Here is a 72089-nt window from a genome sequence, read left to right as displayed (position 1 = left end):
AGAGAGCAGAGGGAACAGTTGGACCCAGCAGGGCCATCTTACAGAACATTTGCCTTACAAAACATTTGTTTTCCGTCAGAAGCAGATAGAATAAGGAAACCAATTAAATGACATGAACCTGTGAAACAAATATCTTTGAAAAAAGTTGCAAGCCCTACATTACAACACTTATTATGGTTTCTTGATAAATTCTTTAATCTTTCCTTCAGATAACACAGTATGATACACTATGATATGATAAGATGAAATATGATTAAGTGGGGTCCAGATACAACAGCATTCTGGTCAGTTCCGAGACGTACAATTCCAGCCTTTCAGGACCATTTTGTGACCTTCTTGCTGCCTTTTCCTTTGAATGTTTTCTACTTCATACAATCCCACAACACTCTCTCGTGACTGTCTAAATTTCTAACTTTATATCTATGGTAGCAGAATGGTGCATTGATGCCCTTTACTCTTCCAGTGTTGTCCTTTGGCAGAGGTGTGCCTGCCTTCATCAGTATGTTTTCTTAATAGCCCAAACAACTGTGACATTTCAGCAGAAAAGACAAGTTCCCATTTCCTTCTTTCTAGATTTTGCTTTACTGCTTGAATACTGAATAGCCCAGGCATATTTTGTTCAGTTTCAACCCCAAATAACAAGATATTTTTTCATAAATTAAGTGTTTTCAGATCAGCTATAAAGCAGAAGCAGATCACAGTGAACAGGCCTTCTCTAATTTGATGCAGCTCTGTTGTCCAGTTTGTTAAATATCACAGTTAAAGAAAAACAATTGCTTTTACTATACCTCCCTCCCAGCCAGGACAGAACTGTTTTAAAACATCTTCACATCTTTTACAGCTTTACACATCAAGCTCAGCATAGAACCTCTACTACAAAATAGTGTTTTATTGTATTTTGTTTGTCCAAACAAGCTTGGTTGTGTCTCACATGGAGATTAAGTCAATGAGAATAATGTCAGCAAATACATTTTGCCATGTCATTTTCAAAATTTATATGGGAAATCTGAAACATGGAAGCTGTTTCATTATGAATTCTTCTATGGGTAGTATGTAATATTATGGGGTAGAAATACTACCTCTTATAATAAAAGAAATACTACCTCTTATAATAAAAGAAAGAGAATGGTCTAATATTTTAGATTGGGGGGGGGGGGGGGGGGCACAAAAAACAAACAACAAAAAAAAAAATCAATTCCATTGGTAATTTCTAGAGTTTTCGTAATTTCCATGGCCAATATATAGAAATATTGAAGATACTTGCTTTATGTGAAAATTTTCCAGAATAAATTCACTAAAAAATCTAAGACTTTCCTTCCACTCCCATCATTTCTGTCATTATGTGCATCAACTGATTTGAGGCAGTAAAAGATTTCATTTTCATTCATCTTAAACTTATTTGTACACTTGTTGCCAATAAATAACAAAAGATGAATGTAAAGAAAAAAACTGTTACACATTGAGTGCATTTATGTGCAGTGTGCATATCCCAAAGAGTTATTATAGATGCTGTGCAATCCCAATATGCAACAAACCCAGCATTACACGAATTATGGAGATGACATGTAATCACTACCCTTGTCCTCATGCTATCCCCAAGCATGCTGTGAAGGACAGAAATAGACTAGAACAGACCAGGTTTTACACAACTTTTCCTCCTTTCTCAAGTGGATTAAGAAGAATGGATTTCTATTCCAACAAGATAAAATACTTTTGAGTATTGATTCCTTCATTTTTCAACTGAAAGGAACTTTAATTTTGGTGCTTTCTTTCATGACAATTTAAGTAGTATCAGACAAAAAGTTCAGGCAGTGACATCATATATGCAAAACCAGTTCAGGGAAAAAAACCACAAGCATTTTGGAAGACATTAAAATACATTTAACTTGTAATAGTGAAATGCTTAACAGTAGGCACTTCCTAAGAAATAATCTTCTAAGTGGTTAATGGTCCAAGATGCAGCTGAGGACCATTAACTCCTCCCAACTGGTCATTAAGTGGCAAAAGAAAAAGAATCCAACTGTGATTAAGATTAATTAATTTAGCTCTTTGGATACTAAGTCACCTTCTCCACATTAAAACACTAAGTCACCCCAAACATTAAACCACAGGAACTTAGCTTTTCTGTTTCTTCAGTTAAAGTTTAAAGAAAAGAGAATCACCATCCACAGAGTCTTCATCATTAAGCTGTCAACATTTGCAGCTCACCAAAATAAACTTCCTGCCTGATATATTCGGGGAATATATGCCTGCTCCAAAATATCCAACCAGCAGCTATCAAAGAGGATTAAAGGAGAGAAAAAAAATATTTCTAATGGTTAGTTTCAGATCATTTAGTGAAGAAAAATGGATAGTCCATATGCAGACTACCTCCCGCTGAATTGTAAGACCTGTGTTCTCTAGGCCATTAGGAAAAAAACTACCAAATTTTACCACAGCCTTAATATATAATCTTGTACAAGTCACCTATGATATTATCATAGGAACATAGGTTTGAAAGAAGTTCTGGAGGTCATCTAGTTTAAATTCCTATTCCAAACCCTAGTTCAAATCTGGAGCAAACCAATTTTCTCAGGGCTTTGTCCAGTCAAGTTTCTAAAACTTCCACAGATCCACAGCCTCTCCCAACTACCTGTTCAGAGTCATTGCCTCCTCTCATTATAAAGATTTTTTGTTGCTTAGAAGGTGCAGTTCAGTTGCCCCTTATAGAACAACAGAAAAACCCCTTTCATCCATCTTTAATCCTGTTTCAATAGAAGTTTTTTTAAACATAAATGAACAGTCACAGGTTAAATGAGATTAAGCCATGTCAAATGACAGATGAACAGGTTTACACCTTGCCTCACTCAGACCCTGCACTAATGCTCCCCAGACTTCCCAGCCTCTATGGCAGGGTGGGTATTGTTCCACTGATGTGTAATGAGCTCACATTAACTCCATCAAATACAATCAGAAGGTCATCCCTTCATCCCCATTCCACCCCCTCACCCCTTTTCTTTTTGGCTTTGCAACAACCACTTCTTTTTGCCAGCATAATGTTTTGGTCAGGAAAGCAAGTCACAGGAGTGACCAGGTTAAAACTATCCATCTGAGAGACAGGTAAACTTCTGGGGAATGTGGCAATTGCAGCTTGTAACTGCAAAACTGCGGCCCTGCCCTATATGTCCTTCAATACTGGACTGAACCTCTGCACACAAAAGGTCCTCTATCCTGATTCACAGTCTCTCAATACTATTGCAGTATAATAAACATTGTGTCACGTTTTAAAAGTAACATGTAGATTTACTTTACATATAACAATGACCACCATCCTTCTAAAGATTTTCATTACTTCCAAGTACTGATTGGAAGGAGGTACTAGGATAAATTTCTGAGATTTTGGTCATTCTCTGTACCATAAAGCAAAAGTTTCAGTTTGATTTTGAACAGGGACAGACCAAAAGTTAGGATAAGCACTGAAGTTTTAGGGGTCTATGACATGAGATTCATACATTCTGTCTCCAAACCAATTTTTGTTTACATTTCTGATTTTGAATGATTTTGGAAAAAAAATGTCATTTGCACGGAGATTGTAATTTTCTGTCTTCTGAGATACAACTGTTTACTTCTGTGTCCAAATCAAGTTTATGGTAATGAACACCACCAATGTCTTAGAGCCAAAATAACTGAGTAAAATAACAATGTTTCATTTGCAAATGCATCAACAGGATTGCCAATGCAATTCTGACTTCAGGCTGTTTAAATTAGTGATTAGTAGGAAGTGGAATAAACACAGCTTGAGTTTCAGATAAATCACTGGGCTTGCTGTGTGGCCTGTTAGAAAAATCTTGCTTTGACTTATTAACTAAGCACATCTGATATGGCAGCTTGAACAGAATACAAATATGGAGTGCAAAGACATCATTTTCACAAACACTTTTACAACCATGCTTTATATGGTTGTTTAACAGACATGTTGGTTTTTCTTCTTATTGTCTGTTTTATTGCATGTTACTTTATGAATTATATTTTGTCCTAAAAGTAAAGTTGTTCCCCATTTATGGAATATGAAGGGAAAAATGAAAGAAAGAAAGTTTGCAGCAGATAGAGCATATTCAGCCTTTCTCTGTTCAGCAGCGTCCCTTATGTATGGAACCATTCAGTATCTGCTGCTCAGAGACTGGAGGTACCAGGACTGGAGACACATAAGACGCTTCATGTGTGCTGAGCCACGCAATCACATTAGCATGGTGCTAAGCTTGAGTTAAAATATCTTTTCTTTCAGTAGAGCTTATTAACTCGAGTTTGACATCACATTAACTAAAGTCTTCTGGTCAAATCAGAACAGAAGCAGAACTAGTTTCCAGCTGCTTTGCAACACACCATAACAATGTGTTATTAAAGCCTTTGTTAGGACAATTAGCTGGAAATTAGGAGATGCATATTCCAGCTCCAATTAGCACAGAAATGTAATTAGTTCAAATAAAATTAATGAGACTTACCCAAAAGCACATCTTTACGCACCTGGAGAAACTTGCAAACAGAATCCAATGCACCTCTAGACTTTGCACACTTCTTGAGATAAACAGCAACCACTCAGGGATTTCAATGATATAAAATTTGGACTTCTGTCCCAAACATAACTTTATTCCTGCAGGTCCTGCCTCTGGCTCAGTGTTACCAGCCTTGCACAGACATTGCACTCCTCACAGACTGAATGAGTGTGGCTGCCTCCCTGTGCTGAATGGCTTTATGAAATGGGCAAAGGTTTTTCTGAATTACACCAACAATTAAAACCATTATGGCAATACAAAAACTCCTCTTGTGGTTTTATTGTTTTTCCTAAACTAAAGAGGAAGTAAATACTTCCATCAACAAGCCTTGTTGTGGATGTGCTGTGCACGACTGTTGTGAAAGCATGAAAATTAAAACATCCATCACTATGATCCAAAACAAAGACAGACACATGTGTGAAAGCCCAGACAACATTTCCACAAATGGAACATGAGATGACTGGGTGAGTTGCACCAAAAAATGAAGGAAAGAACCCCCAGTCAAAACCCAACCATCTCTAACTTTGTCTTGTGACATGGAAGCACCGTGCTATCTACTGTAAAATGCAGATACTATGAATTGGTCTGCATTCAAAGGTATAAAGTTATCCCTCATAGGATGGCTTAAATCACCCATGAATGAAAATATCAATTAATGAACTTGGTTAGACAAAACAAATTACAACCAAGATCATATGCTAGCTCATTTCTCTAACCCAGTTCTGCAACCATGTTTTTTCACAGTAAAGCCCAGCACCAAGCAAAAATACTTCATAGTATTTTTGTACCAGATTTTGTTCTAGCCATTCACTAACTTTAATTACATTTGTAGTATCCTGAAGATAAAATAAGGAGATTATGAAAAATTGAAGTGAGAGGAACTAAGGGGCAAAAAAACCAGTCTCTGTACATAGAGAATGGAGTGGCTCGTGTCACTGTTTTGAGCTACAGATTTGTACCTTCTTGTCACCTTCAGGCCTATTATTGCCACATCAACAATCATTTTAATGGGAAGCAACTCTGAATACAAAACCCTATAATAGCCTGTAAATGATCTTTGTAGCCTGTCACCAGCAGATTTATTTTAACTTCTAGCGTGTTTCCACTGCTCAAAATCACGTTTTTGAAGAGCTACAATTTAAGAAAAGATAAGATTTCTATCTGTTGTTGCAAGACCTGAAATAGGCTAACTAGGTACCTGGCTTTCTGAAAGCTTTACTGTTTTCTTTAAAATTGACTTTAATATTATGTAAAAGAATACAGTATCACATAGGACTTATGCTCATTAAATTTCTATACTGATGGACCCTTGAAAAATTCAACCTCCCAGTTTCCACTGCTAACGTAGAAAACTAAACCTTTTGAATCCCTGCTAAGTATGCAGTATTGGGGTGTGACATCTTGCACAGCTTCTGCAGAGCCATTTGGACCCCCTACGTGCACTGTACCCAACAGAGTCTCAGCTCCGTGCTGGGCATGTGGACACAAGTACTGCAAGATACATCTGTCAAGATTTTTGGCACTGGGTCATTGCTGCACTGTACACCATTAAAACAGCATTTAAATTTGTCAAGGAAGAAAGCGGACAACCTTTCTAACATGCTGCAGCTGACACGGCATGTTTCAGATCTGACTCCTTTTTAGACTGTGAAAAAAATAAACCTAATATTGGAAGAAGCTTTATTGGCCTAGTACACTCCATAAGAACTAGCAGGAAAATTCAAACCTAGGAATCTGAGACTACTACTGTAGAAGAGAAAGGGTGTTTTATACAGGCACGTAATTCTTAGAAAAACAGGCTTTTCAAAAGGGTTGAACTGGAAGAGTTAAAAAAGAAGCTGTTATCATCATCATCATCCCTTTCCCACTGTGAAGAGAACAATAAGGTTTAATGGCTACCAGTGTATTGTTCTGCATCAGATGCTGACAGTTACAATTTTGCTTTCATATTTATTTTCTGATATCAATATGCTGATCTCAGCAAATGAATTTGCTGCTTGAAGAAATAAACTCCCATTAGGATCATAATTTAAGAGAGCAGCAACAGCTTGCACTTCTATTGTTAGATCATGTAGTCACTACAGTGCAGTTAATGCAACAATTTAGCAGCATATGGGGAGGCGGGGAAGAAAGGGACCCTAGTGCCCCATTTTATCTAACTTAATTACTCTTACTCTCCTAATACCATTTTTGAAAAGAAATTACTCGCTCAAGAACAACTAGATGTGGCTCCCTGTGACAACAAATACACACTTAAAATGCCAGATAGAAGAATCACAGAACACTTTGCTTTTTAATGCAAGCTGAAGTTTAGAATCCCCTGAGGATGTCTACATTGAAGACTTCTGTTCATCTAGAGTTGCCTGTACAAGCATAAAAGCTGAAATGTTGGATAAATTATTCTATGAAGGAGCTCCTGTCTTCAGTATTTTAAAATGGAACTCAGTTACCTCTAAATTTTACTGCAGTTGACATATAGATAGTCCCTTCAGCTATCTAATTAAGTGGCCTTATTTTTCAGATTGCTGAGGACACAAAACTTTCAGCAGACTTCCCCGGGACACTCTGAAGAGTCTCCACAATGAAACACATGGCTCCTTCTAGCAATGCTCATGTCAAAATATATAATATGTTAGCCTCCTGATAAAATTCTTTTACCTCCTACAAGTAATGTTATGCAGTATGCTAAAAGTACATTATTGTTTAGGCAAGTACTAATAAATATAAGCAGCACATCTGCCATAAATAATGTGAAAAAGTTACAAGATAAACCTAGCAACCATCACCTTCTGCTTTGTTCATTTCAACGTGAACATGAAATGTATAATGAATGCACCAAGCAATCCATGCAGACTGCTACACAGTTCACAGGCGAATGAAATACCATTCAAAGTAAGTCTGAATCCGTTCAAAGAATACAGTCTTGTAAATAAGACACTATATCCCATCTGTGTATAAAAATCCCATGTGTGTATAAAAAGATTTCATACTTCTTGCACAGAGCACATAATGAGAGCACTGAGCCCTATTGAGCCCTGTTCGGCTGGTTCAGATTTAAAAAGCAGTACTTGCAGACACTGTTTATATATAAACAAAATACACAAGCCAACACATGGAAGAATTAACTAGATCACTGCTGTCAGTCTAGTTTAGTTTGTTAATCCTTCAGAAAGAGGCAAACAATCATTGTGCCCATACCAACTTTAATATTGCCAGTTACATACACAGGGGATATCATCTTGAATTGCACTTATTTCAGTATCAAACGCCATCATAAGACAATGCACAAAGTTCCCCCGAACACTGAAATTGAAAAGTAAATTCCAAAAGGCATATTAATACGCAATTATACATAAATTATATATATACAAGCTATCACATAGAATGTTCGCTCAACCTATCATACTTTTTTTTTTCCAGATTTATCCCTGCAGCAATTCCATCTCTTCTTTCCATGGCTTTTCATGAAATTGACTTCATGGCACAATAATATTCATTAACAACTGGCATATATATACATATATACTACCTGAGTGGGGAACACCACTAGCAAAAAGCTAGTTGAATATAAAAACACCTAACTGAAATCTGTATAGATCTTTTTCCTTGTTAATTCAATTATATTATCCTGGAAATATATCTTTTAATTGGTTCATATTCTATTCTTGAACAACTTTTATGTTCATGGCCACTAAGTACTTTGATTAAGTAATAATGTGCTAAAACTTACCGATGTATTTCCAACTCTCCATTATTTATGTAGCTTTTGTGTGTAGGTAACGCAGCTGTGCCTTAGCTCTGGTGTTCAGGACAGATGTTCTACTGGATCAAATTCTATCCAGTCTGCATTGATTTCCATCATAGTTTATTGTCAACAGTCTTGCTCTGTAGCTTAAGGGCTTCAACATGTATATCAAACCATCCTGTCACATGATACACTTTCTGGCCTAGCAGAGATATCTCCATAAATATTTCATGCAGTTATCATAGCAGCTGCTCATTATGGTTTTTGAGCTTTACAGAAATTTTAGTTAGAAGTCCCCATGCTGTTCCAAGCAGGTTTATGTTTGCTATTTTAATTAAAAGGGGAAGAGAAAAAAATCCAAGTCTTTATCTCAATTAACGCAAACTCCAGCAACAGCCATCTTACCTGCTACAAGTGCTGACCAAACCACCAAACTAAACCAAACCACCGCAATAAAAAAACCAAACCAAAACAAAAAAAACCCACAAACAAACCAGAAAAAAATCACCACACAACTGTACATAGGAAAGAATACAAAGGAATGCAAAGCTCAATCAGATTAGTAAGTGCAATTGTTATTTAACAAAAATGTGCATTCCACACATCCGTATCATCCCAAATGCATCCATTACAGCAATTCCTTTAGAACAGCATGATTCTGAATTGACCAACAAAAGCTTTAACATTTTTTTTAAAAAAATCAAGTACATCTTTACCACAGCATGTACACTGCACAAGCTCAAAAGGAAAAAAAGAAAAACAAAATACTTAGCATCTACTCCTGATTGGCTGCATTCTTGGCCATCTTACTTGCTTAGTTTTCTGGTACTTGACTGGTTTTTTACACTGCTGCAGTTTTTTTACACAGCATGCTTGGATAGCATTTTTTTCTCCAGTAGACCACTTAACACTGAATTGTTTGGGTGTAATACAGGAAACCCCAGAAAACATGTACTGTTTGCTTTTCACACATAATCTCAACTTTTTTTTTCAGTTTGCATGCCTTGAAATGAAAACAAAAACACCTGATACATAACACAGGAAAACTTTCATTGCATTAGTCAATATTCCTCCAGTTAGTTTGAGGACTGCTCACTGGCAACTGTGTAAAGCACTTCAAAGCTTGCATGGGAGAGCAAATAACAAAATACAAAAAATTCTTAAGTAGCTTCTTAGACTGACTAGGCTAAAGCATTTAGTCCTTTTAAATACCTTAATGTCTGACACTCACTATTAAACAGGAGGAAAAATTCATTAAACTTGGATAATTTTTAAACTTGGGAAAGCTGAGGCATTTGTTAGTTCTCCTCACACACATAGCCTCAAATTTTTGAGAAATAAAGAACAAGCTAAAAAAAGTACCTATTTAACTATTCCCTGCACTGTAGCGTCAGTATTTAAAAAATACCCAATATACTTCAGGTTATTAACAAAGGAGGCAAGAAAACAAAGTGCTTTTGGTAATATATATATAAAAAAATTCTCACTCCAAAAGGCTCTGAGATAGACTTTCCATAATAGCTCAAGTATTCAAGAAAAAAATAAATGCCCCAAAAGGTGGTAGTAAGTCCTACTCAAACAGGCAGGAAGACCTATAGTAGGAAAGATTTTATTATTATACAGGAGTTGAATTAATAACATCTTATTGTTTTCCAATTGTTTTTATTAGCTTTGTCTTTTCTATTGGCTTTGTGCTTTAAACGAGAGCCTATGTTTGCCTGAAGGTGTGAACATGATGAGAAAACCGTTTCATGGTAGAAGTCACTGCCTCAGTAGCTCAGAGGTGCTTATAGCCCTTTCCTCACAAACATTTATGCATCTGCTCAGCTTGAAATCTATGGATACTTTGACAGAACAGCCCACATGATTGAAGTTAAATATTTGCACACAGAGTGGTAGGATCAAAACACTAGGCAAGACCTTTTCCGCCTGTTTGAGTTAACAGGGCGTGAGAGACAGTTCTTCAATAGTAAGTGCTAAGTAATGGTAAAAATGGTACCTACATGAAGTCAGAGCCGTGTTTGAATTAAAACTAAGTGAATCTGAAATTTGTGTTACTGTGAAGGTTTTTAAATATAAAAATAATTGCCTGTGTTACTCTTAGTATTGGTTACTGCAGCTTTAAGCCAACAGACTTCATTTTGTTATCCACTTCTTAGGAAACCATTTTGAAAGAATAAAGTTGCTTTTTACAGGGTTCTTAAAATTCTCTTATTCTGGGGAAAGAGTAAAACATGAGCAGAGAGGTATACGGTCACACAAAAAAGTAAAAATAAAAACAACTATAGCTAAGTGAAAGGAAAGCAAAGGGTCTTACAACTAGAAATAAGCTGATCCATGATCCTGGATCAACTAAGCCTGTCTCCAGGTGGACTTGCCCTACAATCTCAGCACAGCCCCCAGCCTTCCCAATGCTGTCTTACAGCCCATCTATGAGCAGCAATTACTGCTCCAGATCTACATGCAATCACCTAGCTGACTTCTAGCTGCAAAAAAAAGAAAAAAAAAATAAAAGGCAGAAGGCCGAGTTACAACTTTCTTTGTGGATGGCACCCAGCTATCTATTCTGATGAAGTCTGATGTACTTTCTGGAAGGTTCACATTTTCGTGTGTCCATCAAATTTGGTACAGATTCACCCACAGCCAAAAAATTCTCAAGGAGGATATGGAGGAAATCTTATGCATGAAGGAAAGTGACAAGAACAGGTCACAATTTGTTTTCTTAGGAGGTGAAGCTTAAGAGATCCCTCATTGCAGTGTTGTTTCAGATGATGGAACATCCAAAGAAAAGCAGAGCCACATTCAAGAGAATGTTGTTAAAAATCAAACCCAGGTAGCTGGAAAGGAAGCATTGACATTTAGCAAGCAAAAATCACAAAAATTAGATTAGCATATGTATTACACAGCCTTACAAAAGAGTAAATCATTTCGACATCAGAAAGTTAAAACAACTTCAGGCTGCATATAATGTATCTTTTTTCTTCTAGCTATCCTTCCACATACTGTAACATGTGCACAGTACCAGTTGTGTTTTCAGGGTTTGTTTCCAGGAGGTAATGCCTTTATGCAATCAACCACTGTATGTCCTTGTGTTCCCATAGCACAAATAATTGATTTATAAAGCATTTCAAATGAAGGTTATTCACTTTGACTAGAATAAAATACAATAGCAATGTAATCTTCTTCCTCTGCTACATGAATTTCCTGCCACGTGTCACATTTTCAGCCCCCATTTCTTTCACCTCATTCCATGTCTCCTGTTGTAGCTGTTTTAGTATGTTTGCCAATATCTTGCTGGAACTGCTCCAGTTCGTTTATTGCAGGTAATTACCTCAGTGTTTTGGACCCTCCATTACCTGTAGCCTGACAGTTTGCCATTCAAAGGAACAGCAACAGATGCCTAAGAAAAGCAAAGCACAAAGGGGGAGATGTGGATTTGCATTAATCAGCAGGCTTTTCCTAATCTATGAAACCAATCTCTACATCTAATAAATTAAAACATGACAAGTGAGACATTTTTAAAAGATGAGTAGGTAGGAAAAAAACCTGAAAAGCACTAATTTTCTCTCTCCAGCTTGCATTTTTATTACAGTTCAGTCATTTCTTATAAGGTTTATAGGTCACCTAATACTTTCAGTTTTTGTGACACAAGCTTCCTCCAGCTGTACATATGGTAAGTGCACCAAATATTAAACACTTTGCCTAAGCAACCTGATTCCCTCTAAATAAATAACAAACCCTTCACTGTCTTCAGACCAGCTAACCTTACCTTATGATTCTGTTTTACTTTCAAACAAATCAAATATTTCCTCACTTTGTTCCTTTAAAGACAATCTCAGAGCAAAATACTGGGGGCAAAACAGATCTCAAGTTAGCCCAGTCATTATTAGAAGTTTCTGTATAATTTGGAGGGAATGACGATCTCCACACTCAATTTGGATTTTATTTTCCTGATTTGTATTTCACCTCTGAGCAAGAGCTCCAATTCAATGCTTAAAGGTTAATCATGATCAGAAAAAAACTTTATATGTGCCCCTGGGACTTCCATTTTGTGCATTTCCTAAGGTATTCTGTAGACTGGAAAGGACTGGCTGTTTTACAACCAGTTACCAGCACACTGATTTTGAAATGCATATACAGAAGTAAGCAGCGCAGATCCATAAAACTCCTCTGTACAGTAGACCCACTTTTCAGATATATTTGTCATGGGAGCAGCACACAAATGTCTCCTAGCTTTTTTCCATCATTTATTATGGAGATACAAGATTAATTGGCTCCCTCTGTATTTCTGTAAAGCTCTTCTAATCCAACACTGAGCTTTGTTGGCCTGGGGATGTCTGTCTTTGGGGAAAAAGAAAGACAAGAACCCATACAAAAACAGAGTTGCATAGAGTGCTGCACAGACATGTCATAAAAAGAAAAGAAATCATACACAGGCATATCCGTGTATCTACCACAAGAAGAAAGTCACTGCCTCTGCAAAATAGAAATCAAGGAGACCAAAAAAACCAGTCACACTTCCATTAACAGAATATTTTTGCCAAAGCTGCATATTTTCTGCTTTGCACTCTAAAGAACTGTAATGTTCCAACAACAATAAAAAAAATATCTGACTTTTGTTAAGAGAAACAGACCCATCTGCTGGCAAAATAACAATAACAATAATAATAATATTTAAAAAAAAAAATCCAAACCAACCAACCAACCGAAACAAAAAACAAAATACCCACCCCAGGCATATATTAAATCACAACTTTATGTTCTGCTACTGTAACAAAATATTATAGACTTATTTCATATTCATTCATTCCCAAACTTAAACACTACTCAACCCAGAACCCTTTTGAAGACTTTCAGACCTGAAAGATGCTTTCTCAGTATTTTTCTTACACTTGTTTTACACTTATTCTACCTTTAACAGGTTTTAGACCAGCAAGCAGTGCAAGGCCTACACTCATCACCTCAGTAATGGTCAGCAACTGAACTTCAAATATGTAAAAACATCTAGCAAGCTGAAGCATTCCTAAGGTTCCCATGTTTCTGTCTATAATATATCAGGAGACATATGTGCATCTACTCTGTTTACTAACAGCCCGGTTCAGGTCATTTTGTTCAGATGCCTCTAATCATGTGCAAAGCAACCATGCAAGCAAGGTATGTATACAAAATACTTTACACTTTTAAATAATTATATGTATGGTAGCCACATGCAAAATAAAATTCAGATGCTCCAGTCCCCTAATGATCTTTGTAGCCCTGCACCACACCTCCTCCAATAAGCCTGTAAACTTTTTCTGGATGGTCCAGAACTGGACCCAGCACTCCAGGTGTGTTCTCAACAGTGCCAAGTAGAAGGGCAGGATCACCCTGCTCAGCCTGCTGGTAGTGCTTTGCCTAATGGAGCCCAGGATTCTTTTGGCCTTTTTTGTGGAAAGGGGGTATTGCTGCCTTGTGGTAACCTTGTCCATCAAAAACCCAAGGGACTTTTCTGAAGAGCTGCTTTCCAGTTGGGTGGCCATCTACATGTTACTAATGAATGGGATTATTTGTCCCTGGGTGTAGGTCTTCACTGTTCTCCATGTTGATCTTCACAAGGCTCCCATTTCCCCCTCCATCTTTTCAAGGTACCTCTGGATGGCAGCAGAACCATCTGGTCTATCAGCCACTTCCCCAGAGCATAATCTATCCCATCCTTCAGGTCTTTAATGAAGAGATTGAACTGAATTGGCCTCAGTATTGATCTGTGGGGCACAGCATTAGCTACTTGACTTAAACTGAACTTTGTGCTTTGATCCTCCGGGCTCAGTCATTTGGGCAGTTTTTAAATTCACCCCTCCTGTCCAAATACCTAGCACACACTTGTTCAGCTTGTCAGTGATGTTTGCCTTTACCTAGTAAAACCTCCGACACAACATCTGCTATCTGTTGCTGTACCTGTTAATTTAATGTTGCTGTGATACAAGGTAAATGGGTAAACTTGGCCAGTTCAAAATATTTGGTCTCTATTCTAACTGCTCCTCCTACACTAGGAAGGGTAATCTAACAAGTCATAGGCTAGATCATGAATTGCAACAGCAGTACTTCCTTCCTTCTCCACCCAAATAACCACTCCAGTGGAACTAAGGCTGATGATGACTTCCAAAGAAAAGGAAGCTCCTGTTGCTCTGCCCCACAAGTTTTGTAACCTGCACAATCACATGAAGCAACAGAAACCATAAACTACGATCTCAGCCCAAGACAGAGCAAGAGAAGAAAGTTTCCCATTTAGCTACCAAGACACTGCATGTCTTCAATACGATTAAGTGATTTTCTATGCCCCACACTAACCATGTTAGAACTGGAAACAGCTCAGAGTTTTAGGCCATATTCCCAAACATCATGGAAGGTCAGTATTTAGCTCTTTCAAGAGAAGTTACCTATCTTGTTGTGAACCCATTTAGCAGGAATGGGTTATCATCAGGAGACATTCAGCTAAACAGAGCAAGCATAAATTCAGTTGTTGCATTCTACCTCTTCCCTCCTCTGCCTCAAAAGCCATGAATTACTTTGTTTTCAGGAGGTGTAGTCTATTTAGCTTTATTTCCTGAACAGTTGTTTCTGAATAGTTAGAGGATCCTCTTCAGCTGTACACTTAACCTTGACCTAGTTTAACAGCTACATTTAAAGAATTAGATGAAACATGACCCATATGCCATAATCCTTTGATTTAGCACTTGTTTAAAGATCTCAGTAGTCAATAAGTACAATCCATGTAACCCAATTAAAAAGGTACACACAGCTACATAAGTGACATGCATAGCCAGTGCAACAGAAAGGAAGTTTACATTAACAAACTAAACAAGTGCAGAGAATACCTTGCTCATTAAAATTGTCCAGTCAATACTGAATATTTCAGTAGCAGGCAATACAGTTTAACATCTGGTAAAAGTGGCCAATTCGTACAGCACATCTATTGTGTTACACAATAAAGTTTTAGTACTATGCAAGGTATACGTCAAGGAATAACTAAAGCTGTATTTTCCTACTTTTCATGCTTGTATATATATTCTTTGCTAGCTTTAGACGCTGTTTCTTAGAGCTGAGACATCTAGAACTCAGTCATTTAGAAATCACACAGCACATAAATAAGCAGTAAGAAAATAGGTTTTATTTTCAGATTTTATAGAAAAGTGTTAACAATGCTTAGAAGAAAACAGTTGGACAGCAACTTTCTATATATATTCCAGACAAACTAAGGCACTTTAATTAACAGATAATTTTGTTGCTACAAACCCAGCTATCCTATAATAACTATTTACATTTTTCTATAACTGCAAAAAAGTAAATTTATGCCATTAGGATAACATGTTAAGATATTTTAAAAACCTAGCTATAAATATTCCCAAATTTATCATCTATAGTTAGTCCCCAACTAAGGCACTAGCCCAGATTATGTGCACACTAAAATAAGTCCATTAATCATCTGCAGTACCCCTTAATATACCAAGTTAATTGTTTTGTCCCACTACGGTCTCACTACATATTACTTTATAAGCAGAGGGAAATGGGGCTCACAGTCAGCCCAGTTTAATCTGATTTAAAAAAAAAAAAAGGAAAAATGAGCTAATTTCCTTTAAATTATAACTGCGATATTTAATATTAGACTTTTAAAATTTAAGCATCCCTTTTTTGAATATACATAATGGAATGCTAAAAAGTGTGTTTAGCAAGTTGGAGAACACTACACATTCACAAATATTTTAAGCTGTTCAAGAACAGAGTATGATCTTTTATGGTTAGGTAATCGTGTAAAAGAACTTTTGTACAAGTGTTGTAATATTTTTTATTCTTACTAGCTTCTTTTGAAAGCCCCCGATTTTCTCATGCTTTATGTGCATATGGAAGATACCATTTCTGAATCCTTTCGTGACAGGGTTGCACTTGCTGGTGGAGGCTTATACAAGCATAGGGCTATGACCACAAAGACAATTGTGATGATTTTGCAAGCAGCACCTGAATGAAGAGAATAGAAGAGTCCTTGTTGCAGTCACCTTCAACAGCAGACAAGAGTATTTTAGTCATTTATAAAGTTTCACATGGTGAGTTACACTGTAAGACTTCTAGATGTATGCTGCATAATTCAATGTCTTTCACATGAACTGCACAGGGCAGGTAAAAGCAGTGTTCCAACTGACTTCAGATCCCTCACCTGCCTGCCAGTTCTTGTTTGCAGCAGCTACTGTCATTACTTCAGTTCTGTATTTCTTCATCCCATTCTAGCCTGAAGTGCAAGTCTTCCTTATTTCTCATTTCAGTACTGATCTTCATTGCATCAAGATCCTCTTTGCCACAAACTAAACTCCCCACATGCAAACCTGTTAAGTATTCTTTTCTCAGCTACCTAGAAAAGTTGTTCCATTTACTCATCGCTGATACATAATTGTGTTTATGCAGCTTGGGGGCAGGGCAAGGAGAGGGGAAAAAAACAGGAGGGATATTTTATCACAAATATGCTTGAGAGACACTGAAACATGAAGCTGTGACTCCTGCTTTTTCAGTTTCAAGATTAGGTGTTAGCAGTTCAGTTTATGCGCTGTAAGCATCACAGTTGCTAGTAGCAAGGACAACAGCAGTTATCATATATACCTCACATGTTTAAAGGGAGCAGACTGTTAAACAAGTTAAGAAAATTGACTAGTGTTCAGAGATATTTTCAAGATCTTGATACTAATTTAGGGAAAAAAAATTGAAATAACAAGAGGAAGAAAGCCCCTCAGACTTTAGATGTCAACAGACCAAGCCAGATAAGACTGCAATATGTGCCAATCCCTTAAAATTCACCAAATAAAGTGTGACAATTAAGAAAGACTGAAGAGCAAAACTATTTCATATTATTGCTATTTAAAGTTTTCTAGGCCAATAAGAGCTACTTAATGTGGTCTTGCTCTTTCATTATTATTCTGCTTTTTATTACTTATGAAAAAAAGTTTTTTTAAAAAAAACACTGCTGCTAAGAAATAAAAGTTTAAGGTTCTGTTTCAATATAATTCCCATCTAGCAGTCAAGGTCCATATATCTATTACCTAGTACATGTACTTAATATGAAGTCGTCACTTACTTATGCCCATCAGCAGATAAGCCATTCTTTCATTGTCATAAACCCAACAGGCTCCTTTAGTTTTACATTCATTAATATCCCACAGAGTACAACTGTTGTCTATAGCAACACCAAACAAAATTGGTCCAGGAATAGTACCTAAAAAGCACAGTAACATGTTAGAATGTTTGACTTACCTGGAATACCCTTATCTAATCTTAATGCATACAATGAAATGCCAAGCTGGTGAGGAAGATAAAATGGGAGAGGTACACACTAAATATAACATTTTAATCAAAGTCATAGGGCTCATATTACATAGCAAATGTGCCTCTTCCACTGCTCTCTTTTAGGATAGATAGAGTACCAGTTAATTCTTCATACAGCTCCCACTTGATTATCAAGCAACAAGTTTGTTCAAAGACTTGACCTTCTTGTAACTTCGTCAGTTTTCACGGGAAAAGAAAAACTGATTAAGTGTTTCCCCCCCTAATTTTAATCAGGAAAGCAGGATTTTAATTGAAGGAAAAGTCCCTTTCCTTCAATCATATATGTTAACCTGTTTCAAATGCAGAGAACTAAAATATTCTCTTAATACGTTCCATTGTCCTTTTTTTCCATCCCTCAGACGTAGCCCAGCTTCCAGGAAAAATTTCACATGAAATGAATAGTGTTTAAAATTATTCCTGCGCAGAATTTATTAATTTGTGTGATTCCTGTTATAACAGTGCTTTATAAAGCACAAGTAGTTTGCATCCAGGTATAGCCAATTTTTTAACAAACACTCCAGGTACATCACTGCATGTCTACCTAACCTGCTCAAGGCCTAAACTGCTCTTGAGCTAGCAAGCAGCTATGTACTCACTACAGCAGCTCTGTCTAGGACCTCTGTGTGATTCCTTAGCATAAAGAACTTGATAGCAATGCTGATAGTTACTGCCTTCTTCAGCCACAATCTGTACAGGCAGTGAAAAGGGTTCTCCTATCCTCTGCTCCACAGTACAGTCAAGAGTTAAGACTCCGCCATTGATAATTTTGAGTAAAATGAAACAGAGAACCCCTCATACAATACTTAACACTATCTCCCAGCTGATTTCTAGCTGTGAGGATGTTTATTCTTGCTATGCTTTATTGGTAAAATTACTTAGATTAATTGGAGTTTCAATAGGTACAGCAAAGCAGACCTAACACTGCTAGGTATTTGATCTCAAATGTCAGGGAATGGCTGCAGTACTGAATATTGACATAAAAGTCTAACCAGTAACTGAGCCTTGACCTGGTCTTGAATTACATATGCCATTCAAAAAGTGTCTAGACTAAACAAAGAGTTTAAAAGATGCCTGAAAAAATTCAAACTAATGGTTCAGAGTATATCTACATTAAGCTTTATGTTTTATTTAGGGTGATTCACCTATCTTACGGAGATCCTGGAGATGCTTAGATTTAGCATTTAAATAGTAGATTTCCCACATAAAAACTCAGTAATTATTCACGTACCAGTGCCTAAAATTTCAGTAAAGGTTAAAATTAGTCAAAGGAATTGAAAGGGAAGGCAGAAGAGGGAAGACTCCACCTATTCACTCTAAAATATACTGGCACGGCCCATAAGGACACAACTGTATGAGACAGTGTCTCTTTCTTTTAACTTCTGGAACTTGAGATGTTAACTACATTAAGCTGTTTTCTAGTACATCATTTTTTCTTATCTCAACTTTCAGAATAGGTCTTCTTTTCAGAATAGGCCTTCTTCTGGGGGAAGTGACAGCAGATGTCTTTTGCTTAAAGAATGACAGTGACCTGTATTTTGTTCATGCCAATAAGAACAAGAAAAGCTAAAATGAACACACACACCTTGAAAAGGAATTTGAATCCAGATGGCATCTGCCTTACAACAAATGTATTCTATAAGATAATGACAGGCTGCTTCAAAGTCCTCTGAAAGGTTCTTAATGCAGTATTTTTTAAGTCTAGAAAAGTGTCAAGTAAATTACTCTGAGGCAAGTGTTTCAATAAGGAAGTCATACCCAGTAGTCGTAGAAACACTGACTGTACTCCAAGAGCAAATGAGCGCTGCTTATCTGGCACACACCTGGAAACAAAATTTGCAGTTTAAGACCTGGTAAACAAGGTAACTCTTCCATGTCTCTGCTTTGTCCCTCAGTGAATACACTTTTTCTTAATACACTCTTTTAACCCATTAATTGCAGAGGGGTTTAGAAATCCTGTGTACAAAACAAGTAACAAAACTTCAAGAGGGGTATTGACAACAAATATAAGCAACGCCAGCAGCTCATCAAGGAATTTTAGATTGACCTAGTTTAACAAAACAGTACAAACAAAAACCTAGCTTACCAGCGGCACCCTGATATATTGTTGAACATTTTTTTTCCACACAAGAACCAAGGAAGTTAAGGACAGTGCTAGGATGCAGTCCTAAGCTACTATTCCTAAACAAACAATATATGAATTGAGACTAGGTTTCAGCACAGCACAGGTACTGTATGTCCCATAGCCTTTACATATGGTCACCTGACCTTACAAGTAATCAGTTCTGGCCTAGCTATACAAATCAACATATTTTGATTTCATAACTAGGAAAATTTACATCCTACCCCTTTCTTTCAGATATTTCTCCAGCAACAAATATTTTCTCCTGACAGTGTCTTAAAGTGATTAAACACAACCTAATTTATACAATTTCATTTCAGCACTGTTTAACAAACCGTATAATTGAAGCACTGTCACTGCTAAAAAAAAAAAAAGGGCAGTATTCAGGAGTTATTCCCTCATTCTGGAGTATGTATGAGGATTAACCATAGAAAAACATCCATGATGAGCACTTACCAGTCACTGTTAGGATCTCCCTACCCATAAAGAAAATTAAAGGAAGAAGAATGAGTTTTGTATAGTGTGGGTGATTATTTCTAGCACTAGAATATTCCCACAAACATGTGGGTTTACACTTTCAGTTGCACAAAATAGGCCTACTGAAAAGACATCAGATTATAATAACTGACATCACATTCAACTATTTGAATTAGATTTTGCAGACTTAAACTGCTCTACAGTCCTCTCCAATAAAACCCATTTCTTCATTCCAGCCGAAGTGCACAAGGACTCAGAATTCCAAATGCTACTGCTTAGAATTACCTAAATAAAACATCAGCTCAGTTTTGAAGATAATGCAACACTTTACATTATTCTGCCCCACGCTGATATGACAAACTGTTCATTCCAGATTTACCGCAACCCTGAACAGGAAGCTACTACAAAGCTCTGTTGCAATGTATCATTTCCCTTCCCAATGCCCTGCCTAGAACATCTGAAAAAAGAGCATCTAACCACACCCTCCCCAAAGCATCAAGTGTATAGCACATGTATACCTATGCATCATGGACGTTTTATCTCCAGAAGTATTAGAGATACAAGTCAGATTTCAACATAAAGTGAAACAGCTCTACTTTCAGAATAATGACCATACATTACAAAAGTTAATGTATCTAGCTTTCATGCATATGAGACTCAGAAATTTGAAAGACAGTCAGAGCACTGGTTAACAGCCACATACATGCTGTCACATTTTATATTAATCACTACCATACATATAACATCAACATTACATGAGACGTAGCCTGCAGTTCTTGACAGACTACAATTTTGCAAGTCAGAACTCTGAACTGAGGCAGGAAGCAAAGCTTAAGAATACAAGACTGATTGTTATTTTATTCTTTTCTTGGTAAAATTTGAAGTCCTGCAACCATTGATACACAGGCTACTTTAATATTTTCTTCATCCAAGCACATGGTGCATTATTATGCTTTGACTACAACAGTCAGGAGTGCTCCTATGAAAGAGGGATTTTGCTACAAGTAGGGAAGATTATTCTTTTTAATATATTCAAACAGTATGTACTAACTAAATGTAATTACAGAGATAATGAACAGTGGTATGACTGTCCTCTACCTCAAGTACTGCCTCCTTACTACACAAAGTACACTAAATCCCTTACACGTTGGTTTAAGTCCACATCCCAAAGCAAAACAAATTATAGAGTATTTCACTGACCTGAGTTTTCACAGGAATGCTACCTATTTTTCAGTTCAAAAAAAAATAAAACATACCTCAGAATGGCCACAGTTGTTGGAGTAACAGCCATAAATGTAAAAACAACAGCGAAAAAGAAGGAGGTCAGGAATAAAGGTAGAAGTCTGCAAAGTGTTGGACATTTCCCAGGGACGGCTTCATAGAGAAAATCTTCTGAACCATTTTCTCCTTTTGGTTTCCCAATACAGGAACAGTTGTGATAAGTCTACAAACAATTTATTAATCAAAATTTAGCTCTAAGAATGACACCAAGTGATACTAATATAGTAGATGTTTATTGGGTCTGCATCACACTGAATACAAGAATAAACCCTGACTTTACTGTATGGGAAATGGTCCATTTCCTGATGATCACATAACATTGTAACCATCATTTTTAAAACTGGTTCAGCAGAACTTGACCAATACATCTCAGCTAAGCAAAAGTTGTTTTTAGTTTTGTGATCTAAAAACACAGTGATAGTCTGCATTTTGTGTGAAGCAAGTTTTTAATTACAAGTACAGAAAACCTGAAAGATTTTCAAGTTAGAGACACAATTATATGCAGTATATAACATAAAAAAACAACAGAGTAATCCTTGAGACACTAAATTTCGCACTGAAATCTTATTACAAATCAGTGATGATAACACCAGTTACTGTGTACAATTAAGACAGGACAAGCTACACTGGCCCGTACAAGATTTTTTTTATATTGAGATATAAATACACACCCAATAATTTTGAAAATATGTAATTTTTAAACAAATCACCTCTTTGAGAACATTGTAAAACTATGGAGGGTGCCAAGGGCTGGAAGAAGGAAGTAAACACCCATTTTCTCTTTCCCCATATGAGACTGGTTTCATTTGCAAAGTGTGATTTCTGAACAAAGGGTAGCCAAAAGCTGCATTTCCCTCACAGCAGAAGGTATCTTGCATTGTTCAAAAGTCATTTTTCCATTATTGAAATAAGCTAATATTAACCATTACCTAAGTTTGTTAACCAGAACTGCTGATTATTTCTGTACAATTCAGAAGTTATACTCCAAAGAATTTCAAGTGTCTTGACTACTAAAAACCATTACTTGAATTGGGTTAATTGTTTAGATTCACACCTATTTGTGCCACTACTTCCTCAAGCCTTGTTCTTCAAGCTTAAATAACAGATATATCCAGTTACAAACAGTAGCTGAACAAACTGGAAACCACAACAGTTCCCATTCTTCAGAAGTGCTGGCAATTCCCAGATCACCTAGCTTGGCAGCCTTGACTATAAACAGGCTGGTCTTTATACTGGCCTGTACTTCACAGGAAGAGATGTGAGCTCTACTCTAAGATTTAAGCAGGAAAGAACAGAAGCAATGTTGGACTGCTTTTGTAAACAGGTGAACAAACGGAATAGTTTTATGCTCTTCATTATAAATCCACTCAAGTTTGTTTTCAAACAAAAAAAATTAATACATATCAGTGAAGAGTGATGTTTTCACAGCAAGAGGCAGTCAGTCTCCTACATAATACCTCTGCTCATTTACCATTATCTTTTTCTGATATAAGAAGTCCCCATAGGCACTCCCTGGTTCAGCTTGCCTACCTGTAAGATCTTCCTGCACTCCTCCCACATCCCTGTTCAAGACTTTGTTGTACCAGTCAAGACAAGCACAAAAAGTCTCTCAGTTCTGGGAAGGCTTGATAATAACCAGCCACTTACATGGCTTACCATTCCTACATCAGAGGCAACTGATATTCAAGGTTTGGAAACTCACAGAAGCAGGTTGCCATGCATACAATAAACACTGCATTATGCTTAAAGATCTAGGTAAGTTTAAATGTCAAGGAAGTTGATAATTTCTAATTTTCTGATTGTTAATTCTATTTAAAGTACACGCAGGTTTAATGTCTTTTCAGCATTATAAATATTACTAGAAGTAACATTTGCAATATGACACTGCATAAGTGATCACATACTGTTATTGACCAATAAACCCCTACAATGAAAAAAAAAAAAAAAGAAGAGATAGGGCAGGATGATTTGCCAATGAAGCTCACAGAACAATGCAGTGTGAATGACCACAGCTGTTGCAAAGAAAGCTATGCAGAAAAGAAACTATGTCTGTTGAGTGGACCAACCAACGGTGTAAGTGTTTCTCCCCGAGTTCATTAAAAGAGTGCAAAAGACTCCTTAAGATAGCCAGATCAGCATGGGGTGGGGAGTATGGCTAAGCCCAACAGAGTATACAAAGGCAGACAACTAGCAGAAGAATTTCAAAGACAGCAATGGCCTTGAGCTGGCTTCAGCCCACACACAACTCCCCATCAACTAGGGTGGCCCAACATCGTGAGGGTTATAGAGACCAGTAATGGGAATCATGCTGATATTGGGACTGAACTGAGTATTGCAATCAATATATTTTGCTAAGTGTAATTTAAATTTTTATTGTTTTCAGTATACTTTGTATCACTGCTAAATTAGAAATCCTGTGTAATATCAACTGTCATCAGGTAAGTAAATTTGGTATTAATCATTACACCCTCCAGAAGTGGAATATCTGAAAGCACTTAGCTCAGAGTATTGACTGGCACATAACAACATCCATCCCACAAGCTGGTGAGGATTGGAAACACACTGCCACTCAATACTCTGATTTCTTGTCATACTAAAGGAAGAATGTTTTGTTTTCTATATAGAAAGCATTTTGCAGGAAACCTGGACAGATCACATCAACTGTTTTGTAGCACAAAGTACCTTTTTCATGTTGTTAAAAAGCTGTGATGCACATCCTGCAAAACAGGGAGAAAAGTACTGGACTTCATCTCTGCCACAAACTGGGTAGTACATGGAGCGCAAACATCCACACTTAGCATTGCATGGTGCTGTGAAGTTATATAGCTTGCCCGTTCTGAAAGGTAAAAGTTAATATGTTTTCAATAAAGTAATTTATATATCTGCTGTTTTTAAATAAGTAATGCAGTCTTTATAGGATAATAAATCTCACGTACAATTCAGGTGATCTATGCACTTAATTCTTTTTAAAAAAGCCATGTTCCTAGCAGTTACAACTCTAAAAATTCCCATTTATCTGTACCTAGCTATATTCCTTCCATAGATTCCTCCAGTTTCCATCACAAAACTGATGACTAAAATTCTGTGTCTTAACCCAATTCTTAACTTTATCATCTCCTTCCCCACACACCCTTATACATTTTAATTCGTTCAATTTACAGTTTTAAGAAAAAAAATGTAAAAAGATTGAAAGCAGCATTTGGTATTGTTTATTCTACTGATCATATTCCAGTGTTTTTCCCCCATTTTGGATTCAAGTCCAGTTGGAAAACCACTGCATTTTTACTATTTTTAACACTGCTATGCAGACATCTAGACTGCACAAGCTAAATGCAGAGTGCCACAACATACAGAGTCTTACCATACCCAAAAGGATCTTAAAGATTTTCTCTGGCTGTTTAGGGAATAACTAATGAAGAACAGTTAAATTAAACACTTGCTTCCTGTAACTACTTCCAATTTAGGCAATTGCTTCCAGTATAGGCCATAGCCTGGTTGTATTTGAAGTAGTCCCAATATATTATTAGTACCAAAAACAAACAAAACAAAAAGTTTTCAATGTGAGAGGACCTTCTTAAGACATAACTGGAGAGAATAAAAACATGCTTTGAATTTCTAATAGTCTTGCCTTAAGAAAAGAAGCTTCCCAGGTTAAAAGTTCAGTCAGCTGAAACCGGGATACTAATACTGCTAGTAGTTCAGATGTTGGACTGTAAACTGAAAGTTCCAGATTCATTACCTAAAAGGCAGATCTTTTTCAAGGGAATTTAAGATGGTCACAAATACTAAGAGGAGAAATAATTTATCTAGGAATTAAGCCAAACGCTTACAAAGAATTCAAACTGCACATGGAATATTAAGGACTTCACAACTACCTATAGACTTAATCTGGTTGTAGTACAGTTGAACCCTACGAAGCTACATTAGTTCATTTTTCATACATATCAGAATTAAAGTTAGTTTGCTCTGGCTTAAAGCACTAAGTACACCATAAGCAAACTCCCTGATCACCGTTTTTTTCATACAGTGCCTTGTTAGCCTGAGGCATGTCAGGCCCAGAAGTATTTAATCAATTCAGTGGCAACATTTGTCCTCTACATAAGCAGACAATGTTGCCTATAGGTCAGGCCTTCCCTGACCTATAAAGGTTCAGTCCCTCTTGGGTTATGCATGGTCAAAAAAAAAATTATCAAAATAGAGAAGAAATACAATGTGGTGTACGTAAGTTTTTATGAATCAGTTTTCTAAAGAAGCCCAGCAGATCAGGCCATTAAATGGTGGTTAAAAGTTCTATAGGTTGGGTATTCTTTCACAGCAAACCAAAATAAGGAGTCCCAGAGACTTGCAGTGACAATTTCTGTAGTTCTGTTTGTTCCTGCATTTCTGTTCCAAGTTTTCAAGGAAAAAAAAAAATGGCCAAAAGAATTTGGCAAAAACAAATCCTTTAAGTGTTTATTAGACAAAGCAAACCACATCAGTTCTGCTTATAGCCTAACTTAGTAATAAACAGTTACTACAGACAATATACTTTGCTCATTAATATATGAGCTCAAAATAGATCCTCTACTCATGTGGTTCTAGTACTGAATTTGCAAAAGCATTCCCCACCCCCTCCACCTCCAGGCTGTTTTTCAACAGCAAATGAATGCTTGCCATGAAGGATTTCTTAAAAATCTCCACAAAAATTACGCTGCAACAATTTTCAAGTCAACTCTCAAAGCGTAGCCATAACTTAGTCTTTCAGAAGCATTTATTCAATAGCATAAACAGAAATCAGACACATAGCTATTCTTCCACAAGTTTATAAATTTGTTAAAGCTACTACAATTATTTCAGTTGCTTACTCCTTCATGGAAAGCAGTTTCAGAACTGGCACTGTATTAGTGCCACTAACTATTCTGATGTAGGTCACATGCCAACAAATTACAGTCCAACATGTAACAGCAAATTAGATAAAAATGAACCCTTTTTGTAGTGGATACTGAGTGGAGAGACTTACTTCAGGACTGGTCAACTCCAAATTGCTGTAGATAAGAGGTTTTCAGCAACAGTTAAACTATATAACTGCTGAAGTTACATGAAACTATTAAATACAAGATAACTGTATTTAACCTAGGGTGAAAACCAATTCAGCTGTACCTTTCATCAGCTGCTTTTGGTCACGGGACCTGGTCTAGACACATGGATAACTTCATATACTATTTTCTATACAACCGCTTCAGTATTCAGTTGCTGAATACCGATTCTTTTCCTCAATATATAACTATAAACTTTCCACAACAAAAGTCTACATCCTACTGTTCACAGTTCTGAAGTGTCCACTGTAATCTTACAGCTAGCTTCTTTTCAGGTACTGAAGCAAAGCCATGTTTTAAGCATCAAATATCAACACTGGCCTTTGAATATACTGCCAACTGATACTTCAAGTTGTAAACTGTTTGTTGTATCTACATTTTAAGTCAGTCAAAAAGCATGGTAAGTATCAAGTGAAGAAACCATAGAAGCCTAATTGTTGATTAGATGTTTATCATTTTTTCCTAGAAGTATCACGAGCTTGCATATGTATTAGAGGCTACAAAACCAATCCTTACCCAACCCATCTTCTGCATTTTCATGCTGCACTTCATGCTATTGTGACAGAAAAGTGCAAAGATCCTCTTCCACATCCTATTTAGGTTTAAATGTCTTCTTATGGATTAGAGCATAACTTACAGATTCTGCTTTTGTACAAGACAGTAGTACCTAACTCTTGTCTAAAATGGGGAATTTGGAGAAAAACAACAAAAAAGTATTGATAAGTTATCCACCCAGTTGTACAGCATGCTGCTCATGCTTTTGATTTTTTTCAAATGGCAGCTAGCAGTCCCTAGCTACCACCCTACTAGAGTTATTTTTTACAGCAGCGTCTGTTTCTTGGCAGACCAAACTGCTGGAGTTGCCTCTGGCTCTGTCAATTCATGACAGAGTAACAGATCCCTTGAATGAGAGCACAGTTTTGGCACAACTAGCTGACCTACTCCTGATTTTAAACACTGCTCATGCTACAGAAATGTGTACTATTTAAAACAGAGAATTTAAACATCACAGTCTTTTAGTTAATTCCTTAATAAGGCATAATTGGGCATTTTATACAACATTGTACCTATGGTGGTGATTTGATCACACACATTCAATGCCGAAATTTTAAAAGTGGACCTAGAAATCCATTCTCTAAGGAATGCTTATACTTGCAGATATTTACTCTTGCTACATTTTTGGTTTCACTTTAATGACATTTTTTCCCCACTGCCACACTGATTTCTAGCGTAAACTTCATTTGCAGAAACAGGAAGAACATTCACCCTAGAATTTTTATTAGAATTACTAAAGAGATTTAAAAATGAGTGATAGACTGCATTCTCAATAGGAATGAGAATTATATTGTTTAAGCAAAAGAAGAGTAAATACTGTTTAGAGAAGTCTCTCCTATACATATTAGCTAAAAATATTTAGAATTATATTCATTAATCATGTTATTCCACCCATTTTATTCTTCAATTTGGGTCACTGAGCTGTGGTCTTTTTGCAGTAAGTTTTTACCTCTCTCAGCCATTTTACCAGGAAAAAAAAAAAGAAAGCTTCCTTTGTAAATGGAGGCTAGAACCTGGTGCTACAATAATGTCTTTATCTTCCTAGGGAAAAATCTGCAATCAGTTTAAGCTGCAGTATACCTCCATGCTCTCAAGAAATTGTTGCACAGTGCAGACTCCTTCCAGGCACAAACTGCCCAGATTGTGAAGAGCTGGTTAACAAAACAAGATACAGAAGGCAAGCTACTTCTACAGAGATCCAAAGTTAGCAGTAGTCAGTAACATGGCTACTACACCTAGAATGGTTACAGAAGCTAGGATACTTTTTTGTTGTTGTTGAGCAGGACCAGCCTGCTCAGAACATTTTTCAGGCAATGTATCATTACATTTCCCTTAATCATCTATTACACAAAAAATTTCAAGAACAAGATTTTAGAGTTCCATAAAGCATTTCAGTTTCATACATCAAGGCAAAACAGTATTTTTAAAAGGTTTTGTATTCTGTGATGTAGCTTATTATTTTGAACATTAACACCAAACCCAAGAGTGCAGTAAAATATATTTACCCATTATATGTTTCAGAGACACCTGCGAAAGGTTGATTCCCACATTTAGCAAATAAAAACACTGTGTTTAAAAGTAGGGCCACTGATGAAGTGCCTATCATGAACTTGATTATGTTTTTGCAATCCATTTTGCACTTGGAAATCAAGATGCCACTTATGATTTGGCCTAGTGCTGCTGCTGGAATTAATACAAGCCCTAGAGGAAAACAAGACACCAGCAATTACACAAAAATGCAAGATATAATTAGTGAAGCAATTTAGAGTGCAATTTTATGTTAGAAAAAAGTCATAACTGTTACCTGTATCTTAAGATGCAGTCCATGTGATGTCATTTTGAAACCATCCTACCAGAATCTGTTTGAGTGAGTGACTTATTCTACCCTTACATTATCTTCAGCCTTCCCAGAAGTTCAACTTGACAGCGTAACTTATAGCTGTCCAAAACCCAAGTTGAACACAGCAAAACTAGATTACTGAGTAGTACTACATACTGGGCAGGAATCTCTGAGCACCAGTAGGCCACTTCACAAAAATAGAAAATGTTCTTTCATTGCTTCAGGTTTGTTGGGTTTGTTTTAACCACATGTCCATGTTCTTTGTTATACTTCTGTCTTATGTTTGACTAAGAGTATAATCACTATTTTACATGAGACAGCACAAGATACAATAAGGCATCAACAGAAAGATTAAAAAAAGTTTCGATTAGTGGGTTAGTTTTGCTAGTTCACATAGTCCATAATCTTCTTGGCACTATTTGGACTCCAGATATAAAAATGCTCAGTTATGTATGGCTAATCTACAATACAATACAGAACACATTGTAACTTGCACTGACTTGAGACAACTAATTTGAAAGGCAGCTCAAGTACAGTGGTAGAACTGCACAGGCTGCAGACCTCCACAGTCAGATGTCATTTAAATAGCTAACGTGGCCATTAGTAACAGACTAGCTAGCTCAACATTAGTTCAGGTACAGCAAGCTTTCAACATTAGCGTAGCCACTTCTTTAAAGCTGTACATTTGATTAACCCTATCAATATTTTCAACGCAAATGAAAAGAAATTCAGACAAGGTCTATAGACAATGAAAAGGAACATTCATTTTTCTATTTCACCGCTGATGACTGTTAACAATTGAGCATGTATTCCAATGTACATCTATTTAAAACTTGCAGATAACTGTTTAGAAGCAATGATGTCTGAATAGCAACAGTACTACGTAGTAGTATTGAGGGGAGTTACTAATTCAGAAAGTCTTTCCTAAATATATTTCTGTTGGAGACAGCACTTCAGCTAGCATACGGTTATATTGCAGCACTATAAGCTGAAGTAATTTAGCAAGACATGTTCCAGAAATATTAAGTCTGCCACGTTGCAAGCATCTGTTGGCCTATCTGCCTTGATCTGGTTACTGCTTTTCAGAAGTAATTGTGTCAGTGTTAATCTGGTGACCCTACCTAGCACAGGTTTTTCAGACTTTTTCCTATCTGCTTCTCCAATAGCTAACTTTTCACAGCCTTCCTCTGTTTTACCTATTTCTATTATCTGATGTGCAGAAGTAACAGTGACAGTAAGCCAAGTATAGAAGCAGTTACACAGGAGTTTTATAGTATGTCCTGAGCAGTCATTTTATTGTAAGCTATCTCACTGTAACACTATGGTGGAATTGAAGAAGGGAAAGGCCAAGTCAACTCCCTACTTGTGGTAAGCACTACTTTTTTTCCTATCTGCCCTTCATCTTGCTTCCTTCAGTAAAGACTAAGGGTTAATACTCATTCAGCTGATTTTAAAGGACAAAATTAAATGGTTTTCACCAAGAAAGGAATAAGTTTCAGCAGCACATAAAATTCTCATTCCACTTTGAATAAGAGTATCAAGTCTTCTGATCCTACAGACAAGTAGATTTGCACCCTTAAAGAACGAAATACCAGGGTTTTTCACAGGGCAGGCAAGAATAATATAAAAATACTGTTTCTGCTGTGAAAACTGCATTTCGTGTAAGTATATTCACAAATATCTCAGGCAAACACAATATGCTTATATAAACTTCCACCTACAATGTTAATAGTGTGTTCAGCACAACATATTTAAGATTTAAAAATGAAGAGACACATTACCTCCAAGAGTTGCTGAAAAACTTGATGTCTTTCCAAACTGACTTTCTATAAACTTTGGTAGAAATGTGGCAAAGCCAGTCGCAACTAAAGCTTCTGAAGAACTGGCTATTATTAGACTCATAAGCACTGGATTCTTCAACAGTATCTATGGAGGAAGTTAGCATAACAGGAAATTATTTCATTGTATCACCATGTAAATTTGAACGCACTCTATTTTAAAGCAGATACTCTCAAGTGGAACTTCACTGATAGGTTTTTCTTGCCTTAAAAATCTTAAGCATCAATAAAATGGATATGCATTGAATTATCAGCAGCACCGCAGACTTCCCTACCACAACACAATAAAGAAGCAATTACCTTTCTGAACACTTACATATTGCCCCCCCAAAAAAATTTTCCTCTGAATGTATCAATTTTAGTACATTCAAGATTTCCTTACCAGGAGAGCCACAGGAAAGTCTTTGTAACTTTTTCCAATGTTCCTGGCCTCCACAAGCAATTCACTTCCATCATTATGGGTTTCAGAGATTTTTTCAGCCTGTATTTTTGCTGTTCCTACAAATGGGCATATTTATTGACAATGAAAACATTGAATACATGTGCTCTTACACTTAATTTGAAAAAACAAAGTGTTTCCTTTCCTTGGGAAAACCAGCTCAGACATTGTAAGTCTTCTTGAATATTTTATTGGTACAGATCCATAAAAATGTCAATAACTTATTGCTGTAGAAAGAAGACTTTGGCTGAAAGCATCATGCTTCCATAGGAAGGCCTCAGCTGCAAGATATCATCAGGGATATCCTAAGGATTTCAGACTATCCTGAAGCCCATTCAGTATTTTTTTTTCTTAAATCATCCTCATTCTCCCCAGTTCCCTACTTCATTGTTTCTTTTCCTCCATCATTTCTCTTTCCAGAGAAGCACAGTAACTTCCTTTAGATGCTCTTCCAAACGACTCCTAGATGATATCTGCCTGAACAGAAATTATGTTAAAATTATTCTTTTTAGAAGGCTGCTCTGGGATACTTTGATTCATGCTTTATTATTTCACCCAAAACAACAAGACAGTAGAGACAAAGACAAAACGCATATTAAGTCAAGACAATTTCCTGATTCTTGGCAGATAACATAACAGCTTAATATACAACCCTGGGTGCCAAGCGTCTTCCAAATTCAGACCATCAGTTTCCATGCTCTATCTGCTTCCAGTCCTACCATACATCATTACATACACAAGATCTGCCCTCCAGCCCATCCACATTGCTTTAAAGGTTGCATATTGGAAGCAAGGTATTTATCATCAGTTTTAGCCAAAGACAGTTAACTGAGAAACAGAATCAAAAAGAAATCAATCACTCAGTCCAGCAGTCTATAACCCGCACACATAAACAAATGTCTCTTCTGAAGTAACCCATTACTGTTAAACACTTACCTGGTAGGTGTTTTGGAAAGCATGAAAAAGGTATTATAAGAAGCCAGATTGCAAAAAAGCATGCAAGAAATGGTATCCACCATGCTCCAAGCCAACGTGGGTCATCTTGATCCATCTTTATACTAGAAAAAATTTGGAAAAAAGCAGGTTTACTATTCATGAATTCAAATCAGCAATTTCAGATGTCAGTGAGCTGGATTTTTTTTTTAATCCTGATTTAACAGAAAGCCTTTGCAAGTTGTCATTTTCTTGTTTTCTACATATATTAAATTTAGTGTTTTCTTGTTTAAAGCACGTTCATCAGCTCTATTATAATAATATTCAATCCTACCATTTAGTATGCTTCAACTCATTAGTCAAATTCACTCCGATTCAAAGGCCACTATTTGGCCCTGATTTCAAGGTCCTGTAGCATTAAGATACTGAAAAAGCTGGTTTTAGAAAGAATCTTCCTAATCAGTTAGTTATGTGAAAGCCAATACTTTCACATACAATGAATGTCATTGCATTGATTTGAAGTCCCTAAAACACAGGAAATAAAGGTGTAAATAAAGTTGTTGGCTTGGACAGTAGTACAGTTTATAACACTATCCTTTAATAGTAGACTATTACTCAGCTAGTACATTTTCTAGCATGCTCTTCCCAGGAGGTAAGTAGCAGCATCCTTCGCTTCGTATCCCACCTCAGAGAAACTTTTTGCACAAGAAATCAATCTAATCCTAAATGAGCTACTAACCAAAAGACAAAGCATTGTTCTTGATCAGCTTTAAAATACCTAGTATCTCAAAAAGCTAGAACTACGTATTTGCTCTACAGAGAAATTTTCACACACAATGGATTGACTACTCACTGTGATAAGTAACTTTCTTGCTAGAAGCTCTTGTGAATAAAACTTGTTACCAAGTTAAAGAAACTCTTGAAAATGCAGTATTTTCCAAACAAAAACTTTCTCCTCCTCACATGGAGAAAAGCTGGATTTTAATAAGAATTATTGGGAAAATAGAAAGCGAAAGAGTATCTTGCCTTTCTGGGATCTGGATATCAATATAAATATTAAGTAGCTGCCCTCCTAAGACATAGCCAATAGCAGGACCCAGCAGTGACATGGCATAGCCAATTCCTAGAAGAGAAAATACATCAAGTTCACCATACATTTTTAAATCTTTCTTTTAAAGAATTCCTAAATCAACTTCAGACCAAATGGTTTAAGTCAACCTGTTCTTTCACTGTCATTACCTCAACTATAGTATGTTGAAAACAAAATTCGTGCTTCTCTGGCAACAAGAAAATTTGAAGCTCTCATTAAAAGCTGCAACTCTGAAGTTCAGCAAAAGATACTTTGCTTAGAGCATCTTTATGCTTTAGATTGCCTTTTGCACACCTTGTGCCTACAATCACAAGCTAGCTTGTGAAAAAGTTTAACTAAGGTTGCCATGAAACAGTTGTTAATAGTTCATGCCCACATCTTTAAGAACCTACTTAACTTATATTTTTATTTTGAGTCTTAAGTTGGTTTTTAGATCTGCCAAGATGAGAAGCCAGGATTCCATTAAAACTTGTGACTGGAGTAATACCTGCTGCTTGAGTTCATTTAGAACTCAATCATATGCACTTCAGTTTATTGATATGTTTTAAAATACAAAGCCAGGGCTTTTGACAGCTCCTGACAGTTTAAAAACAAAACCAAAAACCCACATAACCACAAAAAAAACCCCACAGCAACAAAAAAGAAGCCTAAGTTGCAGGTATAACCATATCCTGCTAAAGAACACTTAGGTCTTTTTTTTTTGCCTTAGGACAAGATTTTCCAAATGTCACAATAGTCTTTCTGGTCTACCAACCAAATTTTTGTGGTGCTTCAGCACTGCTGGCAGAAGCATTGTCTCTGCAAATAAAGGCTTGCACTAACAACTAGATCTGCCTAAATAATTGGTAAGACACACATCCTTACGCTGTTATTCTATGCTTTTCCCCAACTTGAAGAATCTGGATTTCTCATTTATTTCCAGAGTTCCTGGACCCTGAGTATTTGGTATTATTTTGCCCTCTTTAGACAGCAAGAAGGAATGATGGGGGGGGAGGGGGGGGGAAGAAAGAGCAAGAGGGAGAAGCAACACAGAAAAGGATACTCAAGTATCACTAAGTCCAAACAAATTTTGAGTTGACATATTCCAGGTTTTCCTGTATTTTGGAAATATGACATGCTCACAGGATCTTTTTGAGTTGAGTATACACTCATCCTACAGGAGTTTAAACCTACCTTAGAAGGTGCCTATTTCCTGCTACAGACCTTTCAGTTTAAATTACCATCTGGAATTGCTTAACTTTTCATTGGCTTTCAATGTAGATGCCCCAGTTTAACAAGAAAACGGTCCTCATGAAAACACACCCAGCTTCAGAAGAGAAGGAAACTACCAACTCATGAGTTGCAAACTTACAGTCTAAGATGCCAGCAGCTATTTACAGACATTTGCAGAAAGTTTTACAGGTTTGGGTTTGGTTTTTTTTGCTATGTTACACAAGCCTTCCTACATTACAGGCAAAGCAATGCCATTTATTTTAAAATACTCAATACATTGCATAAAAGCAAGAAAACAATTAAGGCTTAATGTAGCTACCTATCCACTCACTTGCATTCTAGTTTTCTCATATTAGGCAAAATACATTGTTGTTCTGAACTCAGAAGTTCTCTGAGGATTGTGCAAGCATTAATGTATTGCATTGTTTTGGTTTAAGTATGAACACTGACACCATTCTGCTGAGTTTTCAGGCCACTTCCGATCCCGTAGTCATGCAGACAGCCCTAATTCTGCTCCATTTATTTCACTGGCCTTGTGGGGTGGGGTGGGTGTAGCAATAAACTTCTCTCTCAATATAAAGAAACAGCAAAAATAAATGTAGTCTTCGTTATTTAAGATTTTAACACATGCAACTATGCTATTTATTGGCATCAATTGAGTGGCTTATCTAGAACAATTAATAACCTATTTACATAGAATTCTTGCTTATTTCAATTTCCACAACTAAACTATTGATTTAGTCTAGAAAACAGACCAGGAATCTAAGATGCTTTGAATTCCTCCTGTGAGTTACCAGTATAGCTAACATGCTTTTATCAGCTTATATCTATAAAGGCAAAAACAGCAAATATCTTCATACCCATAGAAAATGCACTTAGACTGCAACGAACATGGCAGTAAAACTGCACATAACCCAGAGAATGCTGACCAGAAAGATGAAAAAAATCACTGCTAAGTATTAGTATTCCTTAGCTTTCAAGCAGCCCCACAGGAAGACAAACACATTCTTTGTGCTTCTAAAAAATCCCTTTACTTTCAATTAAGTAAAGATACTTCCAGTATTTCCCCCTGAAATGCCAAATTTGTATGTGGCTACAGAACTGCAGATCTGGCTACTGACCTGATATACAGTGGTTTTCAACACCTGCGACACAAAAGCAAATTTTTGCTACAATTTATTCTGTTGTTATCAGACAGCCTACATTAACCACTTAATCCCTTTCAGGTACTGACATGAAAAAACAGCAGGACAGGTGAACAAAGTAGCCTTACCATGCTCTGCAAAATAACTATTGAAAAGACTCGATACTTAGAGCAGACCAATACCTAACTTGCACAGTAACTAGTATAGATGCTTTATGCACATAAGTAAACAATGACAAGATTGATTTAGAAGAATTAATAAAAGCATTTGAAAGACATTGCAGTTCTATGATTTATCTGGACAATGTGTTATAAACAGTTTTAAAAGTTACCTATATAAAGGGAAGACTTGTGCTTTGGGACACTATCATCAATAAAAGCTGTCCCCAAAGTATATAGTGGAGTTCCTCCAACTCCCAGCAGCAGCTGTCCCAGGATAAATATATATAGATAGTTTGGAAGTAAAGACTTTGTGCTGGTACTGCACGTCAAGTTTGCAGAGCTTGTTCCTGGAATTTGACACGTGTCTGAAAGACAAGAGACAGCAAGACCTTAAAATAAAAAATAAAAAAACCAGCTCACCACAGTCCAACTGAAGAAAAACCTGTACTGAGAGCTAAACTACACAGGATGTGCTGTTAGTGCCAGGCTCCCATTTTAACTTTCAGGCCTACTAATACATCCTATATGACAGTGCCCTAATCTTCTACGGTATCATATGCCCTAAAAGAAGTATCATCATAGCTTCTTTTTTTTTCCTGCTTTGGCTTCTTGAAAGCATTATTGACTAGATGTATGCTAAAAAAATACCCCCAGAAAACTGTAAAATGGTCATTCAACAGGTTAGTGAATACTCCTAGGTAACAGACACTTCATTTTGTTCTTGCACCTTATAATGATTCTGAGTAGGATTAAAAACTTCCAATCTTAAGTGACAGAGCAGCCTGAACAAGCTGAGGAAAGCTAGACTGCTAGAGAGGAAAGTGCAGTTGTCAGTCACAAGTTGGAAACAAAGATAATCCTCCCTTCTCATAGTCTTGAGAAGTGTTTCCCCTGAAAAAAAAAAAGCTTAGAAACCTACACCAATATCTCTCATAGATCACACACTGCCATATTTCCAGAATGAGGTTAATGTAAAGCCTCTGTACTTGTCCACACATACACACAGAGGAAAGCAGAGGGGGAATAGCTTAAGATTGCATCTTTTCCTGTAATGTTTGGCACTACGAGGAGGGAAGAGAAAAAGAGGAAGTGAAGACAGGGAGTATGTTTTCTCCTTCTTGCTAACATTTCACTTCTAGCAGCAGACAGTCCCAAGTGATAACATCAAGAGGAGCATGGTTCTTTGCAGGTTTTTCCACACAAGAATGTACAACCCTAAGGAAGAAGATAAATCCATTAATTTAATGGAAACAAGCCATACTGCACAGATACATGAAAACATCCTTCAAATCAGATGAGTAGACTGCTTAATTCTCAATACTTTGCTACAAAATTACTACTTAGTTTTTCTCAGGTCCTTTTACATTTGAGAACACTTTTTACTCAAGCAAAGAAAGGGCAAGCTTGTCCACACTTTGGGCTCACAGGACACAAACACAAGGAAGTGCTTACCACATAGCAGGTATTTAAAGTCTATGTTGATGTTACAAACGCATCCATGAGCTTTATCATGCCTTCTCCAAAAGAAACAGCACTGTAGTGGTGGTGGCATCATTAAGCACACAACAGATGATTCAGTGCTGTTGCACAGAAACTGGATAGGAAAACCTCACTTCCAGAGGAGTTGTCTAAAATTTACCTTCCTTTCCACTTAGGAGCAATCCTTATTTTAATGCTATACTGAAGCCCCATGGGGAACTTTTTATTATGTATCACTACTCTGAAAACAGAAGTTTTTAAACTATATTTTCCATTTATTGTCAATCTGATTTCTTTATCAATATTCTTTTCTGCATGAAACTAAGTCTTAAATCAGGTTAACTTTGCACTATTTACATGCACAGCATCTAAAACCGATTACAGATTAACACCATGTGCTACAATACCTTGTTAACATACACATATTAATGTACAGAACATATAACTGTTCTATATATATTCTATATAAATTAGACTCTTAATACCTACTGGGCAAGTCTAAAACCATGTTTGGCTAGTTATTTCATTGTAGCACACAAATAATAGTTAAAATGGACACATCAGAAACAAGTAATACAGAGCAAGAAAATGCCATGAATGCTGTTAAGTGACAGAAGTGTAGCCTAATTTGAGATCTAGAAATAGCTTCATGAAATAAGCAGATTACATATGGTAATGGCAATCAGACTCTGACAGACTGTGTTTCCTCATGAATCCAAAGTCAATGTCTCAGTTCATGTCAATCTGGAAGCCTGTGCCATTGCGTATCTAATTGAGTATAGCTTTTCTCCTGTAGTCTTTTAGCTCTTCAATTTATATGCCCTAGGAAATTTATGCTGACATTATGATGAGAAGCTTATCATACCAGTTTGTTTTCAAAACCACGTAATCAGGTTTAACTACAAAATTAAGAGACCCACCAATACACACTTTAATACAATTATAACCCTTATTTGCATCAGCTATCATGCCTTTTTTTTTTTTTTTAAAGTCAGCAAGTACACATGCACTTGCCAAGTGGAGTCACAGACCACATTTCATGTTTCCAAGAACATTTTAAAAACAAAGAGAATCTACCACAAAACTATGAGATTAGCTTAAACCAGCGTAAAGTCAAAACTGCCATCAAACAACAGTTTACCTCAGCCATTTATGTCACCCCCTTCTTGTACAGTTCAAGGTTTAAGCAGATTTGTAGAAGTGACACAGTTTAAACCTAACCTGGATTAAATTCATAAGCTTGTTTGTTGCTGTCATGAGAATGGTGGAGAGAGAAGGCACTGGCTTTCACATGATCAAGATAACCTGAGATAAACCAAGCTCTAGAAGTTCAAGATGGGTGGCTGACCATTTTTTAGTACCTTTTCTCATTAAATTTGTTTTTCCTTCTAAAATTTAGTGGATTAGACTTGCCTTTTAAAGATCAGAACTGCATTAAAGGCAACACCATCCAGAGTTAGTCATCACAAACCATCTTGCAAGCTTTTATCGAACACATCTACCTCAATCCAAGTTATGTAAAGGCCAAACATTCCCAAGTATCTGACACAATATACTAGCCAAGAAGCCAGAGCCAACTGTGAGATGCTTTAGCAGTTACGTTAATTAGATTTAAGACAGGTCAAGGCTAGTTTTACTCAGTTCTTAAACTGCAGCAAGTAGGTGTGGGGTTTTTTGTCTTTTGGGGAGCAGAGAACAGTTTATAAAGAGAGTTGAGCAGAGTGAGACAAAGAACATCTTGTTTTCTATTCCTTTTTAATCTTAAAAAAAAATCTGTCTCCCTTCTAAGTCTTTAATGGGAAAGTCATCAAAGCTTCAATGAACATGCTGAACGAAGACTAAGTTTTTAGTTTCTAAAGGCAGATGTTACAGTATTACAGAATATGTAAGTGGTATAGAGAAATAGGTCAAGCAGTGCAAGCAGTGTAGAGAACAGCAGCACTATCAGTTATTCAACTGGTCAGATAAACTCTTCAGAAAGCAAAGCCAGCAGAAAAACCACAGACATACTGATTGTGCAAGACAAAACAGTCAAATTAGAGACTGGTATCACACATTCTCTCTCCATTAGTACCATTTTTCTTCACTCTTTAATTGTCCTTGGCATGTTCTAGGAAGGAAGATCTCTTGCTGCCCTTCAGAGAAGATTCACTCACTCTCAGATACTAAACAACTTATGTACCACTTGACTTTCCAGTAGAAAAGAGAACTGAAGAAAAGTGTTCAAGTCATTCTCCCTCTTCTGAAATCACACCACATACTAATTCAAATGGCTAAGACTTGTTATTAACAAAGATCTTTTTTCAAAAGACATCGTTCACAGCCTGTTATTGAAGAGACTCATGGAATAATTCAGGTTGGTAAAGGCATCAGGGAGTCATGTAGTCCAAACTCCTAATTCAAACTGTGCCAAAACCAAATGCAGACCAAGCTGCTCAGGACTTTACTCAGCAGCATCCTGAAACCCTCCCAGAGATACAGACTCCACAGTATTCCCGGGTAATCTGTTCCAAAGCTTGACTGTCTTCACATTAAAGTTGTCTTCCTTGTATCAAGTTAAAGAACTACATTTCGCATTTGCTGCGACCGACTGATTTTACAGACTTAAACATGTTTCAATCAGATCTGAGAGAGAAGTTTAAACGTATATTGCTTAAAGCATCTGCAGTTTTTACAGTCCTCTACTGTCTACGGGTGATCAAATACGGAATGGTTTCATTTCAGACGAACCACTAGATGGAGCTCCTGCCTACAAAGATCAGAGCCAGCTCACACTGACGACCCTATGTAACCTAAAAAACGTTACCAGAACAAATACTGGTTACATCTAGGTTATAAATTTGACTCTTAAGCTTTTCTGGAATCAAAATTAAGACCTTTCCGCGGTCTCTTTTTTTTTTTTTAAATAGGTAGACCATTGGTTTGCTACTCTTTCAATATGAAATGTATTAAACTATTTCTAAATTGTGTTACTATGGTAACTATTTCCAGTGGAATAGTTTTGCAGACTAGGATATGTATACACTCAGAATAAAAGTAAATTGATATCTCAGGGTACAACAGCAAGCTTCGGGAAGTCTATAAACCTTACACTGGAGGCTAGGTGTATTTTATATTCTAGAGTAAATCCATTAATTAATTTGGCAGCCATATTAAATATCGCTCTGAACTATACTTTGAAGTTGTCCTGCAGGTAAATTACTGTACTTATATGAAACAATCAGGTAACCAACTAGGAACTGTTCAAAAATAAACTAGATGGCAGTTTTTAATGCAAAACATCAAATAAAAGTTTACTGTCAATATATTAAAACTTCTATAAACTACTCATCCAAACAAATAAGCAACAACAAAGGTTTTTGGGGTACAGTGCTATTAAATTCTGCAACTAAATGTGTAGATAAGATGCTTCATCAACATCAGAAGTAGCCACACTAGACATCCGATAAAGTCACATGCTGTAATTTACTTCACTGTTAAAGGATGCCATTGCACAGCACCTGCAGACTCACATCGACTGTCATTGTACAGACATTCCCTGTACTCCATAGTCATTTATCTTTGGTAGTTTTTTGTTTAAATAAGCTTAAGTCTTTAAAACTACTCATCAGTCACAGCATAGGTACCGGCATTACAGCAGTCAAAACAGTGTGAATCCAGCCAGCTTACAGTGCCATAGAGAAGAAAGCAGATTTTCCACTTAAAATTCTCCCTACAGCTTTTAGATTTCAGAAGTCCACACAGAACACGATCCCTAATAAGGCATCAACACCTACAGAATCTTTAATGGTGGATGAAACAGCACACGTTTGATGAAACAGTAACAGATTCTGAGATTTCAACTAAAACTGGTAGGAAGGGGAGAGATCAGTTGCAATAGTTGGCCATCTCTCTTCACACACCTCACCCTGTCAGCATCCTTTTTTCCAATAAAAAAGTTCAAAACCAATTGTAGTCTCTTTTGTACCAAGTTCATCTTACCTTCCATACTAGTGAAGTAGGGAGGGTAATAGTGAAACTGCTGAGAAACAGGACTGTTTAATATTCAGGAGCAAGTAAGCTGCTGCCCCTCTATTAAGGGTTAACAAGTAATCATCTGCTCATAGCCTCCGAACACTGAAGAGTTTTTTCTTTTAGCTTTGTTCAGTTAAAATGTCAATTAACTTCTGCCTCATATCCTCATTTCTTAGATGGGGAAAAATAGCTCACCGAAGTTATTAATGGTCAATATCTGGACAGCTCATGGAAGTGTATGATATGATTAACACTTAAAAAAACCACTAATTTGACAATCAACAACTGGAAGACTGAGGACCTTCCATCTGATTCCTTAATGGCTACTGATCTTTTTAGTAAGCACTCTAATATGCTTAGTCATTGAAGACATAAATCTGATTAAACCCTGCAATAGCAATTAAATAATCCTAGAAGATTAAATCATCCTGCCTTAAACATATCTGGATGTTTCTTCGTTAGTTACATGTGTGCCACTAGATTAAGAGGCAAATAGCTGGCTTTAAGCACACTACACTTCAAGTCTTGTTCTATGAGAAAAGATAGGCAAGATCTGAGAGCTGGATGCTCCTGCTGTTTCAGTACTGCTTTGTTCAGTGTAGTTCAGGACTGCTTGCCAAAGAAACCCACAAGTTTTAATCAACATTTTAGAAGAAGTCAGTGAAACTTGTTAATTACTTACTCAAGATGCCTTTAATAGTTCAAAATCCAGAACTGCAAAATTTAGACACCTTTAAACAAGATGTTAAATTTAACAGCTTTCCTTTAACATTCATTCCACATCATTGACATAACTTCCATTCCTATTCACAACGAAATGCCAGATCATTATTTTTTTTTTTACGCATAGTGAATCTTAACTGCATTCATCATGCAAGTTAAAAAAAGCATTTTATGTAAGTGTTGCTTAACTCATTAACACTCATACTTCTTCTGAAAAACGAAGTTCACTATGCAGACAGCTCTTGAACTTAGGGATTTCACAAAATCATTTTATTTTCAGAATTAGAAATTATGCCCTATTATTTGGACTTTGACAGAGATTAACTATTGTGCATGAAATTAAGAGTTGCACCAAGTTGCCACAGTTTTGGGGGGTTTTTTTACATCATTTTCCAAACATAAGGATAAGCTTACCTTCAAGTTTAGCTCCATAGTGGTATTTTCCACTACTGAAGTGTGGTAAGGAAAATATAAGTGAGCCCAATCCTAGCATAAATGCTGAGAAAGCAAGCCATCGTGGTTTGTGCCCTCTTTCTCCAAAGAAAGATACAAACAGTGACAATATACAGAAAGCAATATCATAGCTTGCAGAGATTAAGCCAGTGAGGGAACTGTTCAACTCGTAACGCTTCTCAATTGTTGAAATACTAATGTTAATCAGGCCGTTTACCACAACACCTAAAAAAAAAAAGACATAATTAGTCAAGGATACTTTAACTTAAAAAGTTGCAAGGCTAAACTTACCATTGTGCTATAGAAGAGTTAAAATTAATGTATTTACAAAGCTACATTTTTAGGTATTTATTTAGCTATGTAAAATCCACATATATAGCGGATTGATATAGTGCCCGCTTAAGCCAGCCATCTGATACAGAAACTATTCTATTTTCTTATCTCCTGTGGACCCTGAAGATTTAACACTCAAGTATTAAGCCAGCAAAATACAATGCCTCAAACTCTGGAACCTACATACATGAACAGATTCAGTATGAAGCACAGAGATTTTAAACAGAATGCCGTAAGATATTAGATTGGTCAAGGTTATGACTTGTATTAGAATACAAATTACAAGTGAAGCAAGTTCAGGACACAGCTTTCAAATAATGGTTGTTAAACAAACATCATTTCCTCCTTGAAATCACAAAGGGAAGATATAATAAGGCTTTGAACAGACATCCTTTCCCTGCAATATAAGAAAAGGTTAAACCATTTAAAAATACTTTACAACAGTTTCAAAGCCACCAAGGTGATTTAACTGAGAAAAATGTTTGCCCTCTGAACCTTGAAGTTCCCCGAAGCAAGAAGTATCAGACAATCTGGAGAAAAGGCCTCGCAAGAGCTGCCCTACTTCAGCACAGGTGAATTCCAAGAAATAGATCCAAAAGTAAAGGATGCATTGACAATTGCAGCTACAGACACTGTCCGTTTTTACAAGAGTGTTGTTTATAGGTAACTAAGTTGAATCTCCCATCCTGCCTCACATTCTGTCTCTATGTGGAACGCAAAGGAGTTAAACTTACTGTAGTTTACTTTTTTAACAGTACCAAAATATGATTCTGTTACAAGTTATATGAACAGCTGTACTCCATAACAGGGTCAGATAATTTCATGGTAGTCTAACTGAAATGTGCCTGTGATAAAATATATACCCTGGAAAAAACTTAGGAGGTCTTGGAGTCACAGGTGCCAATAAGATTAAGAGTTCTGTAACCTCACTGATCATCAATTAGCATCTCTCATGACACAGGCCCTACAGTTATCCCTCCTCTTTCCAGAATTCAGCTGTGATTCTCTACTGTTATTTCAAGAACAGAATGATATGACTGAAATGGATTTAAGTTAGTTTTCAATGAGCATTGTACCATCCAGAAGTACAGCTACACAGCCTGAACTTCAACAGATCTCCCCAAGGTGCTCTACGTGTTAGAAAAATTTACTCCAAATCTGTGATCAACCAGCTGGGGTTTTTTTAATCAGTGCTATTCCCATCATTAACTAAACACTTTTCTGTAAGGAGGCAGCTCTTGGCACAATCTTAATTTTCTAATACACTACTACAGCCTCTTTATTGAGGATGACAATTTCATCTGTCTGTTGGACCACCACACTTAAATTCATACAGGATTAACAGAAGTATTCAAGTATTCCTCCACTGCCATTATTTATATATTTGGCAGCTTTCTTCTTCTTAAGGAGCATTGACCAAAGAACAATACTAGCACAAAGGAATGAACAAACAAGGGTTTTTTTCCATTTGCCAGCACTTCAAACATTTACTAAGGCCTTAAAACATTCACATGAAGTAGGTGTGCTACATAGAAAGTTGGTTACAGAACTAGAAGACATTGTCTTTTACCTGTAGTTACGTTGCCACCTTTAATTTACATCCTAAAAGCCATAAAACCTTGCAGTTACTTTTATTGGGTAATTAGATTTCACCTGTAAAAGTGTAGAAGTGATGAACGGCAGTATAACTTCTCCAATGCCACCATCCAGTAATTAATCACTTAACTCTTTTCAGGGAAGATGGAACATTGCTAATACTAACTTGATCCAAAAAACAAATCTTACAAAGACATCAACACTTAAATCATAGTATAGATTTTTTTTTTAACTGTTCTCATCCAAAACCTTATTGTCCTGCCTGTTAGAAGTTTAGCTACAGCGTGTACTGACCCACAAAATCCAGGTTAATCATAAACCAACTTCATTTGCCCTAATGAAATACAAAAGTATTTTTTCTTCATCCATTTAACAAAAAAAATATGGTCTACAGTTTTTGTAAGTATGCTGGCTTTAAAGCAGTGTTTTGCAGATAACTGCACACAATTGAAAAAAACAGAAGAGTAAAATTATTAAAAAGTCCTTCCAGTAACAAATCTGATGAGGGCATAAAACATTAGTGCTTTCCAAAGTTTTCAGATAGATTAGACTGGACCAGTGTCAAACAGTGATTCTGTTTGGTTTAATAAAATTATTAGTGACATAAGGAATAAACAGTCCTTCTTGTACTCAAAATAGTGAGATAACTTCTAACTAGTCTGCTACTACAGCTATGAACTGCAGCATATCTGGTTATTGTAATGCAATCATACATTTATGCAATTCTAAGTACCATACAGAAAGCTGGTATTAGTCATGTAACCATGTTCTACACAAATAAGTGTTTTCTATTCTGGAAATACAGGTTTCACATCTACTTGAAACAGAAACAGTCAGAAATGAAGAGTTAAGTTTCACCTGGAACCTTCTGAGAAGCTGAAACAGAGCTTATCAGGTGCTAATGATAACAATAACCTCTTTTCCAGGGCAGCTAGAGCATAGCCTAATAAATACATACCTTCAGTTAGATACACACATGCAAAAATCTACACACATGTACCAGGTCACTGCAGATAACTACTGTGTTCACCCATTGTGTAAAAAGTCTAGTATAACAACTTGTATACATTAGAAGTGTGTTAATGATTACTTCATTACTTTTCAGTGCATTAGGAAATAAACTTTTCCAGAGATATACTAGCATTAGCGAGTTTTAAAGATATATTTTATCCTCCTTATTGACTAATTCTGTAATTTGGAGGGTAAATTAAATAGACCCAAAGCTGAAGTACTGTAGTAGCTCACATAACTTCAAGATCCCAGTTGTGTTTTGTGTACTTTTATCTAAACTCTGAAGATTCAAGACCTGAACATTTTTGCAGTTTCACGTGCAGCACTGAATTTCTTGTCTGAAGATGATTCTTGTTTCTGCTTCTCAAATAGAGTTGAAACTTGAGTCTTCAGTGCCACATTTCCCTTCTACAATCTAGTTAAAGGAAAGGTACTTCTTCAGAAAATCCAGATAATACAACATTAAGAATGCCACAAGACCCATAATAGCCATACCTCATACTTTCAGCTTTCAAAACAAGCATCAGAAAATTCCTTACATTAACACCCTAAATCTGAACTAGATCTGAGGTCTGGCATACATCTACAGTTAGATAACAGGACCAAGACCTGGGTAAGTGACATAACCAAAACCCATAGTATTTTAAGGGGACAGATTCTAACAACACAAGACCTTTTTATGACTGGAAACCTATACACACTACTAATAAGAGAGAAAATTTAAAATTATAGTGAATTCATTATTCAGCTGAGCAGACAATCAGATCACCACAGCAAACTGGATTTTAAGAAATAGTGCTTGAAATATTCATGATGCTTTGTCTAGTGTAATATAAACGGAAACTTTTCAGTGTCACATTCAGGGCATTTTTGGTTGCCTATGTGCATTCTTAAGCTACAAAAATATACATGTACAATCTAAAAGTATTCTGCTACTCAGCTGACATAGAAATCTGCTATATAAGATCTTTCTCCACCCCTCCCTTTCTTTTTTCTATGTCAGAAACAACAAATTTGAGGTAACAGCAGGACAATTGCAACAGTCATCACTTCCTGGTCCTATCAGCTGTAACATGGCCTTTCAAATACAAGCCAGGCGCAACAGGCTCTGCCCCAAACTCTCTAGACACTTCTTCTCTAACGCAATACCTGTACACTAAGAAAAGATCAGATTCTGAACAGGTTGAAATCAGAAACTGAGTTTACAGGAACACATACTGAAGGACACTGTTTCTTCTATGACTCAGACCCTTACAGGTTTTAAGCTGAACCTCCTGTGCAGTTCTCTTCAGCCCAACCCAATTACCTCAGTGTGGTTCCGGGCAGGAAGGCAGCCATCCATATCCCGCATGTCTTCTGTGTTAAGTTACCAGCTCTTATAGCACTGAATTTCTTCTTCTGCATCTCCCACCACCACTCTAAAGCAGTCTCATTCTTTATAAACAACAAGGATGAGCTTTAAACCTCATTTTTTTTCAGGAAACAGTTTTCTTTCCTAGCTGGTCCAATGAAGTTGAAGGGTTCTGAACATTAATCCAGTATCGCTCCATTTGACAAATACCTAAGCTTTACAAACCTCAAGTTTGCCTATTTGGTGCACTAACACTTCCCCTCAGGCATTACTACTACTTTACAAGCCTAAGGCTTACCAAGGCCCTAACAAATGTTGTTAGAGAAAACAAAAAATATGGATAAGAATATCTGAAGCTTAACGACAGAAACTGAGGTTCCCCCAAGGTTAAGTCAAGCCATTAGTTCAGTGTTAGAAAGACAGCTGCACTGGGATCCACACAACAAACAGAGAATTTTTTAAAGCCATCTTAATTATTTGAAGACCCACCCAACCATGCCAAGGTACCTTTTTAATTGGCAGGTAACAAAGTACATGCTAGGGCACTACAGCTTTATCTATTGTTTTACATCATGTGTTTTATTCCCTGGCTCATGTCTCAGCCTGTGAGGTGCACATGGAGCACTATTTCCCTGTGAGCAATGGGGCTGCAGCATAGACAACAGCACAAAGCACAGAGCTGGTGGCACCACAGACACACCAGTGATCAAAAAGGTAAGTGGGAAAATAAAAGAAAAAAAAAGGAGGAACAGAGCAAAGTACAGAGAGTAATACAGTATGAGCAACTTCCCTGCGCAGGGCATCAGGGTACTTTCTTCCCCGGATGAAGCCACGACTGCCACTTTTCAGCACCATGCACCTGGAGGAGCCCTGCCTCCCCGTACCCCGTACCACCCCTCCCCGGCCTTTCCCACCTGGCTTCCCCCACGGCTGCAGGATGGTGACCGAGATACGCCCAGGGCAGCAGGCGGCCTGCAGGTGCAGGGTCCCGCAGAGAAAGTGGAGAGGTGAGCAGCCGACCCGCGGCTCCGGGTCAGGCGGCGGGGACAGGTTACCTTGGAAGATAGCCAGGAGGCTGTAGGCGGCCAGGTAGCCCTCAGGGTTGTTGCAGAGCTGCAGAGCCTTAGGGGCGCAGTGGCCCCACCCGCAGGCCCCCTCCTCAGCCGCCTCCGGGACGCCGGCACCTGCCCCTGCGCGGCCCGCCCGGCGGCGGTCGAGGTCGGGGCTGGGTGGTTCGAACACCGGGTTCTCGAGCCCGCCGTGCCTCATGGCGCGAACAACTCGTTGCCCCGCACCGGCTTGAGCAACACCCGGCCGCGACACTCCGCTAAATACTACGAGGGAGGGCTGGCCCCGACGGGGGCAGGTGGAGGCGGTTTCCCCCTCCTTCCGAGGAGGGCGGCCCGGCCCGACCCCGCCCCGCCCCGCCCGGCCCGCGTCCCGCCGGTCCCGCGGCTGGGCGATCCCCCTGGGGCGGTGGGGCCGTTGGAGCCCTCGGCGGAGGGGGCTGCGTTGGCCGCGGCCGGTGCCTGCCCGCCCGTCCCGCGCACCTGCCCTCGACCGCTGGGTGAAGGGCCCGCACCCCGCGGGCCGGGCTCTGCCGGCCGGGCCCCGCACGGGCACCGCGCTTTCCCGGAGGGAAAACGCCCCGCGCCGGGCGCCACGTAACGCCGACAGCAGCGGTTAACGCGCACAGCCGCGGCGCGCTGAGCGCTGGGTCGCCGTTTGTGTCAAGTTCTTGCGCCCAGCTCCAGTGCTTTGAACTCGCGGTTGGCGGCCGGTGGAGCGGGCGGGCGCCCACCGCCTGGGGCAGGGCCCGCACGGCCGGCGCGGCGGTGGCAGCGACCCGCGGCAGCAAAGCGACACATCGGTTTGATCGGGCAGCATTCGCCTGAAAAAAAAACAAAAACAAAAAAAATAAATCACGCGCCTGAAAAAATTCCTCGTGAATGTTCCTTCCGAGAAACCAAAAAAAAAAAAAAAAAAAAAAAGAGAACGTTCGTTTTATGTGCTGGGAAAAGTGAAAGGGCTGTTTTTCTGGATACGGTGCTTTCCCACTTCAGGCAAGTGAGTTGGCATATGACCCACTCGGATGTGGAAACCCATCTCCAACATAGAAATGAACCCTGAACACTTGCAAATGTCATCCTTTGGAAATACTGTTCCCCTACTGTACCACTGAAAGTTTCCACCTGCAGAAGCGACCAGCCATTGAATAAGTTAATTCATTTGCAGACATCAGCAATGAGAATTTGACGAGTGTACGAGGAAGTACCACGTTTGCATATAGTGGGAATTATTTTACTCATCTGCACAAGAACAACTGGGAAGGAGTCCAGGGATCAATTAACTGTCACCACTGGTGTCAATCTCTGGGCAGTACAGGTTTGTCTTGAAAAGGCCTTCTCCTTTCAAGAGTCCAAAACATTTCAGAGACACGTGAAATACGACTGAAACTGGAGACATCAGCAGTGGCTTTTGTCTCACAGCAAAAGCCAGGGCATCCTCCTGAATTCCCAACAATCCTCTTCCCCTGGTGTCACAGCTCTTCAGAGAGAAGCACACTTTTTCAAGCATTCATTAGCAGCACAGAAGCTACATGGAAATAGCCTTCTGCAAAAGGAAAAGCAGTACATTTGAGGAGAGAACATGTGTCATATATATATGTAGAGATATGTATATGTAGTTGTATAGATAAATAGCAAATGAGAAATTGGCTGCTGCTGCTGCTGCAGCTTGCAGGGGCAGTGGCTGGTGGCTGGAGCTGGAGGGCTGTGGCCTTCCCTGGCTACTGGGTCTTCCCCACTCTCTACCTTGGATGCCTCAGGATCCCTCCCAGGTGCTGCCCTAGCACCACAGCCATCAGTGACCTTCCCGAGCCTGCAGGATCTCATATAACCCCTCCCCAATGAAGCATTCCTTTGCTGGTCACTGAAAGCCCCCAAACCCTGAAATTTTAGCTTGTCATTTCAGGCTATAGTCTGGAATTCTTTTTCCTCAACAGTTTATCAAGAAATATCCTAGTTAACTCTTGAGAGGCCTAAGTATGTGCCTACACCAGCTGGCACACTAACCCGTTTCAGAAACAGCATGTAAAATCAGCATTAAAAATCCTCTTTTGCCTGTGTTTGTTCGCATTGTATTGATTTTTGTTTTCTTCCCCCTAATTAAAATGAAGTAGGACATGTCATTTGAAATAACATCCTGATCTTCACTAGAGTGCCTACATGCTGGAGTAAGAATAATACATGACATTTCTGAATCATTATACTGCTAATGAGATGTAAAAACCTCCCTTGATCTGCCAGGTCAGCTAGGTTTGTTGTTATCTTCATCTAGTTGTCACCATCCCAGCTGATGGTTTTGTTTTTATCATTACAGGAAGGTGACAGAAGGGAAGGAAAAAAGATAAGTGAGTTGAGCTTGCTATGTAAAATACTGTGTTCAGCTGAAGCCAACAACATTTCTAAGAAAACTGGGAAGGGTAGCATTGTGGTATCCAGTCTAGGCCTAGTCTGGTAATTAAATAGGGAATTGAATAATCCAGGGAATTAAATAGGAGTGAACTTTCCAGAGTTTATACCATGCTATTAGAATATAGATTTTAGGAGGAAGGCACAGGGATGGGGGGGAGGGGAGTAAAATACAAGGGAATTTTGCACTGGTTATATTGCTGGAGTGATACTGTTGTGCCTCAAAAAGCAATTTACAGATATTTGCAGTAGATCAAACCAGCTTTTATAGATCGCTTTAACATGTGACATTACTTAAAGCTATTAAAGAAGTTTAAATACCTGACATTTAAGACTGAATACACAACCTACCTGAAAATGGCAAAATACAACTGGTTTCTAGGAAAGTATCTAGAATGCTCAGATAAAAATGATAATAGACTGTGAGGTGTATAATCTGTTGGACCAGATGGAGGTTGCTCATGGAAAAGGCAAATATGACCTACAATTTATATGTGTATTGCTATCAGAGCAAATGGAGACCTGCAAAAGTTGTTCTACAAAGCTGCTATCTGCCACACGTGTACCACTTGGATCCTCAACTTCCCAGAAACCACTTTTAAAGGAGAAAATATGCATAAAGGTTACTAGAGACATTTATTTTCCAACAAAGAATTGAAAGAAACAGGCTTGTTCACTCTAGCAAAATGAAGTGCTCCATGAAATAATAGGCTACCATAAGAGGAAGGACAAAAGCTAGAAGACAGTTTTAGAACAGATGAGCAAACTGACCATGATTAATTTTCTTTCAGAAATTAGAAGGCTTTTAACCTTCATCAGAGGAGAAGTTTGGAACAAACTTCCAATTGTTTTAGTGAATTCTAGAATTCTAAAAATCTAAAATCAGATGGAGCTTGATCAAATTATGACTAGGATAAGGACATGAGAACTAATTAACCAAGAGACCTTTTCCAGATTCAAAGTTCCTGTGAAGTGGGGGTGGGAAAGTATGTTCTAGGAAAACACTGACTGTTAACTCAGAAGAATATCATCAAAGACACACTGGAATACCTTGCAGAGAGACAAACGAGTATTTTACAGAAAAAATTGCTAAATTTGTGGAAGGACTATAAAATATAGCCTTCTAATTTCACAGCTATTGTATTTGATCAGCTGCTGCTTCTGCATTCTCACAAGTCATAGGAGTTCTGTTGCATGGTATCATGGTGTGTCATGTTTTTGATCATAAACCCACTGCAAGAATGCTAGATAAAACCTGTGAATATGTTTAAGAAATAGAGTTACATTTTAAAAAGTCTGAGAACAGCCATCTCTAACTGCAAAAGTGATTTAGTTTTTGCCATCAGATAAGGCAGGTAAGGCAAAAAAATAAATATTTAAAACAATTTTTTCAAGCATCTGAAAGCCATCCCCTCTCATTTAAAGGCCAAGGCGTGCACAGACCCCCTCTCACCTTGAAAGATTATCTCTCAGAAACATGGCATTACATTTTGTCACTACAATACTCCCTTTGACTCTATCAGCTATAAAATGAGATGCAAAGTAGATAACCTGGGATCCTTACAAGGCATTTTCCAGGCAGCTTTTCAAGTGTTTACTAAATGTTTCAGATGCCAGATTCTTCCACAATTTTATTTCTGATACTTTGGCACTCTGAATAAAATCCATGTCCTTTGTGGATTATTTTATCTCTACTGTGGTAGCTCTCTCCACATCATTTTCTGTTATTTGGTCTAGGTCAGAACTCATTCAAAGGAAGTTGTGAAAAAACAGCGCTACCTTTTTTAATCAAGAATCTTCCTTTATGTCTGCTTTTTTCCCCAGTGAAGAAAAGCCTTGGGTCTTGAATTTTTATCTACTTTATGGTATTTAAAGATGCAATTAACGCCTCTACCAGGCATATTTCCCTGTTTTCAAACGGCACATGGACTGGGATATCTTAGCACCCAGAGACAGCAGAAATTAGCCTGCTTACTTGGCTTGCAGAACCAGGAATTTAATACTTTAGTTACCTTTTCTCTTGACTGTCTTCAGTTTCATATTTCTAGTAAAATATTAATTCTACTTAATTCCTGATGATGTATTTGTTTTGGAATCAGTGTAAACCCAGCTTTTTGGTTGTCTGTATGTAGTTTTCTAATTAATTATGCAAAAAAATGATCTGGTTTGGGGGTTTTTTGAACACATTCTTTTGAAAGTGAACAAGGCAAGCTTACAGCTGTGTACTCTTCTGCTGTAGGATCTGAACTAGCTCAAGGTATCTCTAAATTGCATTGTGCCTCAGGGCAGTCATGTGCTTCTAGCAACACAACATTAACCTCTCCGCTTTTTTAAAGTTTTGTATCTATGTTAATTAAGATAATGTAGTTCTTAATCTACCCTGTGTCTAATTTTGCCACGAGTATAGGCCCAAAGAAGCAATATCAACTTTTCCTCTGTTTTGAATATATGGCAAAGAAGACATTTTCTTGAATGATTATCTTTATTCAGACATTAGTAATGGATCTTCTATTCTTAACTTTTGTGCCATTTTCATCTTTGGGAAGTCCAACCAACTTATCCTGATGTGAAATACATTTGTTTACCTGGTGACAGTAAATCAGTTAAACTGATATCCTATGACTAATTCCTATAGTTATTTCCATCATTTGTTAAACTGTCTAGTGCATATACCTGTGTGAAAACTCAAGGCATCTCCTGGTTTTGTTTCACTTCTAACCAAACCTTGCCTGTTTTCTGTAAACTTCACGTTCTTTGACCTTGACCTTTTTCATTTTCAGAGCCAATAACTTACCACAGTCATTGATTTTTCACATAGGAAGTTCCAAGTTCCATGGATTGTTTTCTGCCCTTGGAATCTAATGAGTAGATGAATAGAGAACTAACTAATTCTTTTCTTCTCAGGAACACTGCTTTCTGTCTTTTCTAGAACTGGGCAGTCTCTTCTGTTTTCTTTCCGCCTGGTTTCCAGTTTGAACAAAAACAAAATAAATTTGTTCTGCCTTGTAGTTTGTTTCATCGGCAAATACATGACCTCTAGTGGCAGGCAGTTAGTAATGATTTATGACGTTAATTCTATATATACAGAGCAGAAACAGGTAAATGTACAAAAATTCTCTCTGATATGCTATGCTTATCGTATGGCAGGCAAGTATGTATACACCCTCTGCTCATTCTGCTTCTCTGGCTTCATCCTCAGGTCACTTCTACTCAGCCACAGCTGGAGTAGCGTGTCCAGTTCTGCCTAGAGCAACAGACAAATGGAGCTAAATGCAGAGTCCAGCAAAGGGCCTCTACAATGGTGAAGGAACTGGAATATCTCTGCCATGAGGAAAGGCTGAGAGAGCCGGGACTGTTCAGCCTGGAGAAGAGCAGGCTCTGGGGGCAGAGCCGATCAATGTCTAGAAATACCTGAAGGGATGATGTGGAGAGGACAGAGCCAGGTTCTTTTCAGTGGTGCCCAGTGAAGGGACCAGAGGCAATGGACACAGACTGAAACATAGGAGGTGCTGTCAGAACATCAGGAGACACTTGTTCACTGTGAAGGTGACCAAGCACTGGGACAGGTTGCCCAGAGATGTTGTAGAGTCTCCATCCTTGGACATATTCAAAAGCCGCCTGGATATGGTCTTGGGCACCTGGCTGTAGGTGGTGCCTGAGCAGGCAGTTAGGCCACATGACTTCCAGAGGTCCCTGCCCACCTTGACCACTCTGTGATTCTGTGATCTGTCACAAAAAAATTTCAGCAGCAGAAAAAAGTGTCTTTTTGGGGGTGGGATGGTATAATTCTCTTGTGTCATCCTTTCAGTTACTATTGACTTTGCCTCTTTACTAACAGAGAACACTGCTATGAATGTGCATTTAGAGAGAGAGTATATCAAGTCTCTCCATTTGGGCCTTTAAAAATCCCTAAAAGAAATATGTACAGAAAGAAACTTGCTAGTATTTGAGATGCCACCGCAAAAGAAGTCCAATCAATATTAGAGCTCTACAGTCTGTATAACTAAGTTTCCAAAAATAAGTGAAAAAATCGTGATTGTTATATCTGTATTATTTTATTAATAATATTTATTTATTTATTATATTTATGGCAATAGGAGATGTCTCCTGTCTTAAAAAATGACAGAAGAGATACCTGAATTTTTTAGGATTCTCAGATTTTTCTGAGAAAAGGATGTTTTCAGTTTTGGAAAATCCATTGTGTTTTAAGGAATAGATCAATTCATATAACATTCTTTGCAATTCAAGGGATCAAGATTATATGGATTTTGTAACAAAATTGCAAATTATAGCCACACAGTGCATGAACAAGGCTTCTTATCAGCTAGATACTTCTGTCTAGATGTTAGGTATATATGTAGATAGATTTATAAATCCTGGATTTGCTGCTTTGATATTCACAAGTGTCTTAATGTCAAATACTTGAAACTGTTCTAGCCTGTCACAGGAAATTTTTACTATTAAGTGTAATAAAGACAAAATTACACAATTCTGCTCCATGTTTTTACTGAGGCAGCATAATTTTGCCCAGGGTTTTTCAAGGATTTTCCCTCTTTCTAAATATATCAAGCTTCTGTTTGTTTAGGAGGCTTAAGTCTGATTTCATTCACCAACTATTATCCTACTAGCCAAAAAAAGTATTTCTGTGACTGGTTCTTGGACAGGTTCTTTTTTAACTGATGTGCTTAGTCATGATATATGACATCAAGAAATATAAAAGCTGGAAAGTATTACTATGTATTACAAAATAGAGAATATGTACGTGAAAATTGTTAAGTTGATGAACTCCATGGAATATCTCTATTAAAAAAAACAATCTATTAACAAATTAAGCTTTAAAAAATTGCCTTGCACAGACAAAACTCTAAAAATCAACTTTGCAGTTGATGATTGCTTGTTTTATTTCTCCTAAACTAGAAAAACAACAAAATATTGGTATTAACTTTAAAAAGCAAATGTAAAAATTAAAAACTGTAATTGCAAAAAGAAAAATTGAAAAATTAAACTCAGTTGCACTGGAGTTTAAAATATTTTTAGCTGCAAATTAAGCAATTTTCCTGCTCAATAGTCCTCTGAATATCAGGTTGATCAAGCAGATTTAATTGACAGGTTATATAAAAATAGATGTAAGGAAAAAAAAAACCCCAAACCCTTTGTATGCTCACTTTTAGCTAAAGCAGTAGCCAAATTATGAAGTTAAGCCATAACACGGGGGGGGGGTGTGGGGGTGTGGGGGGGTGTGGGGGTGTGGTTTGCAAAGATTCTCTAGTGATTAAGTGATTTAAATGACTGGAAAAGAAATGTTGATCTTCATGAAATGGTTTATTTTTAAGGAGAAGTTATAGAAGCTATACATAGCACAATAAATCACACTGTGGTTTATACATAGAATCATAAAATAGGAGTTGTTCAGAAGAAACCTTAATAATACATTTCCATTTCTTAATTTCTGATTGAAAGATTGTATCTACCAGGTTTTAAAAGTTGCTTCATATACAGTTTAGTTTTGTCCTAGATTTTTGGTTGGACTTTCTTAAAAAGTTATGTAATGGAACAAGAAGATTTCTACTTTGGGGCACATAACTAAAATATGTCATAAATAGGTTATCATTACCTATTTTACTGAAGATGACATGATAGGGAAGCTGAAGCTCTGAGAAAACAGAAGTCAGAGTGATGGCCTTCCATCAGCTAAATCACATTCACATTTTTACATCATTCACTGAGTTACTAAAGTAGGTGATGTTAAAGAAGCTTTGCAGAAAAAAAGGGTTGTGTTCAGCACGAGATAACCCAACCCAACCCCCCCACCCACATCTTATACTACATCTATTTAACAGCTAAACCACAGTGACAGGAAAGCAATAGAGTGAAAAAGGATCAGGGGATTTCCAGCCATTAATAAATCACTAAATACAACAGCAGAGGGTATAGCATACCCATCAGATGTGGCAGGAGACATGACACCAACAGCAGTGGGGAAGCTTTTGACAGATCCAGGGGCACCTCATGCTGTCACCAGCTTATGGGAACCAGATTAGTTTGCCTGAATCCCCAATAGTTTGTTAAGCTCAATCCTGTTCTGGGCAGAACAAAAACACTGTTTTAGCAGTCTAATCAAGGAATGATTGTTAGTCCAGTTACCATGGTTTTAACATTTGTACTTCAAGTTGTATACAATCAAAATGACATGCACAAATTTCTGGTGTCCACCCCTTTCTTTGGTGTTGTATTTACACCTCCATAGTCCCTCTAGGTCTGAAGGTTGATTGCTTCAGTTTGGATTGTGGGGAAGAGTGTAGCAAGCCATTAGCATCCTGAGTCTCCAGGCAGGTCCAGTGAAGTCCACACAAAGTGTAGCAAGCCCTGAGGCCTCTCTCACCAGATAGACACAAAGCATGTGGCTTGTTACAAGCAATGGGAGCCATATCTACTTGGCTAGAAGGCTGCTATGCTCTTTTCACCTGTGCAGCACAGAAAAGGATATTGTAAAGGGAAGCCCAGGAGAGCAAGACAGCCTAAGAACCTACCTACTAGTAGTCAGCACCTCTCAACAAGCGAGAGCTGAGGAATGAGCTAGCAGTCTGTTTCTGGCACACTTAGGTTTCCCCATAAAAAGCCTGAATTCCCCAGGTGGAGATGTCAGCCCTGACACATTGAGGTTGTGAAACCTCAGAAGGCCTGAGTGAGTAAAATCATGTCGAGACTAGCAGAAAGCCTTGAAGGAATCAATGGCACTAGACAGGACTGTTAAGGGGCAACAGTTGTTTGAGAGACCAGGTAGCGTAACTCTTAACCCTGAGGTCAGGGAGCAGCAAGGGCCAGTGCCTGCGTGAGGGATAGGGAGACAGGAGCTAAGAGCAGCAACTTGGCCAGCAAGGCAGGGGCATCCTCAGCTGCAGCAGCGTCCCTCTGCACCCTCCCCTGCAGCCACAGGCCCGTGGGCAAGGTGTGGGTGGGCACCCCACATGAGGCTGGTCAGGGCCTGTTAGTGCCCTGAGATGCCTTAGGGCGCATCACCAGAAGAAAGTCAAACTCCCAGGAGTAACTGTGGATGTCTTAACACTGAGAGAATATCCCTAGTGCTTTCTGGCATCAGAAACACAGGATGGACTTTCGTAACATGGCTGTGGGACTGTCATAAGAAAAAGAATGGGGAAAGTAATACAAGTTGTTACAGAGGGCAAGAGAGTGAGCAGTGGCCAAGGCTTGGAGATGGTACAGATACATCATTGTTAGGCTTGTGATAGTGTTGGAAGGACATTCATGATTGGTCTTGTCAAAGAGCAGCAGCACTTGCTGCTGTGAAAGGGCTGGGCAGCCAGGTGCTGAGGGCAGCGGCAAGGCAGGCAGGGGGACCTGAGCCTGGTGCAGCTCCCAGTTGCAGCAGTGACAGGCCCTCACCAGCTCCTGCTCCTGCAGCTCTGCTCCCAAAGACCTGATCCAGGGCAGCACATCTGCGCCATGTCAGAGCTAGCATGCGCACAGGCAGGGAAACCACAGTGAGAGACATGTGGGAGGAGAGGCTGGTGCACTAGAGGCCCTGACCGATCTGAGACCCTGACTGATCTCATTAAGAAATAACTCATGTTATATTTGTTCAAATTTTCTTGGATTACATCGTGTTACATAGATATGCATCTCTTCCACCTGTTATTTCTTTACTTACTGTTATGTGCTTTTCTTCTTTTCATTTCACACCATGGCATAGACAAAAGTGACAAACAGCTTTGGGGACACAATTTTTTAACTCTCTGTTTCATGTCCCATTATTTTACCTCCAACTATAAGCTACTAGCAATCTTAATTGAAAGCTCAATAGTCTTTCTGTTGTTCCAAGCATGCAGGTCACACCCATGCAGATGTAGAAGTTTTAAGTAGTTGCTAAAATTCACTCTGACTTTAAAAATATTTCAGAATACTAGAACAATATCAAGGGCAAAGTGACAAACTGATTCCACTTAAAGTATACACTTTTTGGAAGAGTGCTAGTCATCTGAGGGAAACTTTGAGAAGGAATTAAACAGAATGGAAAGCATTCTAAATAAATGAAGACTGGCGAGTAATCCAAGAGGTAGATGTCACAGCCTGGGTGGAAGGGACAGAAGACAAACCAAGCTTGTTTAAATATAGCACCTCAAACTGCTTTATGGAGACAGTACATCAGGAATTTTCTGGCAAATCTGGTGCCACCTTAACTTGTCCTTGCTACAATTCCATCATTTTTGCTACTGATGTTAGCTGTCACAATTACAAGTTACTTTAACACATGCCTGAGCTGACATTTGGAACTGGTGTGACACCAAACATTTTTCACAAAACAATTACCTACCTCTTAATAAACAAAGGATTTTAAATCAAATCATGTTGAGAGATGTGTTCCCTTGGGGAACTATGCGTACAGCTTAACACGACAGTTTATATGAAGAGCATTCAAAAGCATATGAAAAACAGACTACAACTATGATATAGCTGTGCATTTGAAATATATGTATAAATGTGTAAATCTCAAAGAGAAGTTTAAATTGTCCAGAAGGAGAGAAAAAGAAGTTTTCAAAAATGTTTTTAGGGTAGAATTACAAACGCTGATTCTCAGTTCAAGTATGCCAGAAGAAGGTATTCCTGCTGATGAGTTATTTTGAAAGCCTGATGTAAGGATATAATGGGAATGAAAACCTGACACTGTAGAAGCTGCAGGTTATCCTGACATTTACATAAGCAAGGATTTTTTTTCCTTTGACTATATCCATTTCATAAACTTTATCTACCCTAATAAACACCTTGGCATTAAGGGGACACCTGTGTGAGTAAGAATATGTATTCACCATCAAGAATGTATGAACTCTCAATGACAGCAGTATTCTTTCATAAATGTAGGTGAAACTGCTGAGGAATTACTCTCCAGAGGATGTAAAGCGACGATATCCATGGATATTAATAAAATACCTGTGCGCCTCTAGTAGCAGATGATGTGAGTGAGGAATAAATGCATTATGTGGAAACAGGAAAGTAAGATAGTCCTAAAAATTGGGTAATTTTCAGGATTTCATAGTTAAAGCCAGGTAAAATACATAATAATTTAATATAAAAATATAAGTATAAAATATTACAAAGTATAGAATTATATACAAATATTAAAAATAATATAAAATTATTTTCCTTAAACCAGTTTCATCATCTAAATTTTTTAACAGGATGAAACAAAAAAAAGTGCTGGGTATTTTTATAAAACTCATTATGATATTTATTTTTCAGAGGCAGCATTACAATTAGCTATGTTATATATGAAATTTTTCAAAATTCAGTTCACAAATATAGTCTGCCCAGTTTATGAGTTATGTGGCAGTATGTAAATTGTAATCTTACATCACATGTAATTGATTTAAATATAAACATTAAGTTAAATCCACAGCACTAAACTCAGTGATGCAGTGAATATTTAAAATGTTTGTGAGAAAGTAATAACTAAACACATTAGTAGTTATGAAAAATAAACTTCTACCCATTCAGTCACCCCATCTACTAACATATAGTCTGAATAAAATTTGAAGGCAGTGTTCACCCATGCATCACTGTAAGCCTATGTTATTTGTGACTCTGGCTCCCTTTCAGAAGCAGATTAAGCATTCCAAAATTCTGGCTTTAACTTTCAGAAATAACCTGATCAGTCAAACCTGCAGGATACATATCTGCTTGCAGATATGTGGAGAGGATGAGGAAGGAGAAGGGGAGAGGAAAAGAAGCAGTTTTAAATGGATGTTTTTTTCATATCCCATCCCATACTTGTACTACTGTTAACTTTCTCAATTAACCCTTTATTTCGAGATGGTTGTGAAAATAAGTCCAGCCCCTTACACCTGTTAAACACTTTAATTTTTTAAGGTATATGTTATTGACATAATTCACATAACGTTTTCCGGTGTAATACTTCAAACTCACTTTAAGTCACTTTTAATTTCTTAAGGAAAAATTAGAAAAGCAGCTTTATTTCAAATCAATGTATCTGAATGAGAAGTTTCCCAAAAATTTCTGTAACAGTAAGTTTGGACTCCCTGTTGTAAGTATTAAATTCAATTCAAATGTTGAAGCAATAAGATTTTATCTTTGATTAATTAAATACATGTATATCACTTCACAATTCTGATATTTAAAAATCCTTTGGGAATGTGAGAAAGCAGTCTGCTACTTTTCCATAGTCCCATTTTTGATGAAAAAAGTAAAATTATATTCATGTTAATATTAACAGTATAACATTTTAGGAAATATAGATTAGTAGCAGGTCACAAGCTGCCCATTTTCTGTCTTTCTAAAACTGATAATAACTGGACAATTTTCTAAGTTCCTGTTTCAGGTAATACAACTATTGTATGTCTGACTGTTTGAAATAGAAGGGCTGGTGTAAAAATGTGACTCATGTATTGTAAAAAAACTAAAGAAACACACTGATCTGAGACACAACAGTAGCTGCATGAGGTCTCAAATGTGCCAAGTTAACTGGAATTTCACTTGGCCTTCATGTCCTGATACTTGAAAGTTCAGTGAGAGGTCTCTAAATTGGACTGCTAAGATGAGAAAAAGAAAATAAACCAAAGCAACCTTTTGCAGGGATTTATTATCCTTTTCACATTCTGTGTGATAGGATGAATCCAGACTTTGAAATAATTGATTTATTTTGCTACTATTTTGTTTAGCCTTGTATTCCCAAGCATTGCTGTACTGTGGAAATAACCTAACTTGCTGCTGCTACTTTAGTCTCCATCTGATTGCTGGCTAGCACTTGATTAGCCAGTTTAGTTGATTTAGACCGCAAAATTTTTCTTAGTAATGCATTTAGGAAATTGTTTACTTATTTCATAAAACAAACACTTCATAATCTATGTTTCTTTTTTCCCTGTCTTGTTTATTTAACAGTATTTGTTTTCAGTAACAGAATTGAAAGTGTAAGTTTGTCTTACAAACATAAGGAAGGAGCTTAATGCATAAACTGTCTCTCAGTTATCTATTATTTGAATTTAATTTCTAGCTTTTAAAGGCCTAAGAACACTTTACGGCTAAAGTGAATAATGCACTCAGTTATAGCAGTGGTAATTACCCCATGATTTCAACATAATTGAAAGCACAGGCATCAGGTCTAGTCTGTGCTATGAGTCAGTAGGTCTTAGATCAGTATCTGTGTTTTCTTTGCCAGCTGCAAAGCAATTGCCCTGTTAAACTTGCAGTAGTGTGTTAAGATCTTGCCTTGGCCCCAGAAATCTGAGCGATGTGAGCAACAGGAGAAACAGGCTTTTTCAGTGCATGTCTCTAGAGAAGACAAATTCACCACAGCTTCAAGAAACTTGTGACCATAAGAAGGGGTAGCAAGCTAGGTAAGTTGTCTAGCACCTGCCAGTGACAGAGCAGTTCGGGAGGTTCAGTTCTAAGGCACAGGCCAAAGAGAAGCTTGAGTATGTTGTATCAAGTCATTGGGGAGAACAAGGAGTTTAGTTGTTTGCTTATTGATCAGTCAGGAGTTTGGTATTGGAACTTATGCTAAAAATCTCAAAAAATTGCTGTTAATGGTATTAGAATATACCTTTAGTCCTCGGTGAAGAAAAGAAAGCAACAAGCAATGCATGTGAGCAAATTTATGTATCTGTGGTCATATAAGTGAAGAGAGAACTGCATAATGTATTCTCATCCACATAACAAATTAATTTGGTTTGGACATAAAGGAATGAAATTTATTTTTGCTTAGCTTTGACATTTATGTTTTTACAATAAGTGAGTATCTTTGAGAAATGGGTGAACTGCCAAAATGCTGAAAACCTACAGCAATATGCACAGTGGCTAGAAGTTCCAGCAATGTTTATGGCTTCACTTTCAGCAAGTATTGCAGCTCCTCTTTGGAACCTCAGGGTCTGCTAGACATTGTGATAGTCGGTATTATGGTAAGTACTTTATTACTGTGTTTCACACTTGGTGTCTGCAGTAAAACCAGTCATCTATTTTGCTGTCCTAGTGGTATCTTACCTTAATGCTAGAAGTTTGGGTTTGATTCAGTTTGGTTTGGGCTTTTTTTTGAGGGGTGGGAGGGGTGGGTGGGTTGGGGGGATATATCTCGACTGACTTTAAGAATGCCACTCCTAAAGGTATTATTTCTGGACTTACATTGCACTGTAAAATCAATGGTTTGACTGAAACCTTTTGCATAGCAGAATACTTGTAAAATTCCTATATTCATATTGTTCAACAGACACTAGCAGATACCTAGCCCTCAGCTGCATTTGGGGAGAACACAGAGGAACTCACTAGCAAGAAACACAAAGGAATTCATTGGCAAGAAAGAATGCTTTTCATCCAACTATGACTTTCTGGCATTGTTTCTTTCTGGCAACATTTCATTCTTAGGTCTAACTGTGCTGTGCCTCTATGACAGAAGTCATGCTGGAGCAAAATGGAGGTGTCCAGTCCCAGTGATAGTTCTGGAAGAGGGCAATTTCCTGATTTGCTAATGGAATCACAGAGAAGAAGCTATGGGACACTGCTGCTGCTGTTTATTTTACAATCACTTATACATACTAAACTAGCCTATTATTTTGCTCAGGCATGGGCCATTACCAGCAATAATCTGTTGCACTGATTGTATGAGCACTGATTTTATAAGCACTGCATGAATATTTCAAAAGCTGTTTGCGCTAGCAGATACGGAAAAGCAGAGATCATTTCTTTATCTGTCATTGCATGCCCCTCTAGGAGAAGCTTTGACCAGTGATAAATCAGCCAGGGACAGCTGGGGAGGGAGGCTGTTGGGGAAGTTCCTTATCTCTACGTCTTCCATTTCTGTCTAGGCTCCCCTACATCACATTTCTTCTTCCAGCGTTTGGCAGAATCTTTATTTTTATCTCTGAAAATACAATAAACACACAAAGCTTCCTAGTTCTGTATAGATATATATAGATAGAACTGTAGAAACAGGAAAAGTAGACTTTTCCTGTCTGATTAGCAAACTATCCATAACTACTTTAATCAGGGAAAAACCCTCAATAACACAGGCTGGCTGCAGTTCTTCCTGCCAAGAGAGCAGCTGAGATGTCAGGAAGGGCAACTATTGCAGTAGCACCAAATCTTCCCATCAGCAGCAGACAGGCCATCATGTCCCCCACCTTCCTAGTGGCCTGACTCCTTAAGGCTTTCCATCTCTGTTCTGCCAGTTTCTTGGCTCTTTACTCTTCAGAGTTTTGCTGCAGATAAGTTTTGAGCTGGATCTTGTCATCACTGGCTAACACTTACAGAAACATTGATTGTATTGTTTTTATTGGATTCTCTTTTTAAGTGTGTATAAGCAATGAAGTCAGCAAAACATTGTGGAAAATGTACATGCTGTTGTTGCTTGAATAAAACCTACTTTTTTACACCAATACTAAAAACCAGTCCTTACACATTCTATGAAATCTTCAACAGTGGTTTTTAAATGCAATTCATGCTATTCACGCCAGTGTCTTTGAATTTCCCAAATTATGAATAGTGATGCATTTATCTTAATTTCTTCCTTTATACTAGACTTGGCTCGGCCAAATTTTTTAGCCACAAGGAAGTAATTTTCTCCTGTTTCAACATTCTATGCCTGTTCTCAGAAATCTCTTTGCGTTTCAGTTGGCTTGAAACTGAACGTAAGGCTGAGTAGTTTTGTTCCAACTTAGCCAGTGCAATTTCACAAGAGGTACTGGGGTAGCAGCCAGAAGTGGAGAATGTAAATACAAAAAGATCAATACCACTGCTTGGAACACTGTTTTAGAAATAAGTTATTATGTTGGTGTCTCGTTAAAACAATTACCTGAAGATTTAAAGGCAGTAAACCATAGTAAAGCTAGGGTAAATAGAGTATCTCAATGGCACTATCTTCATTTGTACCCTCTGACACTGGCTGATGGCATTGTCAAGACAGACAATAAGCTGACTCAAATTCAAGACAGAGGAAAATTAATATAGGTGTATAATTTGCGTATCTAATGTATTACTTTATAATGAAATAGTGTTGCTGGACTGGATGTTAGTTGTTTGTTCATGAGTTTAAGTTACTAACACTCCGAGTTCAAAAAAGACAGGCAGACTTTGTATTACCAGAATTAATTGTTAGCAAAGGTAGGGTTCTATGGAAACACATGTAGAAGCTTGAGTTTAGCTAAGTTTCTGAAATAATTTCTCCTTGGATCTGAAAGCACAGCAATTAGAGCTCCTGTGCTGGTTTCCCAGTGTGCTTTAGGCATTACATTTACTTAACTGGATCTAACTAACAGAAATGTCATCTTTGGCATAGGTTCCTGTAAAGTTTGGAAGTTCCCAGGATAGGTGGTACAGTGAGACTGGCAATAATTTTCTCTTCTGTCTCTAGGGAACACATTTATTAAAATACATACCTTTCTGCCACAGCATGCAAATGAAAGTTCTAGAAGGTTTTGTTTAGGAGTTTGACATAAACTGTACAGCTGTAACAAATATTTTACATTTATTATTGCCATTGTTTCATTTGACACTTCACATTTATTATTGTCATTGTTTCAATTGACAGGTGCTACTTTGCCACTATTGTATATTCTGTAAGGGTACACAAAAAGTGATTAACTGGCAGTTTCTATTAAGAGGGTTTTTCTAAACACCACAAAGGACAACTGTGCAACATGTTATAATGCCACAATTAAAAGTAAACGAAAGGGCATGAGAACTTTGGGCATGACCCAAATATGTTTATTTGAAACAAAGCACAGCAGCTTAACAAAAGCATTTTCTCTTCTACTGCTGCTTTCTGCTGCTTTTTTCTTTTTCTGCTTCTGCTTAGATTTTGAAACTAACTTCTTCATGGAAACACTTCCAGGGAGGGAATGGTGTGGTGTGGGACAGTTGCACTGGCCGTGGGAAGAAAAGATCTGGCAAGGCTCTGCCAGCAGCAGAAAGTAACTCATCCACAGGATCCAGGCTCACCTGCAGCCTCTTCCGCCTCCCTGCTCCTACAATTCTTCTGCCATGCCAGGGCCCAGTGAAGGCCAGCCTTTCCCATGGGACAGGAGTTGAGAATAATACCAGAGAGTCTAGCAGCCACGGTCTGTCTCACCACCCCAGTCAGGAGGTGGGGGCACCATGCGCAGCCCCAGCCCTGGGCATCGGGCACCTCCCTGGCGATGGGGACGGCTGCAGTGGGGCCTGGGTTGGCAGGGACCATGGATGGGCAGGGCAGGGCTGTGGGGAGCTGGAGAAGCTCCCTGCTGGGGCATCACTGGGGCAGGGGCTGATGGTCCCAGGGGGCTGAGATAGGGGGTCCTGGGAAGGTGAGGGGAGCTTCAGGGAGGCCAGGCAGGGACAGTCAGGGTTGGCAGTGCCCTCAGTGCTGCCCTCAGTGAACTGAACTGGAGTTAAATTCAGGTTTCTGTGTGGGCCTCCCTATTTTCTGTTTTCAGGAATTAGTAATTGCACAAGAACTAGAACATTAAAACAGCAGTGACAGCTGACTTCAGATGGCCTAATAGCAAGGGAAACCTTGCTTTTTTTATGTTGGCATTTGCATGGATGGAAGCTTTTTTTTGTGAGTATAATGAAGTTTCCATTCACAAACAGAAAATCTATCCTCAGTGATTTCAGTACCAACCAAGGAAAAAGATGAAAATGGAGAAATTAAATACTAGATGTTCTAAAAGTTTCCCAAATTTCACAATCGGAAGTCTTCTACCTAGCTGTGACTTTTTCTTACAAATCTTTTAGCAAATAAGATGTTAAATGTTTTGTTAAGCAGTGATTCATTGAGGAAGCTTTATTGACATCATAAACTGCTCCTTGTTGCTAGCAGGATTAGGAATGAAGCCATTTAGATGGACAAGTTACTTTTCAGATAAAAGGAAACTGTAAAAGCAGTCCAACTGCTACATTGGTTGCACTTAAAACGGGATTTCAGTCCAAAAAGAAACTATATTTTTGTACTTCATTTTGCCTCTCTAACACTCCCTCCTGTATGTCCATATAGCATGGAGAAAAGCAAATGCTCCATCTTTTCTCTAAAATCTTCTCTGTTCCCACTCCAGCTTATACTGTCATTCTCACTTTCACCCAAAACTGCTAGAGAAAAGGCTTGTTAATTCATCTCCTATCCTTTCTCACATTTATGGGACCATTGACTGTATTTCTTAGGAAATGCTGAGATCACTTTCTGGCCTGTCAGTTAGAATGTCACCTTCATCTGAATAGCAGTTCATGATTCTTCTCTTCCCTACGAAACTGGATATCTGCTTTATATTTTTTTCTTTTCTGTTTATTTGTTCTGATCTATATTATACCTCAGTCCTTCTTCTTCATGTCCTTATATTTAAGCAATACATAAATTTCATAAAGAATATATTACACAGTTCTTCCACAAAAAAGGAGTTCCTTACTGTATCCTCAAATTTTTTGCATGGTGATTTGAACAAATGACTACATTAATGATGAAGTCACATTCTCAGCCTTGGCTGTTCCTCTGGGAACCCAGCTGCTATGAAATGGAAAGAACATACCTTTTTTTCCCCCCTAATAATTTATATTCTTCAAGTACATAAATTGGATCTATGGCTTCTAAATTAAGAAAGGTAGGACATGAGTGAATTTTTTAATTAGTATGTGAAGACTGTATAGACAATCCCTGTTCATTTTTCTTAGTCCTCACATGACTAAGTGTATATAGAGTGTGGTAACAGGCTAAAAACAAAATGCTGGAATAGTCTGGTTAAAGAGATGCAGAAAATTTTGCTTTTGTCCCATACCTCTGCATTTGAGATCGCAGAAGTTGGCAAATTTCATAGTTTAAATATTGGTGAGCCAATATAAAAATGTACCAAGGAAAATGCCTTGTAAATACTAGTTTTATATTTAAGAGATTGTTTCTGATTCTTAGAAAGCAATGAAAATCGAATTGTTAGGAATACTAATTGTTGGATGAATGTCTGCTGTTACCCACATCATTCATAATTTCAGAACTGAAGTGAGAAATACAGAATCCAATATATTTACATTACATTCAGATTAATTCTGCTCTTCCTTTCATATGAATTAACTCCTGCAAATAGAAGCAAGAGTGTCCCACAGATACCACATTTACCATTTGCTATCTGATAGTCCAAACCAAAACCAGGGTCATTTTTTAGAGAATACAAAGGTGAACGTTTCAGAATGTATGCCTTGCAATGTTGCTGTAAAGGAAAGTAACCTAATCTTGATGACTCACAGATTAACTTTTTTTTTTATTTACATTTAAATAAAGATACTATTAGAGAAAGCAGTGGATCATCAAGTACAAAATTATGGGCATGCTACTGAACAGGCTGCTGAGGATGCTCTATTGTAGGAAATCAATTCTTAGAGGGAGTAACTCTCTAACTGTGAGCACCAGGAGTCACTCATTCCTTCAGAACTTGATTGCGTTATAAAAAGGTGGCCATTAATGGTTGGAATAAATTCTATGCTGTGTGTTTAGACAATGGAAATATTCTAATATTGGCAAAGTCTATGTATGTCACAGTTCGACCTTCTCCAAAGTTAGGGAACTGATCTTCTGCCTTGTAAAGGTCAGTATACAGCAGCAATGGTATCACAAGCAGAGAAAGTACCTCCTTTTCTAGACACCTTTCCCAGCTGCCTATCTACTTCAATTCTTCCAGACTTCATCACAGGAAAATATGATGAAGTCATGGTAGAGGTCTCTAGTTTCACATTTACCCTAGTTGACTGCTTTCCTGTCTGGGTGCTTTGATCTGTGTAAGGAATTAAAATCTCCTATCAGATATGTATATCTATCTATTGGATATTTAGTATCGGTCATGAGATGTTGGTTCCTTTGCTAATCCTGAGACAATATGCTTCTGTTCTGAGAAACTGATAAAAAGTATTAGTAGGCTGGTCAGGATTTTACAAGGCTCCATCATGTCATTCTTAGTAAATAAAAACATTAATTTGTTAAAGGCCTAATAGGGAAACTTGGACAGATATTTTGATACTCTCAGGACATAATGTTGTTTAGCTCTACATCTCTATGTATCGGCTGTTTCTCTACAGCATTGTCTAGCAAAGACTAGTGCTCGAAGACCTCAGCCCAGACAAGTAGTGATAAGCTAGTTGAATCATCAACAGAAACAACACCCTCTTTACTAGAGGAAGAATACCCACAAGCTGTTTTTCATGTTTGCACATAGGTCTTGTAACATACAAAAATTATTTACAGGTAGCTACTACAGACAGGAAGACCTGATGAAAAAGATGCCTTTCTCTTTACTTTAAAAAAAAAATAATCTTGTGTCTGTCAGTGTCGTCATTATCTAAGGTATAAATTATAGACCTACATGCTAAATGCAACATTTTGTTATTATGAAGAATTATCTAAGGTATTAATTACTGACCTACATGCTACATGCAGCATTATGTTATTACGAAGAATTTGCTTCTCCTTTTATTAAATCATTATTCACATAAGGTGTTTTGGATTTATGGTTAAAACAGAGTTGGTAATAACCAATGTTCTGGCTGTTTCTAAACAGTGCTTGCAGAGTGTCAAGGATTTCTCTTTTTCCCACTCTGCACTCCCCCCAGGCTGGGGTGGGCGAGAGGCTGGGAAGGGACACAGCCAGGGGAGCTGAGGACAGCTGGCCAAAGGAATATTCCATACTATACTATGTCAGGCTCAGCAATGAAAGCTGGAGGTAGAAGGAGGAGGGTGATTTTGGCTTCCAAGGTATCCATCACTCAGAGAGTGACTGAGCATCAGTGTACTTGTGGGACGTGGTGAGTGATTGCCTTTCCAACACTTCTTTTTTTTTTTTTTCCCTTTTTCCTGCATCTATTAAATTGTCTCTGTCTTGATCCATGGTTTACTTCCTCTTGTTCTTCCTATTCCCTCCCCTGTCCCAGTAGGCAAGAGGAGGAGTAAGAGAATAGCTGCGTGCGTGCTTGGCTTCTGGATGAGGTTAACCCACCACATCAAAATGTCCTGGTTTCAGCTGGGATAGAGTTAACTTTTCTTCCTATTAGCTGGTACAGTGCTGTATTTTGGATTTAGTATGAGAGTAAAGTTGATAACACACTGATGTTTTAATTTTTGCTAAGCAGTGCTTACCCTAAGGACTTTTTGGTTTCCCATGCTCTGCCAGTGAGCACAAAAAGCCAGAAGGGAGCAGAGCCAGGACAGCTGACCTGAACTAGCCGAAGGTATATTGCATACCACTGAACATCATGTTCAGGATATAAACTGGAGGGACCTGGCTGCAAGGGGTCAATCACTGCTCAGGGACTGGCTGGGCATCTGTGGTGAACAATTGTATTGTGCATCACTTGTTCTTGAGTATTATTCTTCTCTCTTTGTTATCTCCCCCTTCATTACAATTATTATTGTTGTCGTTAGTATTTCTTTTTTTACTTTATTTCAGTTATGAAACGTCTTATCTCAGCCCACAGGTTTTCCCAGTTCTCCTCCCCACCCCACAGGGCCACCAGGGAGTGTGCAGGAGTTGAGCAAGCAGCTTCATGGTACTTAGTTTCTAGCTGGGGTTAAACCACAACATCAAGAAAAACTATAAAAGTTTTCTGTAAACTCCATGACTCTAGTTGGGTCTTGGATAAAATTTATGGTAAGCGTATTGATCCAGATAGCACCTGGTTGTTTTGAATCTTACTACGTTAGGCAGAAACTCAATACACAGTTCTTGCAAAGCCATAACTAACACAAATGGCCAAGGTGCTTTGCCTGCACATTGAAGGAAAGAACTGGCTGTTGGTCATCTCTTATGAAAAGTATCAGATCTTTGCAGAGATTTTTACAGCCACTGTACAATTATCTGTGAAGATACCTTCTTATTATCTAGATATGAAATTTATTTTGATTGCGGTGACACTATAGCAAAACCAGCAGTGTAAAGTAAAAAAAAAAGTCCTGTTTTTTAACAAGAGAGACAGTCTTTTGGACAAAATGGTACATTTCTGAGGTAATCAATGAAGTTGTGTATTTTTCCCAGAAAAAAGATTTGCAGTAAGCTGCAAATCAAGTACTTTATGCTGTTTAAAGAACAGAGATAAATTTGTCAAAAAGCAAAATATCTTCAAGTTTGGTGGGGTTTTTTTGTTAATTAAAAGGAAGAAGTCACGATACATTTCTGGAATGGATTTTAGCAGTTAAACCTTCCTCTTTGCTTTAGCTGGGATGAAATTAAGTTTTAAACCTAGACTTCTATGTATGTAAAATATATAGGCAAATCTTTTTTTCAGATTTTACTGAACAAAAAAGAAAAATACTAATGGGTATTTGCTTCTTAGGCCAAAATCTATTTAAAGATATCTTAGCAAAAAAAAAAAAAATACTTATTACAACAAAAAATATTTAATCACAGCTTCATATTTCTGTTAGAAGAGTTTTGGTAGAAAACTTAGCTAGTCCTCAATCCATTACTGACTTTAATGGGAAATTGTTTTTCTTCTTCAGAACTGTTTATTTTTCCTTTTGATACTGTTAATGGCGGAGTCTGTCTTTATGCTTAAAAATGGAAAAACTAAAAGATTACATAAAATAGTAATGTAAACAGCAAAAGCTTTTCATTTAACTGACTTTTTGTATTGAAATGATCAATTATAGTGCATAATCCATGTCAGTTTAGTGTGTCTCGTTATTTTATGCTTTAGACTTTAGTACATATGAGTTCATAATACTTACAAAACCACTTACTTAGCATTTGATAATAATTGTATTCTTCATAAAATAGTCAGGAAGTTTGGGTCTGCCAGCCTCCTACCTTCCAGCTGCCTGATTTTTTCATACAAGGTACTGTGTGGACCAATGCACAGAAGGGATCTGTGATGAATTTTACCTACTGTGTTTAATGAATATAGACTATGTTTACAAAGTTAGAATGACAAAAAGGAACATAGTTGTAAAATTGCTAGGATTATTTCCTTTTGAAATACTATCATAGATTACCACCACCAGGATAATTAAGTGATTTACTTGCCTATATAAACACCCATTGCCTGCCATAGCAGAGCAAATTCAATCCTGTCTTCTGCTGAGGGATATCTTCTGTCTCACAGGAGACAATGCCATTGTTTTGGAATTGCCCAGAATTCATTGTTTCCTAAATTATGTCAGCAAGCTACTGCATTATTCTAGCATTTTTATTTTGGTTTGGGTTTTGTTTAATATAATGCCTTTAGATATGTGTAACTGAATGCTTAATTTTTAAATATACCACAATTAGAAGAATATATATTCTTATGTAATATTATAATGCTTAATTTTAAGTACACTACAATTAGAAGAATATATCATCTTATATAATAACATATAAGAAGAATAAATAATATTATAATCTTAAAACCTCTATGATGTTCTCAAGGTGTCCTTAGATTGTTTTTGTTCACAGAGGATATTTTGTAGAATCATAGAATGGTTTGGGTTGGAAGCAATCTTAAAGATCACCTAGTTCCAACACCCCTGCCATGGGCAGGGACACATTCCATTGGACCAGGTTGCCCAAATCCTGTTGTGTCAGTCCTGTCCAATAAAAAATACCAAATCATGTTTTCCTCTATGCAACCTCTGCTAAATATGAGCTTCAGTAAAGCAAGGCTGACACATCAGTTTCCTTTGGTAAAATTTAAAGGTACATCACACACCTATAGAACAATTTTGTCAGAGGTTGTTTTCTGCTTCTGCTTGGTGAGAATTCTTTCTGGACGATGAAAAAAAAAACATGCAGAGAAGTTTGCATTGAATTTTCATATGTAAGTATAAATGAATGCTGCCTATAAAATCAGTGGTATGTGGTACATAATTTCTGTCAGTCATAATGTTATTATGTTTGCATATTGTAGGAACTTATTTGTTTCTGGTT

The 72089-nt window shown here is 37.7% G+C and overlaps 1 protein-coding gene across 1 annotated transcript; it reads right to left on the bottom strand.

The window, feature by feature from the left end:
* Nucleotides 1-15503: 15503 nt before the first annotated feature.
* On the bottom strand, nucleotides 15504-48045 carry SLCO4C1 (solute carrier organic anion transporter family member 4C1). The gene is made up of 13 exons (XM_056325734.1): nucleotides 47803-48045; nucleotides 42418-42681; nucleotides 35958-36152; nucleotides 33206-33302; nucleotides 32183-32304; nucleotides 31190-31305; nucleotides 30751-30895; nucleotides 28635-28830; nucleotides 24182-24335; nucleotides 21475-21662; nucleotides 19378-19442; nucleotides 17375-17512; nucleotides 15504-16269 (listed from the first exon to the last, which is right to left on the bottom strand). The coding sequence occupies exons 1-13, from the start codon at nucleotides 48014-48016 to the stop codon at nucleotides 16145-16147; spliced, it is 2019 nt and encodes a 672-aa protein (XP_056181709.1). The 5' UTR covers nucleotides 48017-48045; the 3' UTR covers nucleotides 15504-16144.
* Between the last annotated feature and the right edge of the window lie 24044 nt (nucleotides 48046-72089).

The sequence above is a fragment of the Falco biarmicus genome, chromosome Z (assembly GCF_023638135.1).
Source record: "Falco biarmicus isolate bFalBia1 chromosome Z, bFalBia1.pri, whole genome shotgun sequence".
In the NCBI taxonomy this organism is placed as follows: domain Eukaryota; kingdom Metazoa; phylum Chordata; class Aves; order Falconiformes; family Falconidae; genus Falco; species Falco biarmicus.
The sequence above is the reverse complement of the archived record's forward strand: the minus strand, read 5'-3'. Positions and strand labels throughout refer to the sequence as shown.

What these genes read in the sequence shown, in the direction of transcription:
- SLCO4C1 (XM_056325734.1), bottom strand. Translation starts at nt 48,016, where the DNA reads ATGAGGCACGGCGGGCTCGAGAACCCGGTGTTCGAACCACCCAGCCCC. An exon ending in CCTCCTGGCTATCTTCCAAG is followed by an intron (nt 42,682 to 47,802) that starts GTAACCTGTCCC and finishes TTTTTTTTTTAG; the next exon opens with GTGTTGTGGTAAACGGCCTG. An exon ending in GATATCCAGATCCCAGAAAG is followed by an intron (nt 32,305 to 33,205) that starts GCAAGATACTCT and finishes AATTTTTTCTAG; the next exon opens with TATAAAGATGGATCAAGATG.